The sequence below is a fragment of the Pteronotus mesoamericanus genome, unplaced genomic scaffold, assembly GCF_021234165.1.
Source record: "Pteronotus mesoamericanus isolate MK-2021 breed Mesoamerican mustached bat unplaced genomic scaffold, CSHL_Meso_final contig_221, whole genome shotgun sequence".
Lineage (NCBI taxonomy): Eukaryota > Metazoa > Chordata > Mammalia > Chiroptera > Mormoopidae > Pteronotus > Pteronotus mesoamericanus.
In genome coordinates this window covers 8,928,259-8,996,747 of record NW_026555092.1, presented here as the reverse complement: position 1 = coordinate 8,996,747, position 68,489 = coordinate 8,928,259, and the positions used below count along the sequence as shown (strand labels likewise).

General features: G+C 56.6%; 2 protein-coding genes across 3 annotated transcripts in view; both read left to right on the top strand.

The window, feature by feature from the left end:
* SPOCD1 (SPOC domain containing 1) overlaps window positions 1–6,455 on the top strand; it is a 7,294-nt gene extending 839 nt beyond the window's left edge. The window contains exons 2-7 of the mRNA XM_054571523.1: window positions 3,350–3,482; window positions 3,665–3,837; window positions 4,104–4,232; window positions 4,754–4,843; window positions 5,124–5,310; window positions 5,827–6,455. Coding sequence (XP_054427498.1) covers window positions 3,350–3,482; window positions 3,665–3,837; window positions 4,104–4,232; window positions 4,754–4,843; window positions 5,124–5,310; window positions 5,827–6,455 — 1,341 coding nt within the window. The remainder of the gene's footprint in view (window positions 1–3,349; window positions 3,483–3,664; window positions 3,838–4,103; window positions 4,233–4,753; window positions 4,844–5,123; window positions 5,311–5,826) is intronic.
* A 30,936-nt stretch (window positions 6,456–37,391) lies between these two features.
* ADGRB2 (adhesion G protein-coupled receptor B2) lies at window positions 37,392–66,273 on the top strand. 2 transcript variants are annotated; one of them, XM_054571521.1, is made up of 30 exons: window positions 37,392–38,196; window positions 48,913–48,996; window positions 49,260–49,424; window positions 50,538–50,702; window positions 51,316–51,480; window positions 51,562–51,729; window positions 51,805–51,906; window positions 52,064–52,170; window positions 52,986–53,180; window positions 53,358–53,426; window positions 53,505–53,613; window positions 53,951–54,281; window positions 54,651–54,756; window positions 54,937–54,980; window positions 55,210–55,336; window positions 55,784–55,887; window positions 55,987–56,089; window positions 56,829–56,979; window positions 57,157–57,226; window positions 57,629–57,695; window positions 57,839–57,924; window positions 58,225–58,323; window positions 60,287–60,458; window positions 60,775–60,870; window positions 61,227–61,266; window positions 61,897–62,516; window positions 64,863–64,898; window positions 65,242–65,340; window positions 65,438–65,494; window positions 65,883–66,273. In XM_054571521.1, exons 1-30 carry the CDS (start codon window positions 37,401–37,403, stop codon window positions 66,066–66,068), a joined length of 4,719 nt encoding a protein of 1,572 aa, XP_054427496.1. In that variant the 5' UTR covers window positions 37,392–37,400; the 3' UTR covers window positions 66,069–66,273. The 2 variants fall into 2 exon arrangements, with proteins under 2 accessions (XP_054427496.1, XP_054427497.1); XM_054571522.1 differs by lacking the exon at window positions 58,225–58,323.
* Window positions 66,274–68,489: the final 2,216 nt, after the last annotated feature.

Below are 68,489 nucleotides of genomic sequence, written 5' to 3'. Positions count from 1 at the left end.
CCAGCGAGCAGGAGCAGCTGCATAATTTGTGGAGTTGGTGCTGAATGAAAATGCAGGGCATTTTTTCCAACAACTGTTAAGAATTTCAAGGTGGCGGCAGCATTAAGCATGGGGCCCTTCTAAACAGAGCCCTGTGCAGCTGCACCAGAGCCCGTGCCTGTGAACCAGCACTGCCCGGGAGGACAGGGCCTCTGTCCAGGGCGTGGTTGCAAAGGGAGAGACAGGCTTTGGGAAACATTTCATATGGGATGGCATTATCAGTAATAATCACAAGTAGCCTTTACTATGAGCCAGGTTCCAGGCTAAGCACTCTACATATGCTGTTTAACATAATTCCCTTAATTTAATTCCTAGCAAACAGAGAAACTGAGGCTTAGAGCAGTAAAGCACCTCCCCAAGGCCACACTATCATGTGGGGCTTATTAATGGCCCAGCTGGCACTCCAGAGCTGGCACTTACCCCAGGATGGAGGCAGGGGGTGCAGTCGGAAGCAGAATTGACTTGTGGGTAAAGGCAAAGTTCAAGAAGGCTTCCTGGAGGAGGCAAAGCTTGTATTGGAGGGTGAATGAGTGGAATATGGAGAGGTAGGGCCGAGGGTAGAGGGCTTTCCGGGTGAAGGGAATGGCAGAAGCAAGAGTGGAGGAGGGAAAGGTCTGTCATGGAAGAGGACCACAGGAGAGCGGCCTCAACGGAGGACAATGGGCACTTGGGTTCCTGCTGGCCAGAGACCCCTGAGAGCAGCTGAACTCGGGCTGTGCCACCCATCCAGGGCCTGGAGATCATTGAGCAGCAGCAGAAGGAGTCCTGCAGCCTGCCGACCTCCAAACTGACCCACAAGGGTGAAGTCGAGATCCTGAGGGATACGGACCAAATGCTAACCCTGGAGGGTCTGGTGGTAAGCGGGGGCCTGACCTGGAGCTGGGCAGGGCCCGTGCCCAGGGATCCCACTCCTTATTTCACCAGCAGTGTTGTCTTGGGAAAATCACCTGACTACTCTGAGGCCCGCAGTCTTTGTTGTAAAACCGGGTAATGACCTAACACACGCGGTCCAGATGAGCATGGGGCAAGATGGCTGCCGGCCCAGGGCCTGGCAGCTCCATCTCAGTGCTCGTTCCCCTCCTTCTCGCCTAACCCCAAGGGACCCCATGTAAGTGGTCCTTGAACCGCAGTTACCCCGAAATCGCAGACCTTCTGATCAGATACCCAGCAGGGAAGCAGGAGGGCCATATTGTTTGAGGTAGTGTCTTTGTGCATGTAAGAAACAGAGACCCGCTCTATTCAGCAGAAGGACTTAGGTATACTCCAGGCCGGGAACCACCAGATCGCAGGGCACCTGGTGCAGAGTATCCTTGTATCGCTGGGGATCTGCCCTGTCCTCATGTCCATCCTGCTCCTTCCTCCTCATTGGCCCCTCCCTCTTGCACATGGCCTGACAAGGTGGCTCAGCAGCCCTCCAGTCACTAAATCCATCAGCTTCCGCCCTACCGCTATCAGAACTCCTCTGTGGCTCCCTTCAGTTGCTCTCAGAAGGCAGCTCTGGCTTTTGTTGGATGTTTTGTGAGTCAGATATTCACACCAGTCTCAGCTGTGCGCCTAGGACAGTGAGTGCAGGGAGGGCCCCTTGAGCCATGTTCACTGCGGAAATGGCAGTGCACACAACAGACAAAACCCCTTCTCCTTCCAAACCGTGTCCAGGCCAACAACCAGACCTGCTGCCTGTGCAGGGAGGAGCCCTCGAGGGGGTGGCCACTCCCCACCAATCTGTGTTCCCTGAATAGATGAGTGTAAGAGGAGGGGGAGGAGCACGGGAGGCCTGAAGAGTGGAGAGCGAGGAAGAGCAAGGGGGTGGCGGAGTAGGAGAGGGAAAATGACATACAACAGTCTTTACTCCTTATTGAAGCACCCGCTATGTGTGCCGTTTACAAACAATGCCTCACTCAAATCTTGCAATGACCTATGAGGTAGCTGATGCCAGTTTCCTGGGTGAGGAACCTGAAGCCATTTGCCCGAGGTCAACAACTTGGCAAGGGGCAGCTGAGATTTGAAGCCGGGCTGTCTGACTCCAGAGCCTGAGCCTGGGCTCTACTCTGGAGGTAGCTTATAAGGGCAAGAGTAGGGTTTTAAAGATCTTCTTGAATGCTCCTAAAGCAATGCTTGTTTTGTATTTAAAGCTGTTTCTCTCATGAGGAAGAAAGGTGATTTGGCAATGGGCATTCTTAAAAATATCCGTTCTCCCTGATTCTGTCATCTGCTTCTGAGAACTTGTCCTAAGGAAATAATTGAAAGTTTAGGAAAATACTTTCTGCACCAGGACATCCTCAGCACCATTTGTAATAGTGAAAACCTGAGAATGAGCCCATCATCTAGCAACCAAGGTGATGCACGCACACGGCCACCCACCACATCTGCGTAACATCTACAGGGACTGTGTGACGTGGCCAACGCCTCTGCGGGAATCCATGGGCTAAATAGGAATACAGGTGTACCCTGTTTTGTTGTGCTTCACAAATACTGCATTTGTTTGTTTGTTTGTTTGTTTGTTTATTTCAGATTGAAGGTTTGTGGCCACCCTGTGCCGAGTGAGTCTATTGGCACAATTTTTCCAGTGGGCTCAGATGATGGCCAGGATTTTTAACAATAAAGTATTTTTTTTTGTTTTATTTGGGGGAACCTAAAATTTATTTTGGGAACACTAAGATACCCTTCCCATATTTCATACAATAGGAATATTGTCTTTCTATATTTCATACTTTTTGCTCTATTTTTTAAAAAAATGTATTCAATTTATTGGGGTGACATTGGTTAATAAAATTATATAGGTTTCAGGTGTACAATTCTAGAATACATCACCTGTATATTGTGTTCACCACAATAAAGTATTTTTAATTAAGGTATGTACATTTTTTAAAAATACATAAGGCTGTTGAACACCTAATAGACTACAGAATATTATAAACATAACTTTTATATGCACTGGGAAACCAAAAAGTTCATCTGACTCACTGTATTGCAATTTTCCCTTTATTGTTGTTGTCTGGAACCGAACCCCCAACATCTCTGAGGTACACCTGTACGGTTGAATATTTGATCCTAGCTATTTCAGTAAAAGGATCCTAAAACCTGTGTATTGAAAAGCTTATAAAGGAATACCCAGAATATCAACAGTTGTCTCTGAGGACAAGGGGTGTTTTTTTTTTCTTTTTCATTTTTGAATTTTCTGTGTTTTCCAAATTTTCTTCAACAAGTTCACAGTACTTTTGTAATGAAAGCACATAGCATTTGGAAAAATAAAACCTCATCCCTGGGGCTTTCTGCTCCAGTCCACGCCCTCTCCTCCTGTGCCTCCCAGGAACCCATGGTGTCCATCGACTGCAGCCCCCCGGCCCTGCCTGCCACGTCAAAGGACCCTGCGGAGCAGCAGAAGGACCCCGTGGAGCGGCATGAGCACCACTTCTTAGACCTCAGCTGCCACATCTGCAAGGGCTGTAGGAGACACAGGAAGGGTCCAGCATGGGGGGCAGGGCGGGCAGGCTGGAGCGAGTGTGGGGTTTGCAGTAATGCGGATGCGTGACCTGGGAAGAAGGTGGCAGGGCGGGGAAAGCCCTGGGCTGGCTTCAGCCTGGGTGCCTGCCCCTGTTTCAGTTCCTGCCTCCACTGTTTCCAGACTGGAAGTCCTCATGTGAGCTACCAGGCTTCCCCAAGGCCAGCCGAAGGGTGGAGGACAATGTCTTCCAGAGAGCCCCAAGCCCAGCCTCTGTGTCCTCTCCAGAGATGCCCCAGCCCGGGGAGAAACCTTCCACGGAGCCCCAGGACAGGTGCAGAGCTGCGGGGAGGGAGGTGGAGGAAGCCATCCCCTGGGGCGAGAGACATAGCCTGGGCTTTTCTTCTGTGGGGCTTTGGACAAATCTTACCTCTTCTGTGGGTATCAGTTTCCCCATTTGTGCAGTGGATCTAATCATTCGGGCCCGTTGGTTTCCCCCGGCATAAGGCCATGCTTGGACCCAGTGAGGACACGGGATCTTCTTTGAAAGGAGGTGCTGGGGGAAGCCCTGATGTCCTGCTCTGCCTGGTCCTGTCTCTCTGTCACCCTCTGTAGGCTCCAGATGCCTGCTGGGCCTACAAAGGCCCTGTCCAACCCGCCACCCTGGGAGGGGGCTCTGCACATGTTCTCCATCAAGCAGTTCCGGGTCAAGGCCCAGCTGGTCTCAGGAGTCAGCTCTCACCTTATCACGGTACTACTGCCCTGTCCTTCAGGGAGTCACACACTGACCAGCCCAGTCAGCTCCTCACACCATCACTCACTCACTCACTCACTCACTCTAAGATTCTCTCTGTGTCTGGCTCTGTACTACACATGGGGACAAATGAGATGCTAGCCCCACTCCTGCAGAGACATAGATGAGCAAAGGACCCAAGGCATAAAGCAAGAAGGACCCAGGAGAGGAGCCTATGGCTCCCTGGCCCAGAGGAGATTTTAGGAGAGATTGTTCAGTGACTAATGATCAGCTAAAGTGCGGGACGACAGCAGGAGGTTAGCGGAGGGAGTAAGGGGCTTCTGAGAAGTTGTAGGAGATTGGCTATGACAAGCTGTAGGACTCCAGGGGCAATTAGGGCTTCCTGCGCACTGGAGGTCCTGATAGATCGCCTGCCCATCCTCTTTGCCACAAACTGTGGCCTTCGAGTAGCTGGTGTTTAGTCTGCTGGAAGTGGATGTGAATCGGGGGTGCTGACTGGGCATGCTGCCTGCCCTCAGGCCCTGCCCGAGGTGATCCGCTCAGCAGGCTGCATCCCTCCCAGCACCATCTGGGACCTTCTGGCCAGCATCTGCCCAGCCAAGGCCAAGGTAACTGCCCACCCTGGGGCACCCCCTCTTCTGCTAGCACCATACCCCCAGCTCTGTGCATGCTCCCTCCCTCTCCCTCTGGAGCAGAGCCTGATGTAGGATATTCGGGTTGAGTTCCCACCGTGACTGCAGGCTCCTTGTGTGACCTTGCGCAAGTCCGTTTGTTTCCTTCTCTGGAAAATGGGGACCTACTTCCTCACAGGGGCTTCGATAAGAGCAGGGGTGTTGCAAGGGTGAAGAATGACTACTCCCAAAGCTGCTCTCTTTCCTGCAACTGCAGGACGTCTGTGTGGTCAGACTGTGCCCACAGGGGGCTCGGGACACCCAGAACTGCCGCGTGCTCTACTCCTACCTCAACAATAAGCAGTGCCACGGCCTGGCCGCTGTGGAACACGTGACGGCAATCCTGATGCCCCTGCCCGCCTTCCAGCCCCTGCCCTCCAGCCTGCGCTCTCTTGGAGGCCCAGGTGAGTATCCCGATGCCCATACCACATTCTGCCTTCCCTCACTTCGTGACCAGATGTGGCATTGTTGACACAGTCACCCATGTCTCTCTAACGCAGGCATGTCTCAGAACTCCTGAGATAGGAAAATGTGATAACAATAACAACAGTAGCTCATAGCTGTATATTGCTTACTACATGGCATACAGTATTCTGAAAGCTTACAGTAATTCATTCAGTCCTCAGAATAACCCTAGCCGAATGGTACTATTAGTTTCTTCATTTCGCAGATGAAGAAACTGAGGTAGGGTCAAACCATCCATGCCTACCTTCAGCCAGATGCACCCTTCCCACACAGGGCAAATCTTCCGAGACAGGTTCACCCTTCCACTTACTTTTCCCAGCATCTCATGGGCCCCATGTCACTGCCAGAAAGCTCTTCTTGGGGTCCCAGACCTCCTGCCACAGCCAGAATGCAGCTCTGCAGGGCTCTGCATTCTTTCCTACCAGCCTTTGGTTTCTCCCCTCCCCTTTCCCCAGGCCTGGAGACCACTCACTCAAGCCTGCTGCTGGCCGTGCTGTTCCCCAAGGCAGGGCTTCCTGACACAGCAGAGTTCAGCCCCTTGCTGGGGAAGGTTCGCAAGAGGGTCTCCTTCAACAAGAAAGTGGAGATGAGATGCTACCAGCGGGAGGACAAGAGACCGGATGTGGCCCAGGAGACCCCTCCCCCAGGGAGTACCCTTCCGGAAAGCCAGGGCAAAGACAGCCTGGCTCCAAGGGGAATCTGTGCTTGGCAGAGGCCCTCTAGAGGCAGGGGGAGACTATGGGACGAGCCAGAGACCCGGCAGAGTCCTGGGCAAGGGCAGGGGACCACAAACCCAGGCTGGTGCCAGTCCTGGCACCCCTGTTCAGCAGCGCCAGCTGGTCATGGCCACCACCTCCACAGGGCTTCCTGTCCCCAACAAGCCCTGCTCCAGCATCTTGAATGCCTGGTGACTATGAGCCACCAGCTCCAAGCCTCCCTGAGGTCCCCAGGCCAGGAGCTCCTTCCCCAGAGCCCTGCAGTCCATGGAATCCTTGGCCTCTTTGGCCAGGCACCTGGAGCTCCAGAGGCCCCTAGCCTAGCCCCTGACTCCTCTTTGGGACCTACAGATGGAGCTGGCTCTTGAGTGTCTCCTCCCTAAGGAAACGTGGCCCTCATTACCCACCAGAAAAGGGGTTTTGATTCCCTCAGCAGACCAGAACCCTGAGCTGTCCCAGGGAGAGATGGGCAGAGGGAGGGCCAGCTCAATCCACCTCTCCCTTTTGAGTTTCCTGTTCTGCAAACTGCTTAGTGTTGATTTTTGGTTCAATAAAGATTTTGACAAAGTTGAGACTCTGTGCATCTGCTGGCTGGGCAGGAGAGACCTTGGGCCGGGCCAGGTGTTATTGGGGTGGGTGTGTCTGCTAGCTTTTTGTGCACAGGTATAGTAGCAAAGCTAAGGTGCTGGGATGGAGGGAGCAACCTTGCCAGTTGCCTGTCTGAGGTTCCTAGCCGTCACTTTGTACCAGGTCACAGCTCTTGCCATGGTGGGTTCTGGAAGCATTTTGCAAGTGTTCTGAAGTAGGGGGAAGAAGACATAATGGAAGAGAAGGCAGGACTAGGGTGGGAGAGAGAGAGAGAATTAGGCTTTTGAGGGACATAGGCATGTACAGATTGTTAGGGAGAAATGGGAGAGCAAGTTACAATGCTGTTAAAAATTTTTAGTTACCAAGATTTTTCCTTTGGATAGTTGGGGTGGGGGTGGGGAGCTACCACCATAGTCCCTATGTGTCCTTGTCTGTGTGCATCGGTCTGTGAGCATGTGTGTGTGCATCTGTGTGTGGGTGTCTGTTGAGAAAGTTGGGAGATCCATAGAGGATGACTCCTCTATCTCTTGCCAGCTTCCGGACATTGGGACTGGAGAAAGCCAACGGTCTCGGCCTGGCAGTTGGACATTCAGGCTGGTGTTAGTGTTGGATGGTGCTGCTTTGCCTGGGGCCTGGAGTGAGCTACTAACAGCAGCTACAATTGTAAAGCATATCACTGTGGGGTGTCTCTTGGGTGAACTGAGTCTGGGGACTGACCTGCAGACTAGCTGCCCTTGGCTGCCTAACCCACACGGATAAGCAGGGCCTGGTTTGGAGGACTTCTGGCAGGGCCCACCCTTCAACCGGGCCTAAAGGGGTGTACCTCTATCCACCCCTTCTCAAAGTCTGCTTATGTACCAGCCTCGCCCTGGACAATGCTAGGCTGGGAAGAATAGGGTGTTTGTTGGTTGGAGGGGAGGCCCTCTTCTCGGGCCCCTTGCTCTACTACTGCCCTACCCGCAGACGACAGCAGAGGGGGCCCTCGGCCTTGGGATGTAGGTCGGGGCTGGCAAGACTGGAGGCTGAGCAGGGGGTGGGGCGAGGCGTGGGATTTTAGCCGAAGGGATTGGAAACGGGGCAGCGCGGGGGCGGGGGGCGCAGAGAGAGAAGGGAAAAGACAGGTAAACCAGCGGAGGGGTCGGGGCTCCTTCGGGAACTTTTCCGGCCCGGAGCAGCTTGTGAGCACCACAGCCTCTGTGCTGTATGCAAATGACACAAATTACTATGCAAGCTACAGCTCTATTCCAAGTCGGCAATTTGGGTCATTTTCCTAACGCAGTTGAAGCTGGAGGAGTTGGAGCAGGAGACGGCTGTGCACTGCCTCCCCCGAGGTGCAGGGCTTCTTTCCAGGGAGCCGACAGCATTTGCTGCCTTCCCGGGGCACTCAGCAAAGAACAAGCTCTGTACTCAGGGCTGGGACTTCCTTTCAGTTTTCCCCTCTGTGAGGAGAAGGCTATAGGTGAGCCCCAAAATCCTGCAGCCGGCTTCGAGGCTGGGGGCTGGTCAACATGACGCCCATCCACCTTTTGGACCTAGTTCACAAGCCCCTTGTCTTTCTGAGATGAGGAGGCCAGGACAGTGGATTAGGCGAGCTGTTGCTAGGGGGCGAGGCTGGCAGTTGCTAGGATCTATGGAGGTTTCTAGGCAACGCTGGGCGGGGCTCACGTTGCTAGGCCGGAGTAGGAGTCGCCAGGTTTTGGAAGGGCTCTGAGGCTCCCCTCGGTTTTAGTGGAAGGTGCCCCACGACGCTGCTCTCCCCGCGACTTCCTGCAGGCGTCAGCTTCACCGGCTGGACGCCGGCTCTGCCGGACCTTCCGGTTCACACCCCCCGCGACTCCGTGATCCTCTGGGCTCTGAGCGAGGAACCCTGGGTCTTTCTGCACAGGTCGTTGTGATTGCTTGTGCAGTGAGGCGGGAGGGGGTGTCGTTTGAGGTTTCCATAGCAACTTCTGGGTCACCCCATTGCTTCCAAAGGTTTGAGCTGTTGCGTGCGCAAATTTACATATATCTGCATGTCATTAACATAGAGGCGGGGCCGGAACTTGTTTGGGCAACTATCCCTTTGCTTCTTTTCATCTCGCCTGATGAGCACTTGAGCTGCGCATGCGTGAGCGTTTTTCTTATTAATGTTCCCAGACGTGGGTTGGGTGGGTAAAATGTAATAGCGACCACCGGTTCTAGGCCCTGGTCACTTGACTGAACCATTAGCATGAATCCATCCAGGTACCACGGACCGAAGACAACCAACCCTCCTGGCAATGGTTGGAATCCCAATTCTACCCTTTCCTGGCTGTGTGACCTTGGTCAAGTTTAGTTTCCCTCTGTGGCTCAATTTCCTTCTCTGTAAGAGGGGTATTAATCCCTAGCTCATCAGGCTATGTGAGGGTTGAGTGAGATGTCACTCTTGCGTATAGTTTTTGCTGCTTCTGGCACACAGTAGGCATTGGATGGTAGCTCCCTCCCTCTCTCCATAGGGCCCAGCTCCTCTCAGGACCCAACCAAAGCAATCATCTTCTTTTGCAGCTAAAGACACGACAACTAACATGAGCATGAATTCCCAGAACTCGCAGGGCAGACTGGATTTGAGGCACAGGATGTGGACTATTAGTTTGCTTGTTTGTCCTTGGAGGTTGCACACCAGGTTGGTGAAGCATGGACCTCCCCGCCCCATCCCCAGCGCTTCACCACCACCACATGTGCACACACTTAACACACTTGTCTGTCTCTGGGGCCAGCTGTTTCCAGAAACCTTGCATTCCTGTCTGCAGCGTGAGGCAACTGCAGCTGTGGCAGCTGAGCTCGAGAGGCTAAAGACCAGAGCCAAGAAGATAGTGACAGAGAAAGTCCCCTCCAGCTCTGAGATGTCTGGGATGGAGCAGGATCTAGGCAGAGGTGGAAGGCAGAAACTTTGCTTGGACACCCACATATCTGAGCCCTTATCAGAGAGGATTCAGGGACCCTGGAGTCACTTCGTTGCCCTTTCTGGGCCTCAGCGTCCCATTATGGACAGTTGGGACTCCTCTGCTGTGACTTGGGGCAAGGAAACGCAGAAGTCAGCTCCATATGGAGAACTTCTCACTGCTGCAGCCATTTAGCAGCGCCAGAGGGAGGTGGGGGCTGTGAAAGCAGAGGCTGAGAGGGACCCCTCGAGGGTGGCTGGGATGGAGCAGCAGATCTCCTGGAAGTTCTTACTCCTATTTGGACTCTGATTGTTCCACATGGCCCCTTCAAATGCTGGGAAGGCCTTCCTGGATCTGAGCTCACCTTCCTGTTCTGCCAGAATCTCCTTCGTCTTGCCCTCCTTTCGCCCAGTGTCTCTGTTACCTTATCAGCCTTGACTGCCAGGATCAGAGGGGAGGTGGAGGCAGTGTTGGTTTCTTAGGTCTCAGTTAGGTTCAGATCATTAAAATAGATGAGTTTGGCTCCTACCTGGGTAGAGGAAGATTGTTCATGATGAGAGGGAATATAGGAGCTGGATTCTAATTGGTAGGTTGGCTTCTGGGAGGAAGGGGCCATTCCTTGTAATTGTCACCCTTACTGCTGTATGCTGGACTACTTAATATCTGCTCGTGAACGGCAATGGGCCAACTCCTTCTCTGGTAGCCACCTGTGCTCCATAGGTAAGGGTTCCAGGGACAGGCTGAGAGCCTGGCAGTGTCCTGCTGGCCTGTTTGTGTCCCACTCTGGGGGCCAATTATGTCTCCATCCCTAGCGGCGCTGATTAACAGTTAATAAGGCACTGAACACCTGCAGCTATGAAGGCGAATTAAGAGCAACAGTCGGCATAATACACAACCCGATAAGTGAGCAATTAACAACCAGAGAAAGATTAATAGAAGCAATTATGTTCTACTTTGAGCTCTGTAAATACGACTGTCAATGGTTGAGGGATTCCGTGCAGTCCCACCTGACCCCACCCCAGACCACAGCCTCTGCTGGGAAGGGAGACAGCCCAGCTAGGTGACTTCCAGACCACAGAGCCATAAACACATGAGAAGCACACATATATGCAAATGTGCACAGTCATACATACACAGACATGCTCAGATATATAGTCCACACGATGCAGTCATAGACATAAATGAATTCTCCATTGTCTTCCACACTCACATTCATGTAAGTGGGTACACAAAGCTATATATAGGTCCTGCCAGAAATACATACAGGCATGCACAGAAAAATACAATGTCAGAGACACTTCCCTGTTTTACACAGAGGGAGAACCACACAGGCTACCAGTCACAGAGTGACAGCCACAAATTTGGACACACACTAAAGTAGACACACACAGCAACCTACTCGTAGGGCCCCCTTTGCATAGGGCATCCGGCCTCCTTTGATGCCCACCTTACAAAGGGCCATCTGCAGCGGGTGAGCGCTGCAGCAGCCTGCCGGACCGAGAGCTGGCGCGAGGGTGGGAGGAGCGGAACACGTGCGAACACACAGTAAAGCATGTCTGCAGGCATGTCGCTCTAAGCACATATGTCCTTGCAAAGCGTGTGTTTTACCAACATATAAGCATGTTCCTGTGTGTGAAGATGCATGTGCCTGTGTATCTGTGTCCCTGAATGAATGTTTGTCATGACATGATGCTGTGCCAGTGCCCACGTCTGTGTCATCGTGTGACTGACTCTACCTCAAAGTGGCTTTACGTGTGACTTGTCTCTGTGCTGGGGCAGGTGAGGGGAGTGCCTCCAAGGTGCTTTCCAGGAAGCCTGGGAGTTCCGAGGGTGCCTGAAACAAGCGCCTACCCCTGGGAGACAAGGCTCGAGGACAGCCCGGGATCCTCTAGAAGGCCTGGGGACACCGTGGTTTCCCTCACTGGGAGTCCCAGCCCCTCCAGTGGGATTCAGTGCTATGGGGCCTTGCCCAGGAGAGAGATGAGGACAGCATCTAAAGAAATGGGCCTGGGAGTCAGTTTCTCCCAGCGGAAAGCAGAGGCAGGAATTCACTGGGAATGGGCACCTTCCTCTCAAGACTGCAATGCCAGTCCCCACTGGGCCTGGGCCCTCCCCACTCTTGCCTCCACCTCAGAGCTTCCATGGAAAACCCCCAGACCATGCACTTATCCTGCAGCCTGAGACACATACTGTCCTATACAGCAGCCCCAGACCACCAGGAGACAGTCACGCAGACACACAAACACTGATGGTCGTGAATACAAACACATAAAATCCTACCCACAGCTGTACTCAGACCTAGCCACCCACGCACAGCCTCACCACACACACAAAACCTCTCTCTCTCTCTCTCACACACACACACACACACACACACACACACCCTGGCACATGTGCTGTGACACACACACTTGTGCTCCCACGTGTCTGTACTCCCATTACTCTTGAGATGAGCCTAGCACCAAGCCTGGGGGTCTGGGGGGCATCCCGCAACAGGGTCCCTCACCTTCCCCAACACTAGCCTGGCCAGAGGGCTGAGGTTGCCAGGCCCTATGAGAGCTCTCCATCACCAGCTAACCCGCCAGCTGACAGGCGGGCGCTCTGAGGCTTGGCTCTATCAGAGGGGGGCAGGGGTGTCAATAAAGAGGTAATGAGCCTCGCCAGCATCCCCCCACCCCAGACCCTGATGCAGCAGCATGCCCCAGGGCCTCTTATTATTGGACAGGAAGGAGCTCCTGAGCAGGGACACAGAGACAGGGACACTTGGAAGCACATGGAGACACCCACACACATTCAGACTTCCACAGGACACAAAAGGACCCAGATTCAGGCAGGTACTCCCTCTCTAGCACTCACAGGCATGAGCCCTCTCACGGAAGCCAGGGCTGATTTTCAGAGAGCCTGGCCAGGCCCCTCACCACCCTCTGCCTCCCACTGTCTAATGAAAGCAAACAGAAAATGGTGATGTGGTTCAGGGAAACAGATCAGAGGGGCCCCGAAGTCAAAACATCTGCTGGTCAGCCTTCTGTTTCACTTTTATTCACTCAATCTTTCTTAGTCATTCATTCATTCATTCATGTGACCAACAATAAAGACATTAAACAAATCAGTACACTCAGTTCAACAACCTGGCTGCCCTCTCGCCCTCTCGGCATCCTGGCCTGGGGGTGCAGTAACTGGGGAAGGAGAAAAGGGGGGCCTGGGCTCTGAGGGAGGAGGGGGAGGCAGTGGAGGGTGTGTCCCCATTCTCTACCTTTTCCTTAGTCTCTCAAAGCCAAAGAAAAGGTGTTTCTCCTGCAGCAGGAAGGAAGAAAGCCAAGTCCCAAAATAATAAGTAATAATAGCACCCTCAACTCTGCTGGGCACTGTTCTCGGTGCTTAACGTGAACTAGCTCGGTTCTTCCTCATAACAAGTCTACGAAGCAGCTGCTATTATCCCTGCTTGGGGGCACAGGGAGGTTAAATAACTTGCCCAAGGTCATAGTTTGTCAGAGTGAACCCAAAAGTCTAAAGAGCCTAGAGCAGGAATACAAAAGGAGCCCCTAGGCCTCCCCCTCGACCCCACCACCCCACCCCTTCCATCCTTTCATCCCTGGGCTCCAGGGGGCTGCACGAGGGGCTTTGTACGCTGGTGAATGGATGCCCCAACACTTGAGTTTCTGTTCTGTCCACACTCCTGGCACACAACCACCCTCCTGCCACACTTAGAGCTTAAGGAGAAAGGGAAAGCAGTTGCCTAGGCCCTGGCAGCTGGGCCCCAGCCGTGGCGCAGGGAATTCCAGGGTCCTGGGCTGGGGTATGGTCCAGAAGGGGGCTGGAGCTCCAGGGGAGCACAACCCTGTGAACCCCACGCCGAAGAGGGCCCAAGTGGTGTCATCTAAAGTGGGCGGCCCCGGTCAGGTGCCTGGTTGCCTGGGGCTGAGAGTGTTAGAGCTAGTGAGTGGCAGATCCGGGTTATGATCCCAGGCACTCTGGCTGGAGTCAGCTCTTAACCAGACTAGGGGGCACCGAGGGGGTTGGGGCTGACAGGGGCGCCAGTGGCTGAGCTGTACTTCTCCACCCTTCTCCCGGCTCTGCCCTTACCACTTCCAGGCCGCTCCCACCCATGGCGATGCTCTTTCCCCAGCTCCGTCTGGGCGCCAGGGGCTTGTCACCCCTCCGACCTGATTCTTCCTGACATCCCCGCCCCTGTGGCACCAGGGATCGGGGAGAAGTGGAGGCTCCTTGGATTTAACAGGGACCACAACTGCTGACATTCAGCTCCCTGCCTCTGTTTCCCCTCCCTCAGGATTCCTGCTCTGTAGGTCTCTAGAGGCTTTTTCACATAATTACCCAAGCTAGGAATTTTGATCTCTGGTGCCAGCCAGGCCCTTGTTATGCAAATATAGGCAAATGAGATGCAAACGGAGCAGTCCCAGATTAACAGAGAAATCCCCAGCAGCTGGAGGAGTCACCATCAAGTCGGCTCAGCTCACTCGAGGAGCTTCCTGGAACCCCCTCCAGCCCCTGTCCGTCTCCACTGCCTGCCAGGGTGTCCAGCCTGAGGCCTGCGGGCCCCATGTGGCTCAGGATGGCTCTGAATGCGGCCCAACACAAAATCATATAAGGTTTTTTGGTGATTATGTGTTATAATGTATTTAATATATGGTCCAAGACAACTCCTCTTCTTCCAGTGTCGCCCAGAGACGCCAAAAGGTTGGACACCCCTGGTAGTCCTTCTCTGTCCTTACCACTGCTCTTCTGCCCGCACGCCCCTGCCCCCGCCCCGCAGGAGCTATCTGCTCAGACGCCGGTCTGGACAAGGGGGGACACCAAGGCCCAGGCCCTCCACCAACCTTCTAGCTTGAGGTCTCTGCCCCCACCCCCACTTTTAAGAGATCAAGGCAAGAGTGGAGTTTACAGCGGGGGTTGTGAGTGGGGCTGGGAAAGAGGGAGAACTCTGTTTTACCCCTGTAGGATAGGAACTCACATAAACACGCACACGTACTCACAGGCACAAGAACTGTGAGGGTGAGAGTCTCCTCTAAGATGCACACCTATGTACACTCACTTGGACACAAGCCTCACACACACCGCCGCACAAATCTGGCAAAGCCTCTCCCCCTCGCCCTAGTACAAGATCAGTTAAGCCACAGACATCAACAGGCTACAGTGGGAGGGCTGGCTGGGTCCTCATTCCTGGGGCCTGGAGGGTGGAGGGTACTGCTGGCAGAAGGACCCTGGGTTTGTGTGGAAACAGAGGGAGTAGGAGACCCTGCCCAGGACGCAACTCTGAGGAAGAAGGCTGGAGCCTGTGGAGGAAGCCTGGACAGGGCAGCGCCCACCGGAACCCCGAGGGGGCAGGGCTTGAGGATGTCGTCTACGCCCTCGTGTACTGCCTGGGGGGGTCTGGCCCACTGGCTGGCCCAACCAGCCCAGGCCCAACTTCTAAAAATAAAAGTAGAGAATCTAAGCCCCTGGTTGGTTCTGCAGAAGCCTGTTGCCTTGGCAACCCCTTCTCAGAGGCCTCCCTCCTGGCTGCCGGCTGCCCCGTTTGGCTGCTGGCCCCTCTGCCCGCCCTCGGTCCTGTCCTCCTGGGGAAGCAGAAGTGGGTGTGGGGCCAGGGGCTGAGCAGCCAGGAGGACCTTGGGGGACCCAGCTGAGCACAGTAACCTGAGTGTGAGGCTGGGGTGGGACTAACTGTGCTAGAGGCTGTCTGACTGTGTGACAAGGCCTGTGACATCAGGCTGTGTCTCTGTGTACATCTTTGCCTGTGACTCGGTGCTCAGAGTCCCCATGGGTGACTGTGCTCACTCTCTGTGGACCCAGGTCCATGTGTGAGTGCACATCTCTGTCCTGAGGGAAGACGTAGCTCTGGCCTTTCTCGGCCTGCCCCTGCCCGTGCCCCTCTCCCCGCTCCCGGTGGGCTTTCCTCGAGCGCTGCCCACTCCCACTCTCTGGAGCTTCAGGCTGGGAGTACAGAGGACAGGGGTGCCCAGGGTGAGCCAGAGGTCAGGTGTGGTGGCTGAACCAAGGTCAGCCTCTTCCAGGGTCTGCAGCCAAATGTCAGGTAAGCCCCAAATCTGCCTTTGACTGGAGGAGTATGGGGGGAAATGGCACTCCTGAAACTGCAATCTAAATCTCTCAGCTCGCGCTTGTGTTTGCAGGGGCTCTAATCGCAGTCAGAGGCGGGGCCTTCCCTCCCCCGCCCGCCTCCCCTCTCTGATTAATCCCCAGGTCCTGTCGAGTCTCCCCCTAATCACCGCTCCAGCTGGGCCCTCCTCTCTCTGCCACCACTGCCCAGCCCAGGCCAACCCCCTGCCTCACCCAGAAGATGTGGCAGTCTCCTCACGCTTTCCCCATGTTTCTGGGTTCCACTTCTTGCCTCACGTCACCTCCTGTACCCCTATCCCCTCTCCATTCTGTGGCATAATGACCTTTCTAGAACATAACTCGGATCTTGTGACATCTCCTGCCATTAACGTTCCACTTTGTTCTCAGGGCAAAGCACTAGCTCCTCAACCTGATCTTCCAGTCTGCTCTGCACCCCGTCTGGGTTTGCCCATTGTCCTTGCACCCAGCCACGGAAGCTACTGAGAGCTTATGGAAGAGGTCAGAATCTCTCTGGCCTCTGTGCCTTTTACACATACTGTTTCCTAGACTAGAACTAATCCTCCTTTGGGTAAAGTTTACACATTCTGAGTCTGAGCACAGGCATCACCTCCACCAGGAAGCTTCTCTTGACTGCCCCCAGGCTGGATTAGGAGCTTCTGTGTTCTCAGGATATTTTGGGATACGCCCCCCTCCCCCTGCTAACACACAAAAACACACACACACACACAGATTACATGTATTGCTAATGACTTTTTCCCAAAAAATTTGCAGAAAATTGAGAAGAAACATAAAAGTATTAATTGAAACAAAAAAAATCACCCATAATCCCCCCAGATTAACTCTAAATTTACTTCCTTCTAAGCTTTCTTTAAATGAACTGGTTAAATATTTTCTTCATATGATTAAGAACATCCTATATGTATAGTTTTGTTTCCTGCTTTGTTTCACTTCTCATTATACAGTGAGCATTTTCCCAGGTTATTAAAAATTCTTCAAGAACATGACTTCTAATGGTTGCATAATATTCTAATATATGGATGTATCATAATTTATTTAACCAACCCTCTATTGCTGGACATTTATGTTGGTTGTGATTTTCCGCACTTATAAATAATGGCAATAAACACCCTTATGTATGGCTCTTTTTCAATGTCTTTGGTTATTTCTTGGATTGAACTCCTAAAAGTAGATTAACACGACCACGAGATCAGTGTATTTTTAAAGCTCTTGACACCATGGCCCAGTGGCCTTCCAGCAAAATTGTTTTAATTTACCCGTCCATCAGTGGATCAGAGAGTGCCCCAGATTTCAGTTCTCACACACACTGGTGCTGTCTTTAAAAAAAAAACAACCCAAAAAACCTCTATTAATTTCAGTAGGCAAAACCACATATTGTTTTAATTTGCATGTCCTTGATTACTGGTGAGGATAAACCTTTTGTATCTCTTCTTCTGTTTTGTGCACAGATCACACTGGGCTATAATTATATTTTTACATCCTGCCTCTCTCACCGACCTCAGCTCTGCAGGGCAGCGCCTATTTGGGTTCGATTCTCTGTATCAAGAGCAGAGGCAGAGGCTGTGTCCCCAGAGTATGGCGGGGATGGAACTGAAGGCTGTTTTCAGCCTGAGTTTTGACCTTGGGCAGACCTGGGGTCAAGCTGAGCTCTGAGACTTGAACTCATGAAAATGACTTTGCCTCTTTGGGCCTCAGTTTCTTCATATGTTAAATGGGTTCAAATGAGGATTGAACACAATGAAGAGTGTGAAAAGCTAATGGGCTGTGAGCAGTGGCTGTTGTTTGTGGTCTGCTCACACTCATGGAGTTGGTTTTGCTGATGCAGGAAGGAATGTGCAGGAATGGCCAGCTCCCCTTCCAGAGAAAGGTGGTGCCCAGTTGCCTCCTGTTCTAGAGGTGGGCAGGGTGCTCAAAGTAAAGGGTATGGACAAGGGCTGTAGCTGTGGACAGGCTTGAGTTGAAGTTCAGCTGAGACAAGGGTGTTTGTGTCCTTGTGTAAGTCTGAGAGGGGAACTGCTGGCTCTGTTTACGTCTGCGAGGGTCTGTGTGCTGTGGGCTGTTACCCACGCCCTTGCCTGCTGTGGTTTTGCCACCGCCAGTGCTGTCCACTGAACAGAGAGGGAGAGTACCTTCACCCTGGTGGCACAGCATCTCTTCCTGAGATTGGCCCTCCGCCACGGGAGGCGCCTGGGAGACAAACCCTGGCTGGGGGGTGCCCTCTCCCATTCTGGCTCAGGACATGTTCCAAGACAGACACGCATAATTTCTTTGCACATTACCAGCCTAATGATATTGTCATTTGGAGTCTGGAAATGAGGAGAAATCGGCTTTTTCTTGGTAATTAACGTGAGTGATGGGCCTTAAGATGGAGTGGCAGCTGCCTAAGTGAGAACAGAGCTCCCAGGAAAGTCAGCCAGGTTGTCCCCTTGCCTTTGGGAAGGTATGTGTTCCATCTCTGGCCTCTGCTTGGTCTCCCCTAGATAGGCCAAGTCCACCACCCTTCCCCATTGGTCATTCCTTTAGGGATTACTTTAGGCCTTGAGCCCTGATGGTCAGGAGGTTCCTCCTTGAGTCTGCCCATAGTCTTTCATGTTGCAGTTCAATTTGCTCTGCCTTTGCCCTCATGAAAGCTGCCTTTACTTTGGGGGGTATCCTTAGCTTAGTAGGGGCTTTCTTTATCTCATTTGTTGAAAGGAGAGGTGAAAATGCCTGGGGAAGAGTGGGTTGAAGTGAGATAGTCCGAACTTTGTGAGGGTGGGAAGCAAAGGAGGAGGCTGGAAGGATACATTTGGTAGCAAGGAAGGGCTGTTGGGAGAGTAACCTAGGCGGAGGAAACAGCATGGTCAGAGGCGGGGAGGTGAGACAGAGCCTGGCGATTGGGCACTGGGGTCCTTCCCTGGCACAGGGTGGATGAGGAGGTGGGAAGACAGGGAAAGCTGGGAGGTCTTCAGGGGCCAGATGGTAAAAGACAGTGAATGCCAATGTAGGGAGTTTAACTATCCTGAGAGTAATGGGGAGCCATTGAGGGTTTAAGCAAGGGAGGAATATAGTTGTGTCTTTAGGGTGATCACTTGGGGAAAATAAGGACAGGGGATGGTGACAGGACTGACAGCTACTGCTACGGTCTCTGTGGTCCTGAGCAGGGCAGTGGGTTCCAGAGAGGTTAGGAGGGCAGAACAGATGGGACCCCATGGCAGCTGAGGTGGGATAGGTGGTCGCTGGTGACCCAAGGCCTGGAGCCCAAGATGGGTTTCGGCATAATGCCTTCCGCTCACCCTGAGCGTCCAGTGCTCCTGAGGCTTCCGGGAGAAAGTTAAAATCCCCTACAATGGTGTTCCCCGTCTGGCCCTGCCTACCTACCTACCTCTGCTGCCTCAGCTCCCCCACACCATCCGGTGCTCTGGCCCAACTGCTTTCTCCATTAGTTGTGAGCTCACATGGCTCATTCCAGAATCAGTTTTGTTCATGTCCATTACTGCCCCCTATGTCTTCCCTCTTCCCTGCCTCCCAGGATTGTCTTACCTCCTCAGTGAAGCCAGTCCTGTCTGCTTTAGCTCCCTTCTGTCCCCTCAACCCACCCTTCCTCCCTTCCTCTATACCCTCCACTTAGCAAAAAGGCCTGAGCACATCATGCCATCAGCATAAACAGTGGCTTAAAGATCCTCAAAGGAGAGCTGCAGGCCTTGGCCCAGGTCAGGGCGGAGGCAGGCTCCCGCCCTCCGGGGGCTCATGGAGGGCCAGGTCTCCTGCGCGGCCCTCTCCGCAGCTCTCACCTCGGCCAAAGGAGCTGTCATTAGTGCTCCAAATTAGGCACCAATTTGCCCGTGTAATTGTTTGCTAATTGGCATGAAATCCTAATGTAATTAGTTGGGCCCCTTATCAGGGAGCCTGGGGAGTCAGAGGTGGTGGGGGGCCGCTGGAGCAGGGAGGGTCTGAGGAGGCTGGGGAGGAAATGGGTCTGAGAGGAGACTCGGAGCTGTTGTCAGGGCTGAAACAAGGCAGATAGAAATGGCAGACTCACAGCTGAAAGGGCCTTTGGAGAGGCCAGGCCTTGCCTTCTATCTTAGAGAGGGGGAAACTGAGGACAGGCAGAGGAAGGAAGCTCCTGGGAGCTGGTGGTAGAGCTGGGCCCGATACACAGGCCACTTGTCTACAGTGACCACAGCTGTGGTCTGGCTGCGGGTCGGGATGGCGTGGCTCATGGCTGTCTGTCCTCTGTTCCCAAATAAAGGAACCCCTTTGGGGGTAGGCAGGAAAAGCGGAGGCGGCTGTGGGGACCAGCCCACCTTTGAGTTGGAAGTACAGCGGGTAGAGGGCCTGGGAAGGCTGCCAAACGGTTAAGGTCGGAGGGGCAACGAGGACAGACAAGAGGCTCTGAGCCTCTCCCTGGCGAATGACTTGGATGTTGAGAAGGGAGATGGCGGGGCTGAAAGCACAGCTCTTCTCCCTCCTTATACCCCTAAGCCCCATCCCAGGCTTTGCACTTCTCCGTCTCCCTGGAAAAGGTGTCAGAGCCAGCTCATACCAGCTTGTGAGAGCTGACTGTTAAATGTTTAGGAATGCTGCTTTCACTTTGGTAGTTTAAACTGGTCATCATGGGAGGATTTACACCTCGGAGATTGGCAGATGCCACAAATCAAGGCTACTGCTCCCCGCTCCCTACTAGAGCCAGTTGTTGAACAGTTCTCCACACACACAGAAACCATCTGACTGGGAGGAAAGAGCCCCAGAGATTCTGATCATGTCGGGGCTGGAATGTCGTGCTGAGACATTGTCTCTCCAAATCCCAACACAAGGGGGAAACCAAGGCTCAGGAGCCATCTGGGAAGTTTGTGGCCCTCCAGACTCTCAGTCCAGGCTCCCTTGCTCCCCAGGACTGATAGTAGCAGAGGGGCCACAGAGTTACTTGAGGATTCAGCCTCAAGCTAGAGGAAGGAAGCACTAAAGGTGGGCCGGTTGGCTCTGGTGACCAGGAGCAGGGACAGAGGAAGCCCTGGGGACCATAGGAGGTCATGTAGAAAGAGGCCCCTGTCAACAACCTAGCCTGTTTCCCTGGCTGTCTCACAGGCGGCAGAGTGGTTTGGCAAGTAAGGAGAGGCTGTGGGTCTGGGCAGGGTCTGGAGGAGGGGCAGCTAGAACCAGGGCCATGCTGGGGGTGCCATTACAGTCACATGCCCCCCCCCCCGACTCCCCATCCTATTGCGTCCGTTCGCAAGGTTCCGTTCTCTCTAATCCCTATCTTTACCCAGACCTCTCCTGTTTTCTGGTCACCATCCCTGGATGTCCTGAAGGCACCTCAATGCAGCACGTCCAAAATAGAAATCATTGACTTCCCACAAGTCTTTCCCCATCTGAGCAAATGGTACGCTTCCCCTCAGGGCCTTTGCACTTGCAATTTCCCCTGTTTGGACAGCTCTTCCTCTAAATATCCCTCACCCCCTTCAGGTCTCTGCTCAAATGTCACCTTCTCAGAGACATCCTCCCTGACCATCTTACCTAAAATAGCCCCCCCGATCCTCTCTTTCCTGCCCCCTTACCTTACACTATTGTCCTTCTTTGTACTTATTAATACTAACATTTCATATATATGTATGTGTGTGCCTCCCCTGCCCATGTAGAAAGTAAACTCCGCATAAGCACAGTAGTTATGTGGTCAAGTTCTAGAAGCTCCTTGGGGTCCCAGATTGTGTCTGTTTTACTCACTGAGTGCCAGACACTAAGCTCCTAGTAAACATTTGCTGAGCGAACGAATGAATGAGCCTCTAACCAGTCCCCTTCCCCAGTCCTGACTCCTCGCATCCACCTTCCAGTTGCCCCAGTTTTCTTTCCTTAAACAAATTTAACCATGATTCTTTTCTGTCCAAACCCCTTACAGGTCTCTGTTGCTTTCAGAATAAAAATCTACCTCTGGTTTAGCTTACAAATTTCTTAATGGTGTATTTCCAGCCTAACCTCCGGCTTCACGTGTCCTCCCGCAAATATCAACCCCTCCCCCATACACAAACCTAGGGTCAAGCACAGAGCCTGGATATACTATTCCTACCTCTGTATGGTGCTTCCACCGCTCTTAGGTGGTCCTCTGCGTTCTCTGGCTCATTTCTTTCTTTCCTTCATGCAGTCAATAAGTGTTTTTGGAGCAGCCTTTGATGCCAGGCACTTTGCCAAGCCTTACTAGGAGGAGTCAGCCCCCATCCCTTCTCAAAATGCTCCCGATCTGGCAGGGAAGCAGGACCTGAAACCATCATCCTGTCCCTAGTTCCCTTTCATTGTCCTTTGGGCATTCTGACGTCACCTCCCGATGCCCAGCCAGGTCTCTGGGGCCCCCATGAGGAGGCAGCACCTGGCTCTTGCCTGCCTCTGGCTGTAGGAAGGCACATGATGGGAATGACTGGGGACAACTGGGTTTGGGGGCTGGATCCTCCCACCCACTACTCTAGAGCTCCTGGGAGAGAGGATGCAGGGTGAAGCTCTTCTAGGTCCCCAGGGCCCAGCCTGGTCCTGACAGAGTAGAAGGGACATCGAGTGACTCAGGCTGTCCCTTTTCATTGGGACTTCTGAGCCTCAGCCCTCTTCACACCAAAGGGAAGGGTGAGGTTGTTTGAGTGTGAAATGTGCCCATGAACTTGCCTGTATCTCCGGATTAGTGTGTATGTGTGTTCCTGGGTAGGCACCAGTGGGGCTGTCCCCAGAGAGAGCCCCATGTCAGGGGTTTGTCCCCCACTCCAGTGTGTGTTACATACGTTTGGGATCGTGCCCGGGCGTGCCTAAGTTAGGGCTCATGCATGTACGTGCCTGATATGAGACGGCACCCCCTGGGGGACCCGGCGGTCCTTCCTGTGCTCTAACTTGAGCCTCCCGTGCAGCCGCGCGGCCAGGAAGGTCTCATAGCCATGCAGACCCATTGCCCAAGCCGGATGAACTACCCCCACACCCTCGGGAAAGCGGAATGTGAACCGGCGCGGCTCCACCCCACTGGCTAACAGCCCATCCTCCCTGGCCAGTGCCTGAGAGCCCATTGAGTGTCTGTGTGTTGGCAAGCCCGGCTGCTGGGGAAGGGGTGGGGTGTGCCTAGAGTTGGCTGCAACTCAGGGTCCCCATGAGGAGAGGCAATTCAATCAGCTCCCTACAGGCGCCCAGAGAGGGCAGAGGCAGCGGTGTTCACATACAGCAGAGGTTGGGGGTGGGGGGGTGCCAGTCGGGGTGCCAGAGTGCTTAGCCTGCCCACACCTTGTGCTCCAGTGCTCTGTGCCCCCACTACTTGCTCACTCACACCCATCCCGACAGGTGCGCCCTCACACAGACACATCAACACCTGCAGGCACAAACACGCAGGCACACAATGACACACAAAAACGCACAGACCCAGTCGTAGGCCTACTCAGGGGCTGTGAACCGGACCCACAAAGACAGACTCCTTCCTATAAACACATGGTCACACAGATTTACAGGTGCAAATGCCCATCCATATGTGTGCACTGACGCAGGGACACACCCTCACATCCCTGCACATGTCCACTCAGTGACAAGGACAGAGGGCACCCAAACCCAAGCACAGGCAGGGCCTGGAACACAACACGCAGATACAGACAAGCTTGTAGAGACTCATCCTAAAAATCCATGCTCGCAGATGCAAACAAGCGCGCACAGACACTCCCACATGCTCTTGTGGATGGTCACAGTGACAGAGACCCCGAACACTCCGTTCACGGACACTTACACTCACAGCCCACACAAGTGCCCTGCAGAGGCACAGCCACAAACACAGTCACCCGGACACACGCCACACACGCAGGCAGGCAGTAGCAGACACACAAGAGCTGCACACACACCATCGCACAGGACGCCCTTGGGCTCCAGCTACCTTTGAAATTCAAATCCACAATCCCTTCTGCTGCTCTGCCTCCCCCTGCAGCCTGTGGGCCCCCAGCACCTCTGCCCAGCCACTACTGGCTCTGGGGACTCATTATGGCCACCAGCCCCTAGCAGAAATTAATATACATCTCAGGGGAGACGTGGGCGGGATGCAGGGGGCATGGCAGCCTCGGTGGCAGGGCCCTTGGTGAGATGGGCACCGGGAGGGGCCCTGTAGGAGAAGGAGCCCCTGTGCGTCCTGCCGTGAGACCTTCCCTTGGTGGCCGGCAGTCTCTTCCCCTCTGGGTCAAGGCAGGCGTGGAGCTGACCGAGCTGGTTGGGAGTGGAGATCATGTTCAAGGCCTTGGCCTGGGGAAGGGGTGGGGCGCAACCTGGAAAACAGTTCGGAAAGTCCCCAAAGACAAGAGTCACAATGTCACATGTACAGATCTGCAGACATAGGAAGCACACTAATCCACACCCCTTTTCTAAGCGCATACATATGTATATATGGTACCCAGGCTCACGACTACCCACAGACACACACCAAATAGTATCACGCACACACATACACACAACCTGAACTTGAAGGCCTGCCAAATCCCCAAGCACACACAGGGACACACACCACAGGCTGGCACAGATGCACACCAAACGCTGACACACAGAGACACAGTCACACGCAGACCTGCAAATGCCATACACCCTGACTCACACCCCCCAAAGGCACAGACACACACAGGCTTGAAAACAGTTCCCCCTACGCACACAGATACACACATCCATGTACAGGCTGAAGCGCACACTGAAAACAAAGAAACACCACACACCCTGGTTGTACACAAATTCCAACAACAGGCAAATGCTGCCCCATATTCACCCAGACACCGAATGATACTCAAACCCCAGTGTCTTGCACATTTATGCATTCTACACCATATATAGAAACATAAATGCATGAAAAAGGCACACACCCTGCATAAAAAGACACGCTCCCGCACATGCAGAGCAGAGATCCCCAGAGCCGGGCCCAGGCTTCTGACGTACAAGGCCTAGGCAGACACACACACACAACCTGTGCACAGGCACGCCATCTACACACACACACACACACACAGGCTCTTCCCCCACACACTGACGCACACAACCACCCACACCTGTACCCGAGCTCAGCCCTGCTCACTCCCACTCCGACACACAGCACACTGGCTTGGTGATGCACCCCGGGGCTTCTCCCTTCCAACCATAACATTCAGGAACCTTCTCTTCCCAGCCCCTGCCCTATCCACAGGCCTCGCCCCCAAGCCTGGGACCCCCAGAGGTCAGAGCTGTGCCAGGGTTGGCAGTGAGACAGAGGCCCCGCCCCCTCACCCAGCAGGATAGCTTTGCCGCCAGCAGGAGGTAGAGTGCATTCAGGTAAGGATGACCTTCTGGGGTGTGTCAGCATGCAGTGGTGTCAACGAGTGGCTGTGCCTGCCAGGGAGGTGTGTGGGTGTCAGCGATCCTAGTGTGATTCCTTCCCAACGCCCTCAGTGATCCTGGTTGCCTCCCCCAAACCTGGGTGCCCAGCCCCAGCCTCTCCTTGCAGGAGCCTGGTCCTGGGAGTTTGACCCCCTCAAATCTCTCGTCCCAAGGAAGATGGTCTTCTCTGGAAGATCAGCTCTAATTCTGAAATAATTTTTTTTCTGTGGTTGGCACTTGGTCTGTACTCTGGGGGTGGCAAGGAGGACAAGGATGAGCCGGGACTAGGGCAGGGCCTCAGTGAAGGAGGGGAGACAGGGGTTCTGACTCTGTCTCTCTCTAAGCCCCAGTTTTCTCATCTGTGAGATGGGGGGAGGGTGACCAGATTACTTTAAGCGGTTGTTCCGAGGCCTAATTGTGACAATAAGTTAAAAGCAGCTGGCACAGTGTCAGGCCCACAGAGAGGCTCAAGAGGATGAGCTTGTCCCTCTAGACCTCTAGGTCACCCCCACCGCTGCCTGCTATGTTCATTGTGTCCCGCTGGGCACAAGCCCAGTCCAGCAGGATCCAGGTGGCACAGAGCCCAGGGGAGAGAACCTGGGGCATCCCAAATGGTGGGAACACACTGGCCCACCACTGCCAGTGCGCCCCAGCCTGCCAAACGTCCGGGGAGGGGCTCCTGTCCTCCCCCCGCATCAGGCAGGAAGCTGGGAGCAGCTCTTCTCAGGCCCCCCCTCCTACACGTCCACTGGCCTGGGATACAGATGCAGGGCGCAGTGCTTTCATACCTGGGTGTCGAGAGCGGTGGCCAGGGCTCCTTGCCCTTAAAGCCTGCAGCAGGGTTGAATCTCAAGGAGAATTTACCAAGGGGGATGCCTGGGCTAACTCCTGTCAACATGGAGGAGTTGTGTCTGACCTCAGTCTGAAGCGGGAGGTGACAGGACTGATAGATAAGCCAGACAGGGTTGGCAGTGAGATAGAGGCCCAGCCCCCTCACCCGGCATGATTGCTTTGCGGCTGGGTGAGGGAGCTGGGCCTCTATTTCATTGGACCAGAAAAATGGAGGGTGGTTGTGTCCTGGGGTTGTATGTGTGCGCGGTTATTTATAAACCTGTGTACCCCAGTCAAGTGCACACATCTGTGGGCCAGCCACTGTATAAGTGTGTGGTATGGGTTTGTTTGTATTCATCCATGTAAGTGCATGTGTGTGTTTACACAGACAAGGAAGGCAGAGAGGAAGACGGCTTCCAAACAGGAGAGGAGGTGCTGCGGAGAAGTGGGTCCAAATTCAGTTTCTCTGCAGGGATCACACGCACACACTGTCCAGGTTACACCGCGGCTCCCGCTGCTGCCTTCGCTGCAATGATCTCAGCAGGTAGCTCCTGCTGCTGTGCCTCTCTGGGCGGGGGCAGTGCAAGGAGGGCGGGGGCACTGGGAAGGCCTTAAGGTCAGGGGCCCGTTCTGAGTCATCTGCATGACTCTAGAATCTGGAACAGCCTTTAGCCTTGAGTGAGTCTGAAAGGGGCCCACGTTCATGCAGTTGATGCCTCCCTGGGTCTGGCACTGTGAGAAGAAGTGAATTATCATCTCATGTGACTCAGTCAGCTCTGCTAGGTTAGGATCATTATTTCTAGTTTACAGAAGAGAAAACCAAGGCTCTGAGAGTATGCGTGAGTGACTGAAAGCACGTTTTCAGTGCCAGGCTCTTGTGTCCACCCTCAAGTATCACACATGTGTATGAAGATCACCCAGGATCTTAAATGTCTTTTCTACCCTCTGCCCTAAAGACCAGGGACCAGAGAATGCAGGTGCTGGCCTCCCGGAATATTCAGCTAGGGAGCAAGTAGTCCTTCCTTCTCTCTCTAATCTATACCACCAAGAAAATGTCAAACTGCCCCAGGCTGCTAACCCATTTGGCATCTGTAGCAGGAAGGATGGAAACTAGACATGTAGGACTTCCCCAGGCAGAGAAGGACAGTCCACCCTTTCCAGGACACCCCTCTAGAACCCATGACATCCAGAACAGTGGAAGTTTGTCATATGAGCTCTAGGGCAGACCCTGGTAGAAGAGGGTGTCTCTAGGGACATGTTATAAGCTCCTGAGAGGTGCCTGGGGTGGGGGCGGAGGACTGAAAGGAGACCTTTGTACCCACAACTTTGGGTGGCTATGGGTGCCTGGCTGAGTGGCGACAGAGGGTGGAGGCTGAGGGAGGGGCACTCCTGGGTCCCACCAGCTAGAAGGAAACTTGCCCAGGCTCTGGGCCAAGTAAATCACTGGGAAGGGAAGAAGAACATTTTCTCATCTGTTTAAAGAGCAACGAAGCATAGCAGTGGCCAGCCCAGCGGGAAGCAGGGCCGAGGCCAGGCAGGGAAGGCTGGGTTGCTCCCTGCCCGACCTGCCCTCCTCCCCTGAGCTGCCGCATGAAGTCTGTGCTGCTTCCAGATTGGGTCACCAGTGGCTGTGACTACTAACAAAAATACACATTAATTTGTAATAAAAAATAATTTTAAAAGATCTCTTTCAGAGCAATAACTCCGACTAATCCATATCGTCTGTCTTACTGGAGGCATTGTTTACACCCAGGTGAGATCATTTATACCATTTTGCAGATAAGGAAACTGAGGCTCAGGATGCCAAAGGGGCTTTCTCAAGGTCGCCCGGCATGGCAGTGTGAGAGCAGGGCAGGAGCCTGACTTCTGCTTGCCCTTGTGGGATTGGATCCCTCCATCCAACCGAGGTTCCAGAGGGGGCCCAATGGGGCAAAAGGGCTGGGGTCCTGTGCTCAGTCTGCGGAGGAGGAGGCAGGCGGAGGGATGTCCCTCCACTCTGCCCAAGCCCTTTGTGCTCAGGATCTGACTGGTGTCCCTTCCCTTGTCCAGTCCCTGCTCCGGGCTCCTTGGAAGCCCCTCCTGGGCCGTGGGAGAAGTAATTTCTCTTCAACCAGCTGGATTTGACTATGGAAATGATTTGTAATTACTCCGAGTCCTCCCGGGCGGCATTATCACCAGAGTGAGTCTAGAAGGGCAGGGGCTCCCGGGAAAGGAGGTGGGGAAACCCTGATGCCGGGGGCAGGGGGAGGGGGCACCTCTGGGAGAGGCTTCCCGAGGTTTGCCCTAATCGAGCCTGCTTCAGCGCAACCCCTAGCAGGCCCTGTCCTCTCTACCCAGCTCCCACAGTCTTGCCGATCTCCTCACTCTGCCACCATGAGCCCCTGGTACAGGGTACTACCTCTGTCAGTCCCTTGCTCTGTCTGACCACCTGTCTTTCCTAGGGCCTACACTTTTGTGGCTGAAAGAATAGGGTCAAGAAGTCAGAGGGCTAACAAGGGACAGAGAAACAGACAAAATGCTGCTATCTCTCTGGAGCCAGTCCCTCCTATTACCCTGCACCCAGCTGGATTCTGGAGGGGAGGGGAAGGCCTTAGGGATCCAGCTGCATCACATCTGTAGGAGACCTCCTGGGAGTTTTTCTGGGCTCTGGGTCTCTAATATGCTAATTCATGAATATTCATAAAGAGGGAGGCAGCTCTCTGTAGGAGTGGAAGTGGCAGGAGCTCCTTAGGACAAGCTCCTGGAGGCTTTGGAGGGCCTGCCCTCACATCCTCCTGGGAACCCCATGTCCTGATCCTTCTCCCCACCTTTGTCCACATCCTTAAGGTCGCGCTACATTAAGGCCCCAGCAACACTATTGTCCCTCACAGTGCCCAGGTAAGGAGGCCTGGGATCTCCCACTGCCCTTGGGGTGGCTCTCAATACACCATGCAGATAGCAGGCTGTCGGGCTTGGCTTTCCTAGCTGGGGCTGCGCCTCCAAACCCAGAGACCAGGGGGTGTGTTTGAAGGTGTTCAAAAGAAGCCAGGAGCCCAGCCTGCCAGTGCTAGACCCAAAGCACAGGCCTCCTTGGGCCCCTGCTGGGAAAGGGAAGGTGCCAACCCTTCTCACTGCCTCATACAGCCTCATAAATTCCCTTAAGATGACGGGCAAGATTCCTTCATCGCCCCTTATTACCTCCTTCCATTAAAGTCGATAATCTCTCACAATCACTCACAACAAATGTCACCGAGCCTACCGGAGGGGGAAGGGACAGAAGGAGAGAACAAGGGGCTTTTCTCTGTCTGTTCCTGGTCCTGCCCTAGGGAGAGGCGAAGTCTTCTCATCGTGTCCCTGTCTCCAGGGTGACACAACTCAAGGGGCTTCAGTGGAGAGTGGGGTTGGGGTTGGGTGGACTGGGGACTTCCGTCTTCTCCAGGCTTGGCCCTTTCCTGGCAAGAGAACCTTCAGAAAGTAGGGTTCCTGAAACCATCTCACCCTCACTGCTGCGCTGCCCCCCTGCTGGCTCGTCCTCTGACCAGAGCCATCTGATTAACCTACTTGTCTTTGGCCGAGGTGGTGTGTCCCTGGTCTGCCCATCTTCCTGGTGGCAACATGCCCAGGCCACAAACCACCCAACCAGGGCCCTGAGCCATGGGCATCTCCCTGGGTACTGCCTTTACCATGTGGTCTCTGGCCCAACCCAAATGTCCCTGGGCACAATGCCAGGATGGGGAGGGGGCGGGTCTGCTGCCTCTACACAAACAGATGCAATATGGGGGCGCCCCTGGCACAGGGAAAGGCACTTGTGGGATTAGGCAGGCTCTCAGAAACACGTAACCCACTGCACACGTGTAGCATCCCCGTGCCTAGGGACATGCAACATTGCAGAGTTTACACCAGAGTCTGCACCAAACATACTACACTGCAGTGTACATGTGTGGCTCCTACATACAAGTGACTCACAGCACTCAGCACATATGTGGCACTTGTAAGCTTGCACACAATAGCATCTCTATCTACAGAAACAAGCAACATGCATTCAGGACCTGAGCACGTGTAAACAAACACTGTGCATGTGTGTAGCAGTTGCATGCACAGAGCCAGTCAACATTGCAGTGCACACATAAGGCACTTGTATGCATAAGGATAAGCAAAGTTCAGCGCACAAGAGTAGCACCTGCATGCACAGGGATATGCAATTTGCAACGTACATGGGGGAAGGGGGTAAGCGAATACTTCAGTCCCCGGGGTCCCTGAGACCCTGGCTGAGTGACATGCCTTGAGCCTCGGGTATCGTTGGAGAGGCGTCGCGGATCGCCTCGTTCTGCGGTCCCGGAGGCTGCGGCCTGGGAGGGGGCTTACCCGGGGCTTCTCCCGCGCCGGCGCCTGGGGCCCAGGGCGGGGAGGGAGGGCGCGCTTGGCTCGGCTAGCGCTGCTCCCCCTGTAACAGGAGGCTGCGCGCGTCGCCCCCGCCCCTTCTCCGGCAGCTCCTCGCGCCGAGCCCGACGCGCGCCCCCTCCCGGGCCCGGCCCGCGCAGGCGCCGCGTCCAGCCTCGGCCGTCACTCGGCCCGGCGCGCGCTGCGGTCGGCGGCCGGAGCGGCCCGAGGAACCCAGTTCCGCGGCGGAGGAGGCGGTGGCCTCGACAGCGGCAGCGACGCTTGGAGACCGAGGAGGATGCGGCGCCGACTCCCAGAGTCCGGGGCTGCGGCCGCCGCCCACGAATAGGAGGCGGTGCGAGACGCGGACGGTGATCCGGGCGGGGGAGCGGGGTGGGGGGCGGCGGCAGGAGCCCGCGCCTGGCCCGGCGCCCGCCCGCCCGCCCCGCGCTGCTCCGCGGCGCCTTTTCTGCACCCGCCGCTCCGCGGATCGGGAACCTCGGCCCTCCGTGCGGCTGCTACGAGCTACCCCGCGCTCGGCCAGGCCCCCGCCTTAGGGATGGCAAACTTGCGCCCCTTGGTCGCCTCCGCCAGCGCCGGCCCCCGCTCCTGCTGCTGACGGCGCCCAGGTGAGTGTTCGGCCCCAGACTCTGAATCGGCCCCACACCGAGCCCTCCCCGCGCGGTCCGGAGTTTCCGCACCAGCCTGCACTCGGGGCGCTCCCCTACCCACCTCTGCTGAATTCTCCCCTACCCGAACTGACTTCGTTCAGCACCTACCCACTCTCATCTCTTTGGGAACTTGCAAGCCTGCAGCCGAGGTCCCCTTTAGCTCTGGTGAGTCCCTTTTCTGCCTTCCCCCCTTACCCATCTTTGCTAAAGCGCCCCCATCCTCTGCCCAACCCTGACCCAAACCTTACCCCCATCACAATCTCCAGTCTCTCCCTATCTCAGCTGGGAACCGGGCAGTGCGCCCCCCACCTTCATTAGAAACCCTCTCTCCAACCTACAGCTCCACCGTGTCCCTTCCTTTAATCTCCCCTCCTCGTCTGGATACCGGGACCCTGCTCCTCTCCTCCACTTCATCTCTGCCCGTAGTTACAGCATTTCCCCGCGCGAGTCCCCCGACCATGCTTCCCCTCTTATTTCTGTCCGGATTGCCCCCTCCCCCATATCTGTCCGGAGTCTCACTATCCCTCGCCAATCTCTGCTGCAAGTCCCCTCCCCCTCAGCCTGGACTTGGAGCCGTGTCCCCCACGTCTCCTCGGAGCCCCCTCCTCTCCAGCGGGATCTCGACTCTCCCTGCATCCCTGGCTCTCGTGTCCATCTTTGGCCGGAGTCTATCCGTCCACCCCCATCCCTCTCCTCCCACCCCAGGGCGTAGAGCCAGGCACCAAACGCGCCCTCCCGCAGCCCCGGGGGCTGGAATGATGGGCGGGGAGGGGGTTGTAGGATGTGGAGCTGGCGGCCACTCAGGAGGTCGGCTGGGTCCGAGGGAAGCTCTCCGCGCCGCGGCGGGTGCCGAGCGGGCGAAGGGTCTGGTACTGCCGAGGGGGAGGGGCTCCCGGGCCGGGAGATACTGCCTGCCTCCCCGCCTTGCCAGCTGCCGGCCGGGCCCCTGGGCGTCCTCTGGCGCCCCCTGCCCGCCCGCCCTGGACCCGCTGCCCCTTTTTCTTCAGCGGGCAGCCCCAGGTTTCCGCAGCCCGAGCAGCATTGGTGGCTGCGGGACTAGCGCTGGGAAGTCCCTGCGGAGAGGAGGTTGGTGGGCGAAGCCCGGTGCTCTCTTGCGCTAGCCCTGCCAGCCCTGCTGGAACAGCTCTGGTTGTCAGGCCATATACTTTGGGTGTGGGTTGGGAGGGTGGGGAAGAGGGCTCATCCTAGCAGCAGTTCAGGAGCCCTTTGATCCAATCGGCACAGACCAGGACTGGCCCCTAGATTTGAGATGGTCTGGTTGGGCTTGTCTGGGCTTGGTCAGGTGTCCCCAGGGAGCTTCTATCTGTCTACCCCAGGGCACCCCACTAGGTGGGAGGTGGGGGCGGAGGTGGGCTCTTTCTGGCTTGGGCATAGAGTAGGCATGGGTGAATCCACCTGGCCCTGGAACGGAGCAGGCACCTGGGAAGTGTCCACTATGCTGCCACAGTGGTCGGGGGTCAGTGTGGACTAGTACAGGGTATGCCCTGGTGGTGGTGGAAGCATGAGAGAAGGTCTTACCCGGCCCAAGACTGGCAGAGATTTGCTCCTCTTCTCCTCCCCTCTTCTGCCCTCTGCCCAACCCCCAACTATTTAGAAAGGAATAGGTCTAGATAAGCACCAAACTGAGGTCCTGGCTTGTCTCTGCACTCTTTCCTCCCTTCCAACCCCCAGGTAGTGGAACTGAGTAAGTAGTTTGGTACTCAGCTTTTGGTCAGATGACCTGGGTTCAAAAGGTGTGTGACTTGGACAAGCTACATCACCTTTCTGAGCCTCAGTTGGTCCTCTATAAAATGGGTCAACAACAACTGCCTCAGAGTTGCTGCGAGAATGAAATTAGATTGTGTAGAGTGTATGGCACCTAATAATGCTCAACAATAGTAGGTGTGTTGGGTTGTTTCGCTTCAAGGCCAAGGTCAGGCCCCTCTCTACTGCTCCTAATCCCAGAGGAGAAATGCAGAACAGGCTCTAGTGGCTTCACTACAACTCCCAGAATAATAAAGCCAGAAAATACCTCAGCCCCCCCATAGTGGGTCAAGGGAGCCTGCGCCTCTTACTTCCCCTGTCCCTCACCCACCCTTTTAGCATCCCACTGGACCTCTCTGGGATCAGCTGTGGTCAGGGTCCCTGAGGTCCTTGTTCAAGTGTAGAGGCTCGCAGGTGAGACAAGTACAGAGAAGAAACCCAAGTCAAGGTCCCCCAAGGTAGGCCACCTGTTAGGGAGGGCCCATGCGGGAAATTAGTCACAGAGGAGCACACACGGCACAGAGATATCTCTACGTCCCCCACCCAGGAGATCACATGCCATCAGGAACTTTCCTCGGGTAGTTAGCGCTCCAGATCAGAGTTAGAGCACGACCTGGCCTGAGGGCCCCAAGAGTTTAAGAAACCTGGCTTTGGCATGAGTGAAGGGAGGGGTAAGGGGCTCGAATCTGTGACATTCTCTGGGGCTGGAAGCCTTGTGGGCAGTGTGGCCAGGCCTGGATCTCACCTGGGAGTGGCAGCCTCCTTCTTGCCCTGGCAGCCCAGACATTGGGGAACAAAAGCTTTCCGTTCCTGTAGCAACGGCGGGCTCCAGCTGCTGCAAAGTTCCGGGGAGGCGGGCGGAGGGCGGCTGAGTCACCGCCCCCTCCCCCGCCGCCCACGCGGCACCCGCCCAGGGGGGCTGGGGGCCGCCCCTCACCCGATCCCTATGGTGTGCGGGAGGCTCCCTGAGCCCCCCTCCCGGGACAGAGAGACCTTCGCTCGAGAGAGGTGGAGCGATTCTGCCAGTCTGGAGGGAGGGGCCGCCCTGGGGGTCGCCCTCTCTCTCCGGTTCTGCCCACCAGCTCAGAGGATGGATGGAGGGTGTGCCCCTTACTGGATGCCAGAGCTCCGGGAGCGGGGTCCCTGAGGACCTCGCCCCCACCCCGATCCCCGCAGGTGCGTGGGCAGGAGACTCAGATGCCCTGACTGGGGGTCTCCGCCCGCGTCGGCCTGGCTCCGGCCCTCAGCGAGCGCCAGGGAGGTGGAGGGTGAGTGACGGGTGGGCAAATTGGAGCTGCCAGGTGGAGAAACCGCCGCGCCCCCTCCCCCATTTGCCGCCCCTCCCCTGACTGCGGCCGAGCTCCGGTTCCTTGCAACCCAGCTACCCTGGTGCTAGCCGGCTGGGCGGATAGGGTCGGTCCTGGGGACCCTCTGAGACTCAGCCCTTGGCTTGCGGTGCCCCACCCCGCCGCTCTGCTAATCTTCCTCTCGCCCCCCAGCACCAGTCTTGTCTTGGCCCTTCCAGCTGCTTCAAAAGCCTCCGATTCCCTCATTGGTGCAGAAGGGAGGGAAGCCGGAGGCCGGGCAAGACTGTGGATGTGGGGCAAGCCTGAGTGTGCTTGGGCAGGGGGTGGGACTCCCAGGTTTGCTGGACAGACGTGCGGTGAAGGTAGCGGGAGTCCCTGAGACTCGGATTGCTCCATCCAGCAACTCCCCCATCTCAGCCCAGTGAGGTCCCGAGGGAGGAGGCCTTTTCATTATTCTCTCCGTTAACCTCCTGACCCAGGAAGTGCTTCCTCAGCGCTGACCTTCATGCCCCTCCTGTTTAGCTCTTGTGCATGGAGGGGTTTGTGGGCTTTTAGGTGGCAAAGCTACTCTTGTGGTTCAACCCAAAGAGCCTTCCCAGAGGCAGCAGTTGACCTCAGCAGGAAAGAGGGGAGAGTTTGCGCCATTCTGAGCAGAGGGGAAGGGAGCCCTCTCTGTGCTAGCCTCCGGGAGGCTGGAGGAGAAGGTGGGTGCAGTCCTGAGGGCAGGGGGCCACTCCACAGAGTGGGAAACTGAGGCTCAGGGTGGCTGATCATGGCTAATAACCACTCAGGCTGCCTGTGAGGCAAGGATTCTTTTAGGTCCCCTCCCAGGGGAGGTGCGCTCTGACCCAGCTTGGCATTGGGCTCCTTGCCTTATTTGTGAATGGGGACTGATATAAAGAAGGGCACCCCCAAAGTCTTTTGTTACAGCAGGAACAGTGAGGGTTATACATACTCAGGGTGAAATTCCAGAATTGATGGGAAGGGGGTGTCTGAAGGAGATGAGTAGAGGGTGGTTTGGGCAGGGTTAAGAGGGGCTCCATGCTAGAGAAGCCAGGCTGTGGCTCCAAGGTTGTGGACCTAGTGCTTCTTCGTGGGCCGGGGCTATGGAGTGGGCAGTAGTAGAGGCCCAGGAGGCTCCAGGAACACAAAGGGAGTAGCAGCCTGACTCTTAGCTGTCACATGCAGAGCCTCAGAGAACCAAATACCTGTGTGTGTTCACACTAGAGAGTACATTAGCATCCCTGCATATGCTAACAGGCATTTGGCTCTTTACGCCCTCCTACATGTGAATGTGTGCCGCCCTGTGTGCATGTGAATTCACGCATCGGTGGTCTACACCCATCTATGTGCATGCATATCTCTTCACACACAGCATGCCTGTGATCGCCTGTTTAAATATGCATCTATGCATACATGCTTTTCTTTGCATGCCTGCAGGGCACAGGGATGTTCAGGCTCATGTGTGTTGGTATCTGTGTGGGGAGATTCTCCACCTGCTTTAAGTGGGGGGAGGTGAGGCCAGTTATAATGAGCTCCCACCTACCCTCCGCGGAGCCCCAGCCATGGCCTGAATTTTGCAGGCTGCTTAAAAATAATTGGGGGCAGTGGGGGGATTGGATGTCACTCATCACTAGCCGCTGGCTTTGCTGGTGCCACAGCAGGCTGGGCAGGCGGAACAGTTTAGGACAGGCATGATGTGGGGTGGGGAAGAGCAGGGTCTGGCTCCTTTTCCAGCTCTAGGGTGGCAGTGGAGACACAGCCTCTCTAGCTTCTGCTGAAAAACTCCAGCTGGGTCCTTGGAGGAGGGTGGGGTGGCTCCTCCCCAGTAAACGGGACTGCCTAGTGCTTGGCTGGGGAGGGGCAAGTGCTGGTTTGTGGCTAGGCCTGGGCCTGGCTCAGTATTGTAGCATGTGGGATCTGGGGCAGTGAGGAGCTCGGTGGATGCTGCACAGGGATTGGAATTCCGGGGTTCTTATTCCTGCCCCCTCTCCGCCGCCGGCCACTATTTAGACTCCTGAACAGCTGAGAGGATATCTGTCCCTGGGGAGCAGCTTTGTCTTGGAAAAATCTAGCCACACTTGTGAGTTTTCTTACGTCCGTGATTTAGTTCCCAGAGCAAATGGCTTGTCCATGGGGCCCAAAGCCTGCGGAAGGGAGGGGATGAAACAAGAGGCTATTGGTGGATGAGAGAGAAACCCACGCTGGGGCCTCAGGTCCTGGACTCCAGTCCCAGCTTGGCTACTCTTGTGTGATCTTGAGGAGGTTGCCTCCTTTCTCTGAGCCTCATCTTTTTTCCTCTAATGTGGAACAAGCAGGCTCTAGGGGCCCATCCAGTTTTGTAAGCTGTGCTGTGGACATGGAGGAGGAGGCAGTGCTTTGGGGGCAGGGCTGGAAGTGGGGCTGAGCAGGCTGCGGGTAGTGGCTGTGTCCTGGCCGGTGGCCTGACTGCCTGGTGTCCCTGTCACTGTTGGGCTTGGGCCCTGCCGTCCTCCCACACCTGGAGGACATTCACACCTTCTGGGAGCTCAGTTTAGGGCATCGCTTTGGCAGGGGGAGGGAGGAGGTGGAAATCAGGGAACTCTGGTTTCCACTCTTAGGAACCTGAAGTCTCATGAGATGTGTGAGCCAGCCCTGGGGAAATAGCAAGGGTCAGAGGTCACGAATGGGTAGTACAGACTTTCAGGCCAAGGCCGTGGGAGCTACGAGCAGAGAGATGGCATGGTGGCCTCGCTGGGAGTGCCAGGCCCTGAGCCAAGCCTTGGAAGATAACCCCATGGCAGGAGGGGAAGACGGGTTCGAGAGGAATGACTGCACCCATTTTGCAGGTGCCTCTCCTGCTTGTGTCCACCAGGAAATCCACAGCAGCAACACCCTTGACGTTCATACTTGCCATGCCCTCCCTTGCGCATGGCTCGGGTTGTGCGCAGTCCCTGGCACACTGGTGATAACGCCTCCCCTCTTTCTCCCACTCAGTAAAGCAAGTGAGTGAGAATGACATTGTTGCAGGAATAACCTTGAATTGCTCTGATTTATAAAAAAGCAAACCGTTGTCAAACATCGCTGCTTTGACAATTACGGCTGGATTACGCATGACACGCCCCACAGCTGATCACGACACACTGCGACTGAGAGCCACAGTTCTGGGGAATACAAGTTGGCTGGTGGGGATGGGGCTGGATCTGATTGTCAAGCTGAGGTGCTTGTGGTTAATAGAACTGACCAAGGACCGTAGGATAATAGCAAGAACAGCAATGAATGTTTCTTAAGGGTTTTCAAGATTCCGGGCACTCTCCCAAGTGTCTTCATTTACAGGTAAGGAAACTAAGGCTCCCTTGTCTAAGATCATATAGGCGTGGTCCTAACCATGAGGCCCATTACCTACAGCTAGCCACAAGGGATTCAGAGCCCATGCTGGCTGTGCCTGGGGCCACTGACACTGTCTTTCTCCACAGGGCAAGGGACATAGGATGACCCCAGCCTGTCCCCTCTTACTATCTGTGATTCTGTCCCTGCGCCTGGCCGCCGCCTTCGACCCCGACCCCAGTGCCTGCTCTGCCCTGGCCTCTGGTGTTCTCTACGGGGCCTTCTCGCTGCAGGACCTCTTTCCTACCATCGCCTCGGGCTGCTCCTGGACTCTGGAGAATCCTGACCCCACCAAGTACTCCCTCTACCTGCGCTTCAACCGCCAGGAGGAGGTGTGCGCCCACTTCGCGCCCCGCCTGCTGCCCCTGGACCACTACCTGGTCAACTTTACCTGCCTGCGGCCTAGCCTGGAGGAGGCGGTGGCCCAGGCGGAGTCGGAGGTGGGGCGGCTGGAGGAGGAGGAGGCAGCAGCAGGGTTGGAGCTGTGCGGTGGCTCAGGCCCCTTTACCTTCCTGCACTTCGACAAGAACTTCGTGCAGCTGTGCCTGTCGGCTGAGCCCTCGGAGGCTCGGCGCCTGCTGGCACCCACGGCCCTGGCCTTCCGCTTTGTCGAGGTCTTGCTCATCAACAACAACAACTCCAGCCAGTTCACCTGCGGTGTGCTCTGTCGCTGGAGTGAGGAGTGTGGCCGTGCTGCCGGCAGGGCCTGTGGCTTTGCCCAGCCGGGCTGCAGCTGCCCTGGTGAGGCGGGGGCCAACCCTGCCACCACCACACCTCCAGGTCCCCCTGCTGCCCACACCCTGTCCAATGCCCTGGTGCCCGGGGGCCCAGCCCCATCTGCTGAGGCTGATTTGCACTCAGGGAGCAGCAATGACCTGTTTACAACTGAGATGAGATATGGTGAGTCTAAGCAGGGCCTGGGTGGGCTGCCTGAGTCCAGGGGGCTGATGGTGCCTGCTGGCGCCCATCTTGGCAGGTCCTGGGGCCTTTCATATAGCCCTTCGCCCATGTCCCCACTGTGCCCAGCCTCACCTAGATGTTGGGGTCACCAAAATGGATGAGGGTCACATCTCCCCCTTGAGTTTGCAGTCTGGGTGGATGAATGGGGGCACAGATCAGACAGAGTATCATGATAAACCCAGGGAGGGGACCGCCTAATCGGGCAGTCCGGGAAGGCTTCCTTGAGGAAGTGAAACAGGAGCAGGAATCTGAAGGACAAGCAGAGGCAGGCCAAGCCAAAGGGGTGGTGAGGGCATTCCAGGCAGAGGGAGCAGTGTGTGCAAAGGCCCAAAGCTGGGAGTGACTGTGGAAGGCCCTGGCGCTGCAAGTTGACAAGTTTGCTTGGAGGCTGGAGTAGGCAGGAAGCAGGGCTGTGTTCTTGCCCACATAGGTCACTGATTTTTGGCAGTGGCCCCAGGGTCAGGGCACAAGGAGGCACAGAAGAATGTGCCTGGGTGAAGAGGCCCGAGCTTCGAGCCTGCCTTGGAGGGCTGGGTTGGCTCAGCTCCCGGCGTCCACTGTCTCCCTGCTCCGGGCCCATGTCTTCTGGGACTGAGGCCGCCAGCTGCTAGAGCTTCCTGCTGACTGGGCAAAACCTCTCTGAGCCCTTGAGTCCCGCCTGCTCCTTCTCCCACCCCAGCTCCCTTCTGCCAGCCCTCCTTTCCTGCTGCATTGAGGCCCCGAGCTGCTCAGCTGCGTGCCTGTTGAACGGTGCTGGCCAGGGGCTGGCCATGGGGCCTGTCCGGGAGTGGGGTGGGAGGGGGCAGATCTGAATCTGCTTCTCAGCTCTGGTGCTGACAGAAAGTTCCCTCCCCTCTCTGGGCCTCAGTTTCCCCATTTGGGACGACAGGTGCTAGCTGAGTATCATGAGGATGTCATGCAGGGATGTAAGTCAGAAGGGGCATCTGGATCTGACAGAGCATTACAAGGAGGCCGAGGGTCTCATGTGAGGCATCAGTGCTTTGGGGGAGGGCCTTCTCAGCCTCTGCTGTGAGACATCTGGCATCCTGCCCAACCATGACAAGTGCCCAGTGGCTTTGCTCTGGCCTCTCTCCTAGGCCAGGTTGGCCTCTCAGCAGTAGTCGATGAAGCTGTCCCAGTGACAACTAGGCCGTGGGCAGGTTACAGGCCCTGGAGGCTGGCCTGGGATTTAGTGCCTGCAGGAAGAAATTGAATTTCGCCTCTTTGTCGAACATCTGAGGAGAGTGCCAGGCATATATCAGGAGGTTTATAGTTCTTCCGGCCTGGCTGCCACTGCCTGTCACTCTCTGGGGGCTTCCATCATGCTCAGCAGGGGGTGGGTTCTTTTTGCCTAGCTTTCCCTGTAGTCCATCAGCCCAGTAGTCTGTAGTGGACGGAGCAAGGCTCTGCCCTCCTGGGCAGGCACCATCTGGGCAGGCTGCCATGCAAAGCACAGAGCCAGAAGCTGCCAGCTGGGCTTGGTTGAAGCCGGAAACAGGTTGGTTGGTAGCTTGGGTGTCTTTGGGGATCAGAGAGGACTGGTTAGGGAAGGGCACCATTGTCCTTACTATCATCAAAGACTCTGCAGCAGCCTCTATGACTGAGCATGGGTGGAGATTAGATGTTGATTATCCTTGGACAGGAGGCCTGGTATCACTTCTGAGCAGGGAACCCTGGGCTCCCAGCTGTTCCCAAGCCCGACCTCTGTTTATGCCCCTTGTCCTGCTTGGCATGTTTCCAGGCTGCTCCATCGGCTTGCCTGCAGGAGGGCCCTGGGGGGATTTGCAGGGGGTGATGGGGCATCAGCCATCATGAGTGGGCTCACACAGCGCACTGGGGTTCACAGCTGGGCTAGCACAGCCTCTTCCTCTCCCCTGGTAAGCAAGAGACTCTTCCTTCCTCTCCGCCACCTCCTCCCTTGTGCCCAGTCTCTCTGGGGCAAGACTCAGTTTGTTCCACGTGGTGGGGAGCGTCTGAGGGCCAGTGGCATCATCAGGGCCCAGGGCGCTCTGTGCCTGGTGGCAGCACCACCTTTGCCAAGCCCTTGGCTTCATCTCCATGCTTCTTTTTACCTCCTCCCCACTGGGCCAGCTGGACACATGTACAAACTGTAGGAGAACCGGCTGGCACGTAGGGCTGCCAGATTGAGAACAAGATTGGTAGGGACGGTGGTGAACAGGAAGACCAGGACTTTCCTGGCTCCTTTGCCAGGTACTGAGGCAGGGAGCTGTGCTCACCTTCTCTAGGGCACCCCAAGCAGGATCACCGGCAGGGTCAGGTGGGGTGGAGCTGAGTGGTGCTGGAAGAGCGAGCGATGAGGCTGGGACCTGGTGGGTAGTGGCGGAGCAGAGTGGCTGGGCTCGCCTCAGAGCTGAGTGCGTTTGACAGGAGTGTACAGGCGCCTGTTAATTTCACGCAAACTGCCTTTGATAGATCTCTTGTTATTTTTGGTGAGTTGAGCCATAAATTTGTGCCATCTTGCTGCCGCAATCTGTTAAGTGGGGGAAAAGGAAGAAAGGGAAGAAGACAGGCAGGAAGGAGCTCGGTGGAGGACTGGTACGGAGGCTGGTTGAGGCTGGGGCAGGAAGGTGGGTTGCAGAGGTGGTGCCAGCTGCAAAGCCTAGCTCCCGGGGGTCGTCACCAACCTGCAGTTCCTACCCACTGACCCTCCAGTCCTGAGGAGGCATCAGCCAATAGGGATGGCTCTGCAAAGGGACACCTGGAAGAAAGTGTCTTTCATTCTTGCAGTCCCCCTCCCTCCTCTGCCACACTCCCTGCTTCCCCCCAGGGGCCCTGTCCCCCTCTTTGCTGGCTGCTGCTGGCTCATCCTCCCTATCATCTGGGCTCTATTCCTGAGCCACAGCCATCAGGTGAGCCTGAGGTCTCCTGAGCGTGGGGCCTGGGAGGCAAGAGCTGGTTCGCATTCCCGTTCTGCCACTGCTACTGTATGACTTGGACAAGATGCTGCCCTTTTGAACCTCAGGCCCCAGTTCTCTCTCTATTACTTCCCTGATACAGCCCCTGGTGACTCCTCGTTGTGGCCCCAACTCCTCTGTGGCCTGGCTTTCTAACCCCATGTGCTTTCCAGCGTTCCCTCTCATTCCCTCCTGCCCTTTCATCCAGGGCTCCTAACTGGCCCTTGAACTCCTTGCTTTCTAACCTCTCTGCCTTTCCTTGAGCTGTTTCCCTCACCTGGAATGCCCTTTGCCCTTGGTTATACAGAACGTCTGAATCCTTCTAAGCACAGCTCAAGCCCTGTCTCCTCTAGGAAGCTGCCTCTGACCTGCCCAGCCCAATTCTAGACTGGCCTTTCCCCTCTCAGCACTCCGGCCCTGCTTTTGGCCGGCTTGGTCTGGTGGCAGGATGTGTGGCTTTACCTGCCTGTTTAGGTAGGGTTCAGACACCAGGGAGGCAGGGCCTCTCTCTGGGTGGCATGGAGGAAGACCAAGCATGCGCAGTGTTTCCTGGAAGACCCTTCCAGCCCAGATCTGTGCTGCTGGAGCTCTGTGCTCTCTCATGTGTTGGAGAGGGGGGCACAGACTCCCCCAGGTACCTCAGCAGGGACTGAGCCGCAGCCCGTCCATCACATACATCTTCATGTCTTCCTTGGAGTGGAGTTTGTGCTAGGCCTTGGGCCACTTCAGATCCTCAGAGCCTGAATGAGTTCCGGGGTAGACCAGACATCCCTTCTGCCCTCTGGTGGGGGAGAGGGGCCACTAGTGTACAGTGTTTAAGGCCACGGGCTGAAGTCGCCCAGCCCCAGCTTCAATGCCTAACACCACCACTGATGATGAGCTGTGTGACCTCGGACAAGTTTCTTTGCCCCCATTTCCTTATCCATAAAATGGGGATGGTAGAGCTGTCCCACAGAATAATAGTGAGGATTAAGCAAGAGAATGTGGGCAAGTGCTTAGCACAGTGCCTGGCACATGGTTAATCCTTAATAAATAGTTGCCTGTTGTCATGCTTTAGTGTAATAGTTATGATGCAATACATGGACCGATGTCAGGGGAGGAGGACGAGTAAGGGGTTAAGCCACAAAGGGGTGAGAAGGCAGCCTGAAGGGGAATCTGAGTTGGGTTTTGAGGAGTGAATAGGAATCCACTAGCCTGTGAAATTTTTCCTTAAATTGACTTGCCTTTAAAATTCATTGTATTAAAAAGAAACTTCATATCATCGATGGAAAAAGTATAACACTTACTTGAAATAGAAGATAACCAAGGAAACAACCACAGTGAAAACAAAGCGATATTAGCAAATGCTAGCGAAGGGCTCATCCCTCTTCTCAATTTGTTAGAAAGAGAAATCAGCACGTGCTCGGGGAGGTGTTAACGTCTGGGAAGCCCAGAGGCTTCATCTTTCATGCATTTGGAAGGATGAAAAGTAAGGTGCCATATAATTCATCATCCAAACTGGGACTTTTATGAGGTTATAAAGGGAGTAGGGGGTACTGTTAATTACACCAGGGCGACAGTGCAACCTGGACTATCCCAGGCAGGTTGGCAAATAGTCACCCTAATTGAAAGAGACTTGGGAAGGGGGTAAGTTTCTCCGTCCACGGTCCAGTGTTATTTAATGGCACTTTCATGAGCCACCCCAAGCCATCTCTTGTTGCATGCTCGGAGAAACCCCACAGGAGAAAGGGCTTCCGAGGTAGAGGGAACAGCCTGTGCAAGGGCATAGAGGTGTGAACGTGCCAGGTACAGGGAGATATGACGAATGGCATTCCTGGATGGTAGTGCCCCCCGCCAGGGGTGGGAGATAAGGCCAAGGCTCTGACTGCCATCCCAAAATACTAGGACCTTACCCAGATGGCCGAGGGCTTTAAGTAAGGCAGCAAGAAGATGGATGTCGTCGGGGAGACAGGGTGAGTCAGACATGGTCCCTGCTCTCGAGGAGCTCCTGGCCATGTGGGGGTGGTGACAGGGACCCAGTTAGCTTCATTGGGAGGCTGGGCACATAGGCCAGCAGCTTGGGGAGGAAGTCGTTGGAGGGAGATTGGCATTCTAGCTGGGTTTCTGGTCTCATAGGGACACCCAGTTGCAGTGAACTGCAGAGGTAGAGCCTGGAAGTTTCAGAAGCCACCTCTCTCTGTCCCTGCCCCACTGGGAGTCTGATGCACTATGGGGAACAAAAAACTGCTGGGGCTGGGAGCCGCGTGTCAAGGAGATCGGCTGGTGCCTCCCCAGGGCTCTGGGGCCAGCTTCAGGGAGGATGCAGAGAACCTGGGGGCCGTTTTGTAAATCACACTGCCCTCTCTGTGGAAGTGATGATTATCCTGATTATTTTTAACAAGTTCCCAAGAAAAGAGGCTGAGGGGATTGGACTGTGTGGAGTCTGGGGGAGGCAGGGTCTGTGCCCACCCTGCCTGCCAGTGCCGGGGTGAGACAAGAATGGCCCCTGTGTGGCTGGGGGGAAGCGCCCTCAAGGATATCTGGCCCATGTTTGCTGAATGCCTGTCTTGTGTCTAGCTGCTCAGAGCTAGGTCCTCTGAACACAAAGGGAGAGGCAGACTAAGACCCTCCCTCGGGGCCCATGAGAACTGCAGCAGGAGGCAGCCTGGGGTCTAAGCCACAGGAAAATGGACCAGCATACCCAAACCCCTGTGTGGTCAGCCTAGGAAGGCTTCCTGGAGGAGGTGGCATTTGACATGTAGAAGATATCAGATTGCTGTGGAAGAAGGGAATTCCAGGGAGAGGAAACACCATTAGCAGAAGCAGGTAGAAGGGGAAAAGCGTTTGTATATTAAAGGGAAAACAAGAAAGGGTGGCAGCTCCTTATCATTGGGAGGTTATTGCACTCCAGGTGGTCCATAGCTCTTGTTTTCTTTAATTCTCACAATGAACCTGTGGTAAGAAGTGCCATCTTTATTTTCAGTGGAAGGTTTTTAAGCTCCGAGAGGCGAGACAGCTTGCCCAAGGGCACACAGCAAGACTGTGGCTGGCAGAGTTGGGAATTAGAACTACGTTTGCCTGGCCCCACTCTTTATATGGCCGCCAGTGCGCTTGGCTGCCTGGTGGGGAGGGGAGGACAGGACTGGGCAGGCCAGCAGGGGCCGGAGCATGCCAGGCTCAGAGGGTGGCACTGTGGCTGTAGCAGTGGGGAGCCACTGAAGGTCCTCAGCAGGGGAGTGTGTCTGGAGCCAGACTGCTAGACAGTCACTTTGGAGGCTGCAGAGGACAGTCAGGCTCACCTCGGGGTAGGGGGTAGGTGTACAAAGGAACACTTAGAAAGGGGTGTGAAAACAGGATAATAGAGGCACTTCGTCTGGGGGTCTTTGGTGGGGCAAGGGAGTGGCTTGAGGGACCATGGGAATTAGGAAAGGTGTCTCTGAGAAGGTCCAAGTTGAGTTGCATTTTGTCAGAGCCAGTGCAGCTCAGTGGGGTGAGCACCGCCCCCAGAGTCAGAAAGGCCTGGGTTCAAATCCCCATCAGCCTCTCTCCAGCGTGCTGGAACCTTGTTCCTCACTAGTAAATGGGGGAACGCCTCCTAATGAGGATCAAATGAGGTGAGGCAGAATGCATGGGGACTGGCACGTAGCAGTTGTGCAGTAAATGTCACCTTATTCAAAACAAAAGAGAACTGTTCAAGGGTTGATCTGGGAAGCCTGTCCCGGGCAGCAGGTCTGTGCGTGCTAACGTCAGGCCGCCAGGTGGGAAAACGGGTAGATTGCAGGCCTGTGAGCCTAAGAGCCCCCGGTCCAGGAGGGCCTTGCACTCACTGGGTGGGACACTCGGGAGTCCTGGGGGCGCTCACACGCCTTCCTGGAGCCCTCCTTGTCCTCTTGGCCCAGCTTCCTCTCACACTCCCCCTGTTCTGTGCCCTAAGCAGCCGGGGCCTGCCCGTGGTCGATGCTGAATAAACATTTGTCTATTCTGACACCTCTGGTCTTCTCTGTCGCCTTCCTCCTTCAGGGAGAACTGGCTTTCACATGTGGGGCGAAGTAAATTGCTGGCCACTGCACTGAGGGAGGGGGGTAGGGGTGGAGGGGAGGGCAGTCAGTGCAGGCCCCAGCTGTGTGGCCTTGGACTTGTTCCTTCCCCTCTCTGGCCCAGCCCAGGAAGCTAGGAGAGGAATTGAAGCTGGACCTGGGACATGCTCTGATTTTCAGTTAGGGTAGATTTGAGCAACCACCAACATCACCTCTGGTTGCATTGTGGGGCTGGCCGGCAGACAGCTGGCGAGGCCTTAGTAGCGGACTGCAGACCACAGGAAGCAGTGTGAGTCCACGACCAGCAGGTCAGGCTGGTCTGTCACATGTTCCTGTTTCACAGTTTTCCCGGATGCCAGGCTGGTGGGAGTTTGTCACAGACACGATGCTGGTCAAGACACCAAAACAGGAGCTGGATAAGAGGACTCTTGGCTGGATTTTCAACAGGTCAAAGACATCTCCAGAATGTTTATTCATGAATGGGTAGAGGGCTGTTGGGCGGAGCTGATACTTGAGATTATAAAGGACTGTTTCCAGTGACCTGCCCCGCCCCCCAAATCAGGTCGGGGGAGAGGAAGCTAGGAGGATTATGTTCATTGGTGTTTTTTGATACTGCCCTGGGCCCGATTCTTTGTGGGCGCTCACTGCGGTCAGGGAGCTGGCTCACACACAGCCTTCCGTCAAAGGGCTCTCGGGTGGGGGGAAGTTTAGACAGACAGAAGGTGGAATCATCTGTGATGAGAGGGCACATAGAAGGGGCAGCCAATTCTGCCTGGGGGGGTGGTGGGGATAAGGAAGACTTCGCAGACGAGAGGTCATTTGAGTGGGTTTTGAGGGTCAAATAGGAGTTTTCCAGGCAAAGAGGGTGGGGAACAAGCAGGTGGAGGTTTGAGAGGAGATGGTGGTCCTGTGTTGGACATGCTGAGTTGGAGGGCCTCCCATCAGGAGACCTGTTCAGGAGGCAGGAGACTAGACAGGACTTGGGGGGGGAGGTTCTGGGGATAATGACTCGGAGCAGCCATTCAGAGGGGATAATTAAGCCTGGAGAAGGATGTAAAGTGTCCTGTGAAAACAGTATAAAGTGTGAATGCCTGAAACAGCAGGAAGATAGACCAGCAGGAAGACTGGGGCTGCGGAGCCAGAGAGTCAGGATGTCAGGGAAGAGAGTGTTTCAAGGAAGGGAGAGGCAACAGGGCCACATGCTGCCGAGGGGTCAGGTGAGGCAAGGCCTACCCAGTATCCATAGGATTTAGCAGCCAGGAGGGCGCTGATGACTTTGTCAAGAATGGTTTGAGTACAAAGATGTGGTCAAAAGCTAGACTGTCGTGGATTACCAGGCGAGGTGACATTTGAGTAAGGACATGAGTGGCAGGTGAGAAACTGGAGTGCCAGCTGTGAACCACTCATTGATGGCAAAGAAAAGCCAGAGGACAGTATCTGCAGGAGGAAGGAGGGTCAAAGAAGAGTCCCCCCCCTGGCCCCCCGGAATGGAGGAGGCCCAGATACGTGCATGTGCTTCGATGAGGAGAAAATGCTGACGGGACGCTGATGGGAGAGCGGGCAATGCGCGGAGCCCTCCTGAGAAGACAGGAGGCGGGGGATGCAGGAGCAGGCTGGGGCTGGCCTTTGTCGGGAGAAGATCTGCAGGAGAGTTGGGAGTTGGAGGGGTGGGACCAGAAGTTGGTGGGGAGAGGAGGCTCCTGTATCATAGCTTCTGCTTTCTCTGCAACAGAGCTTGTTGCTGAAGGGTTGGATGGAGATGGGCTGGAGGAGAGAGGTCAAGGTCTGGTGCAGCCGGCCAAGGTGGGGAACGGGGAAGGCAGGGAGCCGAGAGGGGCTGCCGAGCTGCCTGGGTGCCTCGCGGATGGGCAGCCCTGAATCTGTCGTGGGGCCAGCTGGCACAGCTGTGGGTTTCTTCAGCAGTCCGGGCGTGGTCGTGGCGAAGGCGGCTTGTCACGGGCTCTGGGGTGGGAGACTGGCTGAGCGGGTGTGGTGGAAGGGCCGGGTGAGCAGATTCAGGAGCTGACAGGTGTGGCACCAGCACCTTCTCCGTGGTCCTGAAGGAGGCAGGGCCCAAAGTGAGGCCAGGGGGCGCTGCAGATGCCATTCCAGGACAGGGGGCTTGGGGGCTGGAGGGTGGCGCGTGAGGGTGCAGAAGGGGTGGAGGTTGGGAGAAGAGGGGAGACGGTGAAAATAAACCAGGCAGTTCCTGCCTCCTGCGCATTTGCCATGTGCCAAGCAGTATGCTAAGGGCTCCGTGGCCTACCGTCGGGGAGTAGTCGGGTATTGTTTCATACAGGTAAAAAGGGGGTCGGAGAGGCAGAGACACTTGCCCAAGGTCACACAGCTGGTCAGTGTCCACGCCCCAGCTGGGATCCAAGGTTGCCTGACTCCAAAGATGTCCTAGAGGCCCAGGTCTCAGAGGTGGTGGAGAAGTTCCAGAGATGATGTAGAGCAGGTCTTAAGACTGGTGGCTGAAGTGGCAAGAGGGGCCTGAGCGTTGAGATTAGAAACTAGGCTGAGTGGCAGTTGAAGGTCCCCTGGACAGCAGGTTTCCTCAGGGCTTTTTCTCTGATACAGAGCCCGGACCGCGCAGCAGGGGTGCAGCCCTCTTGGGTTCCTTCAAACGCAGAGCGCCTATTCTGTGCTGACGTGGCTATTAGCAATGGGAGAGGGCCCGGGGGTTGGGGAGGGGAGTGCCTTCTGGTCTGGGGACAGCATGGGCTGAGCCCTGTCCCCAGATGCTGTCCCAGCCCTACTTGCCCAGCGGCCTCTACACGGGCCTGGCCTCTTCCCCTCTGCTTTCTTGTCTGCCCCCATCCCTACTACTCAGCCTGTCGGGGAGGGCCTGGGTGAGCTCCTATCTGAGCAGGAGGGCCTGGCTTTGGAGAACAGGAGCCCCCAGCCCCTCCTCCAGAACTGGTGGTGCTTCCAAGGCCTGGACCAGACACGTCAATCTGGGCAGCCGAGAGCCCGGTGAGGCTGGGGCCGAGGCAGCGTCGGCCTCCTGGAGGACTGCTGCTCTCGCGACCAGACGGGCAGTGGGAAGAAGGGTCTGCTGGATTCAGGCCCCTGCTCTGAGCCCTTGGGTCTCACAGGGGTAGCCTTCTGACCTGCGTCTCCAGGTCACAGTCCGGTGCTGCTTGGGGAGCCAGATCCAGGCCCAAGATCAGCCCCTGGCTTGGCATGAACCATGTCCCTGAGGCAGGCTAGGGGGTGGTCGCAGCTGCCCAGCTTGGGTGTTTGTGAGCCCTGTGAAGGGGAAGAAGTTGGGCTTCAGGCTCAGTAAGCTGTGTGGTTTTAGCCAAGTCACTTCCCCTCTCTATTCCTCAGTTTCCTCATCTTTACATAGAGATGGGGGTCCCTACTTCCCAAGGGAGGATTAAAGGAGATAGGTGTGGACAGCACTTGGCACAGAAGTCTGCCAGAGCTCATGAACAGGAGCGGCCACTCCTCTCCAGTCTCCCCTGGTGGGCCTGAGGCAAGAGGAGGAAAAGATGGTTGTTAGGCTGTGGGCGAGTCCTGTGTGGCCTTCTGAGCCTCAGTTTCCCTATCTGTGAAATGGCGGTGATGGGGCAGGGGGCAGGACTTGATGCTCTCTCAGCATCACCTGCAGGTAGTTCTAGACCCTCAGGCTGAGGGTGAGCAAGGCTGCCTTCTCTGTGCCACTCTGGCAGGACAGAGCTGGCCTTGGCTAAGCCCCTGCCACCACCTCCGTGTTCCAGGTGAGGAGCCGGAAGAGGAACCAAAGGTGAAAACCCAGTGGCCAAGGTCTGCAGATGAGCCTGGGGTATACCTGGCACAGACAGGTAACTCGGGCCCGCCTCCCTTCCTCTGTGGCGGGAGCCCGACTATGTGGCGTCTGGTAGCATGTGTGCTTGGCGTGTGACCGTCTGTGCCTGTCTGTGTCTGTGTCCTGGAGCTCAGCCGCATCTCTCTGCCATGTGAGGCCTGTGGGTAGGGCTGGGCTGCCTCCTGAAGGGCCTGTCACTTGGGGTCAGGGTAGGAGGATTCCTATGAGACTGAACGCTTGAAAGGTGCCCCCTGCCGCGACACTGTCCCTTTCTTGTAGGTGACCCGGCGGCCGAGGAGTGGTCCCCGTGGAGCGTGTGTTCCCTGACGTGTGGGCAGGGTCTGCAGGTGCGGACCCGCTCCTGTGTGTCCTCCCCCTATGGGACCCTGTGCAGCGGGCCCCTGCGGGAGACCCGGCCCTGCAACAATTCGGCCACTTGCCCAGGTACGCCCCTCCTCCCCGACTGGTCTGCCTGCCAGGTTCTGTCCTGCCTGGGACTTGGGCAAGTTAATCTTCCAGAGGCGGTTACCTTCTTTCATTCAGCAAACTTGACTGTCCCCCCTACTGTGCCCAGCCCCACCCAGGGCACTGGGAGCACGGATGTCTAGGCCTGGCAGTCAGGCCTATCTTTTTACCCTTCTTGCCCTCCATGGTCCCTGTGCTCTGGCTATGCCAGCACCCCTTGCACTATCCCACCTCCCTGCATTCCCTTATTCTAGCTCCACCTCCACCCCCCACACCTGGGCTATCAAAATTCAGCCTGTCCTTCAAGATCTGAGACAAATGTCACTTTGTAAAAAATGAAACCTTCCCTGAGCAATCCCCTCCCGCCTCTGAGTCCCCATCCCATTCCCCAGGAAGCCTCCTGTAGACCCTGAAGCCTTCCTCAGTGCAGCATGGAGTTGGGAATGTGCATGTGCTTGCCCGGAACAGGGAGTCTGAGGGGTGGGCAGCTTCTGCCAGTCCTGCCCCCGACGCCCTGAGGGGATGCCGCGGTGCCTAGGGCTGGCTAGCTCCTGGCTGTGGAACTGAAGTAGGGCTACCTGGGAGGGGTCTTGAGAGCTGGGGGTGTGGCAGGAGCTTGCAAAGGGCTGGGGCAAAGCTGTGTTCTGGAGTGTGAGCTCTTTGTGTCAGTGTTCATATAGAGGTTCTTGTCTATTGTGTGTCCGTGTGCTTGCGGGCAGAGGGGCTCTTCTCTTGCTCCTGGCCTGCTGTGTTGGCTTCCTGCTCTGGGTCTGAGGGTGGGGAAGGGAAAAAGTAGGGCAGGGTGGGGGTAGATCTTGAGTTCTATCCTGGGCTTTTCTGTGCTCCCAGGAGAGGAGGACCCCCGGCTCCCCTTCTGGGTTGATTCTATTCTGTCTGTCTGGGTGTCCTGTGTGAGTTTGGACTGTAAACCCGTGTCATCCACATTCCGCCCCCCAAGGGTGGAGTCCTGGTGTCCAGGACAGAGCCAATGAGGAGTGGGCGCAGAACTGCGGGAGCTCCTGATTGGTGGGTGGACGGGCAGTGGGCGGGGCCAAGGTGCGGCCCAGCCACCGGCCACGTGCTTCCTTGCAGTGCACGGCGTGTGGGAGGAGTGGGGGTCCTGGAGCCTGTGCTCCCGCAGCTGCGGGCGGGGGTCCCGGAGCCGGATGCGGACCTGCGTGCCCCCCCAGCACGGCGGCAAGGCCTGCGAGGGTCCCGAGCTGCAGACTAAGCTCTGCAGTATGGCTGCCTGCCCGGGTCAGTAGCGCCCGTGGGCTTCCAGGCGGGCGCTGCCCAGCCGGGTGGGGGTCGGGAGACTTAAAGGAGACAGTCAGGTCCGGTGCCCTGCCCCTGGGGAGCCCCCTGAACTTTGACCACGCATGGGGAGACTGTCAGCGTGGGAGGTGACCTGGCCCAGCAGAGTTGGAATTGGCACATTGTGACCCTGTCCAGTGAGGGCTGCTTGCCGGTGCCCCTTTCCCTAAGCCCTGGGTTACCCTTTCTGTTCATAGCACTTTGGTGCTCATGGCCAGCTGGGTTTGTGAGGAGACACAGAGCTGGGCTTAAATGTAGACAGAGATTAATCAGAAGGTGACCCATTTCCTTAGCCAAAAGAGAACGTGTGCCTCCATGCAGAGTGGAGAGGTGCCCTGTGTTTCTGGAGCTGGTGACAAGCAGGCAGGACCCAGCCCAGGCACCACCTGCTCACTCCAGCCCCCTGCCCCCCTTCATCAACCCCTCTCCAGTGGGTCTGGCCTGGCTCAAGCCTCAGTGCTTAGCAGGCTCTGCCATCTCCCTTCGAGTGCTCTGCCCCTGCCAGTTCCCACACTCCTTGTTCAACGGCCACCCCTGCTTGTGTCTTCTCGTGCAGTGGAAGGCCAGTGGCTAGAATGGGGTCCCTGGGGCCCGTGCTCCACCTCCTGTGCCAATGGGACCCAGCAACGCAGCCGGAAGTGCAGCGTGGCAGGTCCAGCCTGGGCCTCGTGCACGGGTGCCCTCACCGACACCCGCGAGTGCAGCAACCTTGAGTGCCCGGGTGAGTGCTTGCAGGGGCAGCAGGTGACCGTCCTGGCCCCGGGGGGCACCTGGGCTCACTCATGCCCGCCCTCTCCTGTAGCCACAGATGGCAAGTGGGGACCATGGAACTCCTGGAGCCTGTGCTCCAAGACGTGTGATACAGGTTGGCAGCGTCGCTTCCGCATGTGCCAGGCCTCGGGCACCCAGGGCTATCCCTGCGAGGGCACTGGAGAGGAGGTGAAGCCCTGCAGTGAGAAGAGGTGTCCAGGTACTGCTCACAGGACCCTGGGGGTTTGGGGGACAAGCACATGGGCCTGGCTGAGCCCCTTCATTGTACCCACAGCTTTCCATGAGATGTGCAGGGATGAGTATGTGATGTTGATGACGTGGAAGAAGGCAGCTGCTGGCGAGATCATCTACAACAAGTGTCCCCCCAATGCCTCAGGTGAGCGGCGGGTAGCTGTCTCCTCAGGCCACCACCCCTGTCATTCTTGCTGTCTCCTTCTGGGCTTCCAGCCTCTTTGATCCTCCATCCTGAGGTGTGGAATGAAGTGGGTGAAAGCTCATCCCCCACACCCAACCCTCTGTCCTGTCCCCTGCAGGGTCTGCCAGCCGCCGCTGTCTCCTCAGTGCCCAGGGCGTGGCATATTGGGGGCTTCCCAGCTTTGCCCGCTGCATCTCCCACGAGTACCGCTACCTATATCTGTCAGTGAGTGTGCCCTGCTGGGCTGGGGCAACACAAGATCTGCCCCAGACGCTGGTAGGGGGTGAAGGGAGCTTGATTCTCATTCAGGCCCATGTGTCTTGGCATATATGTGTGCCCACTTCTGCCTGGCTGTGCCTCTCCTTGTCTGTCAAACTCCTATTCATACCTCAAGGCCTAACTCTCAAGGGTATTTCCATATTTCTCGTGCCTACCTCTGTATTCCTACAGCCCCCTGAGCTTTTCAGTCATTAAGTGTGAGTGCTCTTCAAAATGTCTGTGTCCTGCCTGTCAGACTGGGAGCTCCCTGATGCCCAGAGACAAAATTGAATTTATTTTTGTGTCCCTTACGCCCAGATTAGGGCCTGTCTTGGGGTAAGAACGTTGTCAGTGAATGTGACCTGGGTGTACTTGTCTGCCTGTAATTGGTGTTAGCTGTGTATTTGCATTTGGAAGGTGTGTTTGAGAGAGAAAAGAGAGAGAGAATAGGAAGATGAATGAGTTACACTCCAGAGTGTGCATGACCCTTTTGGGATAGGGGAGTACCCGGTCCTTGTACCCTGCTTGTCATCTTTTATATGTACATCTGAGCACCTTATTTTTCTAGCTATTTCTATTTCAGGCTTTTAAAAATATCTTTAGAGATTCTCTCTATGGGTCTCTTTCTTGAACTCTGTCTCCCCATGAGTCCCTTTGAGCATCTCTGCCTCTTCCCCCTCTTTTCTCTCGATGCAAGCAGTGGGTGGACTAGAGTGGGATGGGCCAGGGGCTGGTCCCAGATCCTGACACTCTGATGACAGCAGCCCGCTTGTCAACTGCAGCTTCGGGAGCACCTGGCCAAGGGGCAGCGCATGCTGGCAGGAGAGGGCATGTCGCAAGTGGTGCGCAGCCTGCAGGAGCTGCTGGCCCGGCGCACCTACTACAGCGGGGACCTGCTCTTCTCTGTGGACATTCTGAGAAATGTTACTGACACTTTCAAGAGGGCCACCTATGTGCCCTCAGCTGATGATGTGCAGGTACCTCCCTGCCCTGCTGAGGGGAGGGAGGCCGGAGATCGCAGATGCTCCAGACCGAGTGGGAGGGGGGCATTTGGGTCCCCATCAGAGTCTTCTGGGGACAACAAGTGTGGCTGAGTTGGGGAAGCTCTCGTCTCTGGGGCTGAGACTTCCTGATAGTCACGGCTCTCTCCCCAGCGCTTCTTCCAGGTGGTGAGCTTCATGGTGGATGCAGAAAACAAGGACAAGTGGGACGATGCTCAGCAGGTGAGGGGCCAGGCTTCTAGGTTTCCTCCCCATGACGCACCTCCGTCTCAGACCTTTAACCACATCCTCTGTCCCCAGGTATCCCCTGGCTCTGTGCACCTGCTCCGGGTCGTGGAGGACTTCATTCACCTCGTGGGCGATGCTCTCAAGGCCTTTCAGAGCTCTTTGATTGTCACGGACAACTTGGGTACAGGAGGCTGGCAGGGAGGGGGAGCTGGATGTGGAACCCAGGCCCTGACTGGGGAGGGATGGTTTCTGAGGCTGTTCCTGTTTCTCTCTCTCTTGGGGCCCTGTCTTTTCCTATTTAACTCCTTATTTGTCTCTTTCTCTCCGTGTTTCCTCGCTTCTGTCTGTGTGTTGTGTTACTCTGTATACGTGTCCCCACACCTCTGGGCTGGTACCAACCTCGGTGTGTCTGCTGCCTTCCTGGTGTCTGTCCTCCGACATCTCTCTCTTCCCTTACGCACGTCCTCCGTGTGTCTGTCTGTCTTTGGTGTGGTCTGCCACCCCTGATCCCCTTGCAGTGATCAGCATTCAGCGAGAGCCAGTCTCCGCTGTTTCCAGCGACATCACATTCCCCATGCGGGGCCGCCGTGGCATGAAGGACTGGGTGCGGCACTCGGAGGACCGCCTCTTTCTGCCTAAGGAGGTGCTCAGCCTCTCCTCCCCAGGGAAGATGGCTGCCTCTGAGGCATCAGGCAGTCCTGGCAGGGGGAAGGGCCCAGGAACGGTGCCCCCTGGCCCGGGCTACTCCCATCAGCGCCTCCTCCCGGCAGACCCCGAGGATTCCTCCTCCTACTTTGTGATTGGTGCTGTGCTCTACCGCACCCTGGGCCTGATCCTACCACCCCCCAGGTGAGCCTCTGGGAAGGGTGGATGGGGCTTCGGAGGGTCCAGAGAGTTCCAGGTGAGAGAAGGACTGAGCCTGTGCTGGCTGCCAAGAGATTCAGCTGCATCCTCCTGCAGCTGCGGGGAACCCTCGCCTGGCTCTGGATACAGGTGCTTCTCAGAGATCTCCGTGAAGCTCCCAGAGACTTCGCCGTGGTCCAGGGGGTGTTGGACTGAGGTCTAGATCTCACCTGAAGTTTTGGGCCCCACTGAGCTCTGGGCCGCTCCCTGGACTTGACCCCGGGTAGCCCCTTGCCCCCATCCAACGTGACTTCAGGGTTCCTGACTGGGTCTGGGCACCTGCTGGCAGGAGCTGACCTCAGAACCTGTCCCCAGGCCCCCGCTGGCCGTCACATCCCGGGTGATGACAGTGACTGTGCGGCCCCCTACCCAGCCACCAGCTGAGCCCCTTATCACAGTGGAGCTCTCCTACATCATTAATGTGAGTGGGGGCCCTGGCAGGGGCCTTGGGAATACCCCAACACGGGCGACCAAAGGCCTGTCTGATGGGGAGGCGGTGTGCCCGATGGCAGGCTGACCCTGTGGTCTGTGTGGGTCGTGCTTGGTAGGATGGGCGGCGGGGTCCCCAGCCCACACTGCACTCATGTCTTCTGCTCTCCAGGGCACCACAGACCCCCACTGTGCCAGCTGGGACTACTCCAGAGCGTGAGTTGGGCAAGGGCTCTGTGTGGGGAAAAGTGCAGCCCTAGGACCTCTCCTCAGGGGGGGGGATCTGCCGGGAAGGCCAGGATGAAGGGCGAATCCTGCGGGTCCCAACTGCTGCCTCTCAGCCGTGGCCTTGCCCTGGATTCTCCTTTTCTTGGGCAGTGGCCGGTGCTGGGGGTGGGGCTGCGGAGCTGGGCTGGGCCTCACTCCACCTCTTCCCCCACCCAAGAGACGCCAGCTCAGGGGACTGGGACACCGAGAGCTGCCAGACCCTGGAGACCCAGGCAGCCCACACCCGCTGCCAGTGCCAGCACCCGTCCACCTTTGCCGTGCTGGCCCAGCCGCCCAGGGACCTGGTGAGTGGGACGGTGCCGTGGCTGGGCAGGGAGGAGGCGCCGGGGTGGCCAGCGGCCATCTCTGACAGTGTCAGCAGGAAGCTGGTGATCCCGCATGTGTGTCTGAGCAGCTGCACTTCTGGGATTGCACATGGAAATCTGTACCTTCGAGGTGGTGCTCACAGTGTTGATGTGCCTGGGGGCGGGGTGTGGCAGTGGGTATTTGTGCGTGTGTATACACATGTGCGTTTCTGGTTATGTGTGCAAGAGTGGGTGACCGAGCGCAAATGCACCTCCACGTGGTGTGCTCTGTGCACCTGTGAGGACAGTGGTGCATCCCCTTCTGTGTGTGGCTGTGGCAAAGGTGCAGGTGCCCGTCTCTACTAGACAGGAAGTAGGGAGGCCGAGGGCACCCCTGCACCCGCCCTCTCGCAGTGACCCATCTGAATGTCTGCTCATCTTCCCTAGACCCTTGAGATGGCAGGCTCCCCCTCGGTGCCCCTTGTGATTGGCTGTGCTGTGTCCTGCATGGCGCTGCTCACCCTGCTTGCCATCTATGCTGCCTTCTGGAGGTAGGTGGGACACTGCGAAGACGGGGCGGGAGTGACCAGTCATCCCAGGTTGGGCCCGGGCAGCCAGCTCCTCTGCCTCTGCCCACTCTGTCCTCTCAGGTTTATAAAATCTGAACGCTCCATCATCCTGCTCAACTTCTGCCTGTCCATCCTGGCATCTAACATCCTGATCCTCGTGGGCCAGTCGCGGGTGCTGAGCAAGGCAGGTGCAGGCTCACGGGGGTGTCAGGGAGTGAGAGTGGGGTGAAGGGGGCGAAGGTGGAGAATGTTTGCAGGTGGCGGTGTTTGTGTTTGTGTGCATGTACCTACGTGACGGATGTTTGTATACAATCCAGACGTGTGTTGGGTGAGGGTGCGGGTGATAGTGTGTGAGCATACGTGAAGGCGTCAGAGAGGAGGGGTGTGTGTACTCAAGTGATAAGTGTCTATGTACATCTGTGAATATGTACATCTGTGAACGTCTACGTGAGCCGAGCGCCTTCATGCACGTGTGTGGGCGGGTGGCATTTGTGGAGCCTGGGCCTTCTCATGTCTGTGGACATGTAGGGGCCCCAGCAAGGCCTCTTGTGCCCTCTGCCTGTGGATGACCTGTGCTGGCCGTTCCTTATGCCCCCTCAGCCTTCTCTGCACAGTGCCAGCACTGTGAGTGCCAGGTGTGGAGCCCACCCGGCCGTGACATGGCAGGTGCTCCTGTCTGTCCCCCTCCCTGCCAACCTTGTCTGTGTGTGGGCAGCCTGCCCGCCAGCCTCTCGGATGCTGAATGCTGTGTGCATGTCACCAGGCCTGTGTCGTGCTGTGTGTGGGTGCAGGAAGACGGGGGTGCCTGGTAGGGCTCTGTGGGGGGCGGAGCTTGGGTGGGTGGCCATGGCAGCACCCAGCAGCGGGTGTGGGAAGCCTGGCGGCTGCTCAGGGCCACTCCCTCCTTTTTCCTCTCCTTGCAGGGTGTATGCACCATGACAGCAGCCTTCCTGCACTTCTTTTTCCTTTCCTCCTTTTGCTGGGTGCTCACTGAGGCTTGGCAGTCCTACCTGGCTGTCATTGGACGGATGCGCACCCGCCTCGTTCGCAAGCGCTTCCTCTGCCTGGGCTGGGGTGAGCAGGGCCCATGTTGGACTCTGCCAGTGGGCTTTGGGGGCAGGGGCGGCCAGCCAGGTTCAGGTTCGGCCCTGGCCCCGCTTCGTGGGCACTGGGGTCACCTGGGCTGGGGTCTGGGAGCATGAGAGGACCCTGAGAACTGGCCATCTCATTCTGGCTCCCCCACTTCCCCAGGTCTGCCTGCCCTGGTGGTGGCCGTGTCTGTTGGCTTTACCCGCACCAAAGGATACGGTACCTCCAGCTAGTACGTGGCCTCCTGTGGGGTTACTGAACCTGTTAGGGCCTCAGGCTGGGCCTGAGGGCTTTACAGTCTGCACCTCTGGCCCACGCCTGCTGTGAGATTTCGGGCAAATCCTTCCCCATGTCAGAGCCTCAGTTTCCCTGAATGTAAAAGGATGTTTTGGGATTGGATAATCTCTGAGGACCATTTATCTCAGAGATCAGCCTTGTTTGGGCCTGATGGTCTTCACTTTTGTTAGAGGGGAAACTGAGGCTCAGCAACAGCCAGTGGCTCCCTCTCACCCTGTCTGGCACTCGGCGTCTTGCTGACGTGGGCCTGGCAGCCCGGGGGGCTCTGAGGGATGGTGTGTGAGGGTGGGGAGGAGCCTGCTTGGGTGTCTGACGCTCCCTCTCCCCCACCCCCCAGCTGTTGGCTCTCTCTTGAGGGTGGCCTGCTCTATGCCTTTGTGGGCCCTGCAGCCGTCATTGTCCTGGTACGTGTCTCTTCAGTGTCCTGGGAGGGGTGTGGCCCAGGGGGTCTACTCCTCCCTGCATTCCAGCTCCCACCCAGGGCTTTCCCTGCCAGGAGGGCACCTAGTGATCCTGTCTCCCTCACCCCACTCCACTGGGCCCCCAGGTGAATATGCTCATCGGAATCATCGTCTTCAACAAGCTCATGGCTCGAGATGGCATCTCAGACAAGTCCAAGAAACAGAGGGCCGGGTAAGGGTGGGGGGTCTCTGTGACGTGGCCTTGTGGGACATGGTACAGGGAGGGAGGGCTGTGGTCCCTCCTGGAGTCAGGGCTCGACGATGTGACTGACGGGCTCCCTAACCTTGGTGCCTCAAGGGTGCAGGCAAGGTGGGCACTCGGAGTGCTCAGCCGCAGCCCCTCGCCCACCCTAACCCACCTCTCTCTCTCTCACCTGCCCTCCCCCTCCCACCCTGCTCGGGGCTCATGCTGCCCCTCTCCTCCTGCTTCCCATGTGTTTCCCCCTTCTCCCGTGTCTGTGCCGCCCCCGAGGTCGGAGCGGTGCCCCTGGGCCAGGCTGCTCCTCCCCTGCTCAGCGTGTGGAGCGGTCCCCAGCCCCCTGCTCAGCTCAGCCTCGGCCAGGAACGCCATGTTAGTTGTGCCCCCTGGGGGGTGGGCGGTGGGCGGGGGACAAAAGAATGGGGGGCAGTGCCCTTGGTGGGGGGAGGAGGGATATCAGCCCAGTGCCCTGGAAAGCTTGTCCTGCCAAGGGCTTGGTGTCAAGGTGACAGAGGGCATCGGGAGTGAATGTCTGTGCTTCCTGGAAAATGCTGGGTTCCTGTGCCCACCCCTTCATTCCAGCCCCTGCCTTCACTGCCAGCTTAGCTAAAGACCCCTCCTTACACCTGAACCTACAGAAGCTCATAGAATCTCAGGTCCTTAGAATGTTTGAGCCCATAGAACCTCAGAATTAAAATGATGGAATCTTAGAATAAGAAAGTTAGAAGCCGAGAATGTTAGAATGTGAATTGTAGGATCTTATCATCTGTCATGGAATCTGTAAGAATTTTAGAGGCATTGAATCTCAATCAGTAGGGAGGCAGAGAATCTTGGAGGTAGAGAATTATGCCATTGAGACACCCCTGTCCCTGGTGGCTGAGAATTTTTACATTTCAGCCATGCACAAACCCACCAGGGCCTCCCTGACCAGAGGAGTCCAGCTTTATCTGCGCCACTCTCGGGTCAGGCTCCACATCGCCTCTGGAGGCGGCTGGCACCGTCCCTGGGAAGCTCTGTGGAGTAGAAAGCTCACTGTCACTTGGGCTGCCAGCTGCCTCTCTGACCCAGTCTGTCAGAACTAGCAGTTAAAAGCTTGGGCTTTGGAGGCAGCCAAACCGGATTTGCATCCCAGCTTGGCCTCTCTCTGCCCAGCTGGGCGCACTCCAGTTTCTTCATCTGTAAATTGGGATAATAATCCCCACCATGCCTGTTTATTGAAGTTGTTTTGATCACAATGTGAACCGATGTATGTAAAGTGTTCAGTGTAGGGCCTGGCTGCGAATTAGTGGTTAATCAATGGCAGCTCTTATGACTGTGATTAGGCCCTCTTTCAGTCTTGGCTTTGCCCCCAGGGGCTGTGGAGACCACTGTGCCTGCCCCCGCCAGGCAGAGCACCCCCCTCCCCCACTCTTCGTAGGACAGGTCCTGACCCTCTGCCCATCTCTCTGCCTTGTCGGGAGCTGTGCCCACCCCTGCCTGACTCTCCCACCTGAGGTGTTCATGAGGCAGAGTGGGCTGGGGGTGGCACCGGGCCCAGTAGAGTAAGACTGCCTTCCGGTGCCCACGTGGGCTGTAGCCAGTGATGGCAGGTTGGCACTGGCGCCTGGAGGCAGGGCCTGCTTACCGGTTTCCTCTGCCCTCCCCTGCCCAGAGGGCGGGGTGTGTGTGGGTTTGGCCCTGATCCCAGCTTGTACCCCCAGCCCCAACCGTGATCTTCTTGCCCAGGGCTCGGAGCAGCCCCTGGGAGCCGGGCGCCCGCCTTGGGGAACTGAAGGGGACGAGCCTGCTGCGCCGGCCCTGGCCCCGTCTTTTCCCCAAAGACTTGTGCTCTCTGACGTCCTCTGTGGGCTCTGTCTGTTTTAGTCTTTCTGTCCGTGTGTCTCTGTCTGGCTCGCTCTCTCACTGTGTCATCTCTTTTTGTCCCGCTTCTCCTCTTCTCCCAGAATGTCTGGAGATGTGGCCCCGGCCTGTGATTTTGTGCAAATTGGAGCTGAAAGTCGCAACATCTGGCTGTGTTTCCTTTCTCCTCCTCCCTCCCACTTCTGTTCTACCTTCTCCATCTATGTCCCCTGAAGGATGTGGCTCAATCCCACTGGGTCCGTGTGTCTGTCCCTCCCACCTCTCTGGCCCCTGCTCTGGCTCCATAGTTCGCTTTCTGTCTCTGTTCTCTGTTTCTCTGACTCTGGGTCCTCAGCCCGTCTCTGCTGAGGTCTGGGAGCTTGGGGCCCTGCCAGTCTTGGGCTGATCAAGGGCCCCCGGCTCAGCTCAGGCCCTGGGCTTAGCCCACCCTGCCTCCCAGGGGGTCACCCTGATGAGCCCTCTGCTGTGTCTTCAGGGCCTCACTCTGGAGCTCCTGCGTGGTGCTGCCCCTGCTAGCACTCACCTGGATGTCCGCCGTCCTGGCCATGACAGACCGCCGCTCCGTCCTCTTCCAGGCCCTCTTCGCTGTCTTCAACTCTGCGCAAGGCTTTGTCATCACAGCTGTGCACTGCTTCCTGCGCCGAGAGGTGGGGCTGGGCCCTCCTCCTGTCCTTTTGCACCCACCTGCCCCACCAGGCCAGCACTCTCACTGCTCCCCTCTGTGCAGACGAGGGCAGGGGGAGCTGAGGCCCTGGTCAGGCCCCCAGCGGGGCAGCCCTGGGTGTGGAAGCCGTGAGCCCGGCCTCCTGGCCTGCTGGAGCTCCTGCTCCCCTCAGCCGTCCCCTAGGCCCGGTGTGCTGCTGTCTTTCCAAACCCGCCTGGGTGCCTGGGGTGGGAGGCTCAGCCAGCTGTAGCCAGAGGCCCTGTGGTGGCCTCAGGCCAGCAGGCGCCCACTGCCCCCAGGTCCAGGATGTGGTGAAGTGCCAGATGGGCGTGTGCCGGGCCGATGAGAGCGAGGACTCCCCTGACTCGTGTAAGAATGGGCAGTTGCAGATCCTGGTGAGTGAGGAGGCCTGGGCAGGACACGGGTGGGTTCTGAGCATGCCCCTACCCCCCATTCCCCTGCCCCTGGCCCCTCACTTTCCACACCCGTGGCAAGGAGGGGACAGAGATCAGGCTTGATTCAGGCTCAGCCACTGGCCGCTGGGTGGCTTTGAGCAAGTCTTTCCCTCATTCAATTTTCCCACTTGCCAAGTGGGGCTGGGAATAGACATGCCTGGGGCCCCCGTGGGCTCTGTTGGGCAGTGTGCTGTGGGTAGCACCTCTGGGAGGGTAGGGAGGGGACTGAGCTCCCCCTCCACCTTGATACATTGATCCTCTCTCTGCCTGCCTGCTCTGTCCCTCTCTGCCTATAGTCAGACTTTGAAAAGGATGTGGATCTGGCTTGTCAGACAGGTGAGTCTGCTAGCACGGAGCTGAGAATGTTCCCCAGGGAAGGGCAAGAAGGGAGGTCCCGCAGCCCCACTGTGGGGGGCTCTGATTGGGGTCTGACTGTGGAGTTGAGCTTGAGTCAGACAGCCCTTAGTGGACTGAAGGCTATGAACACGCTTACTGTGTGACTTTGGGTGAACAGCCTATCTTTCTGAGCCTTAAATGAATTAAAGGACATCAAGTGCCTAGCAGGGTGCTTGGAACATAGTGGCTGTTACAGTATTATATCATTTCCCTGATTGTTACCAGAATCTCTTGCCAGTTCTGTCTCCTGGGAAGCTCCCCGGGGAGGGGGAGGGGCAAGGCCCTTTTCATGGCCTCAGGGCTGTGGGGTCAGACGTCAGGACTTGGAGCAAGAGCTGACCTGAAGGAGTTGGGCCTTTGTTCCTTGCCCTGCCTTGCTTTGGGTCTCTGGGCCAGTTGTCTTCTTAACCCCTCTGGTGTGGGAGAGAGTACCAATCACCCAGCTGTCTTTCCAGGACTCAGTTTCCTTCCCTGTCTGAGCTTAGAGGGTTGGTACCTGCCCAGCCTGGGCAAGGGCATCTGGGGGTTCCTGCTCCCCAGAACTTACCTCCCTCCCACTCCTGTCCCCAGTTCTGTTCAAGGAGGTCAACACTTGCAACCCATCCACCATCACAGGCACGCTGTCCCGCCTGTCCCTGGATGAGGATGAGGAGCCCAAGTCCTGCCTTGTGGGTCCTGAGGGCGGCCTCAGCTTCTCACCGCTGCCTGGGAATATCCTGATGCCCATGGCAGCCTCGCCAGGGCTGGGGGAGCCGCCGCCCCCCCAGGAGGCCAACCCCGTGTACATGTGCGGGGAGGGCAGCCTGCGGCAGCTGGACCTCACATGGCTACGGCCAGCTGAGCCAGGCTCCGAGGGGGACTACATGGTGCTGCCCCGAAGGACTCTGAGCCTGCAGCCTGGCGGCGGGGGTGGAGGTGGTGAGGATCCCCCCAGGACCCGGCCTGAGGGCACTCCCCGACGGGCTGCCAAGGCACTGGCCCACACCGAAGGCTACCCTAGCTTCCTGTCTGTGGACCATTCGGGCCTGGGGCTGGGCCCTGCCTATGGGTCTCTGCAGAACCCCTACGGGATGACCTTCCAACCGCCACCACCAACACCCAGCGCCCGCCAAGTGCCCGAGCCGGGGGAGCGCAGCCGGACCATGCCCCGCACTGTGCCCGGCTCCACCATGAAGCTGGGCTCCCTGGAGGTGAGGGGCTGTAGAACACGAAGTGGGCGTGGGAGGCCTGCCCCCATAGGCCTGAGCTGAGACTGGGTCTAATTAAGTCCCAAGCAGCAGCCACGAAGGGGCAGCCAGCAACCACCCCAGAGCAGCATCTTTGTGGCAAGTTGCTGGGAGTGTACACGCTGTGCGTCACGCCTTCTGTTAGTGCCGGCGGCAAATCCAGGGAAATCCTGGCTCCTCTGAACTCCTCAAGGGGGCTCACACTTCATGCGCTGAGGGTGCCCTACTTGACGCATTCACATTGCTTTAGTCCCTACTTTTGGGTGAATGGTTAGGATGGATCTTGCTTTAAGGGCCCAGTGGCTCCGGTCAGGTGCCGAGAGCCTGGGTCTCCTGGTCATACAGACCTGAGTTGCCATCAGGATGCCGCTGATCAGATTTTGCTGATCTTGAGCAGAATCTCTCTCTGAGCGTCAGTTCATCTCTTTCAGCCTTCATGTCTTTGAGCCTCAGTTTCTTCATTTGTAAAAGATAACAGAGCAGCTTCTTTGTAGAGTTGTTGCGAGGACTAATTGAGTGATATAAAACATTAATCTCTGAAAGTGCCAGGTAATTGGGAACTGCTGCTGTTATCATCCCTGAAATCAGCCTCAACACTGCTCACAGCCCTGTGGTAATTGACGCTCCTCTTTCTGAGAAAATGTAAGCCCCTTTCTCTGCCCCACTTTCCTTCTGGTCTCCTCAGATCTGCTCCCTGTCCAGAATCACTGGGAACAGGCAGGTGGTAATGACCCACTATAGAACTCTGGAACATTCTAGAACTCTAGTTGGAGGGATGCGGAGGATGTGGATAAGGAAGGGGGCAAGAGTCATAGCTCAGACCCTGTTGGCTGCTCATGTTCAGCCTCAGAATCCTGCTCCCCATCCTCCGCACGAAGGAAATGAAGTTAGCATCTAGGAAGTTTGCAATTTTGGATTTTTTTTCCCCCAAAATGTTTCTTGAACATTTGGTGCCCGCTCCTGTTGCAGATGGCAAAAACAGGAAGGCGTAACAAAGACAAAAGTTGACACCAGCACTGGGAAGGGGGGGTGCACTCAGCATCATGGTTTCGGTCTGTGGACACCTGCCTGTGCTTGAACCCCAGCAGCATTGGGCTCCTTGTGTGGGAGGAGGCAAGGAATGTGGCACCATCTTGAGGGGTCAAGGGTGACATCCAGAATTCTGGTGTGGAAAACTGCAGTGGGGTGGAGGTGGTGGAGTGGGTTTGTGTCGGGGGGGGGGGGATTCTGAGTTTATTCACTGGGCACTGCTTTGGGCACAGGGACAGGGAGAGGTGTGCTGCCTCCAGAAATAGAGGTGTGGCTGCGGACAGGGAGGACATGCGGGCATGGTGGACGGCAGGAGAAGGCCTGGGTGGAGCTTGCAGAGCCTGGTGTTGGGGAAGCCGGGGGGGCTGGTGGAGAAAGAGCGGGCAGGGAGGTGGGAGGGGGGCAGGAGGGTGATGTCATGAAGGCCAGTGGTGGCGAGTGTGCCTGTCGCGCCTGGCACTTGGGAGATCTAGATGGTGGTTTTAGCGTCGTCCTTGAGGGCCTTGGGGCAAGTCCCTTCTCCTTCCTGGACCTCGTTTCCCCAATGTAACCTGAGAACGTTGGCCTTGGTTTCATGCCAACATTCTAAGACTCTAAGGCCTCCTCCTTGAGTGGCACTGGACACTGAGCAGGTTGTTAGGGCCTTGGAGGAGGTGACGTTAGGCAAGTGAGGCCCAGAAAGGCCAGTGAGGGGGTGGGGAGGCCAGAGAGGCAGGGCCTGGCTTTTCAGGAAAAGGGGCAAGACAGGGTCAAAGGAAGGACTAAAAACCTGAGTCCTTGTGTTTGCAGGACAAGTCGGGGTGGGGGACTGTAGGGACAGGGAGGCCCGTGGCTGGTAGTAAGAAGGAGGCAAGACGGGGCACAGGGGTGCAATCCAGGGCACAGAGGCATGAACATCTGCTCTCTGATCCCGATTGGGAATCCATGTCCCTGCCATGTCGTAAGTCTGCACTGGGACGTTTGGACCTTGTGCAGTTGCGTGTCTGCGCGGGTGCCAGAGTGCGTGCCTCCTGTGAGCGTCTGCCTGCGTGTGTGTGTGGTGTGGGGGTGGCAGTGAGTGTGGGCCTGGGCCCTGAGCTGCAGTCCGTGGCGCGGTGGCATCGTGGCTCCTCATCCTCCAGCCCCTCTTTGCACAACCCAGGGGCTGCCTTTTAAGGATTCTCAACTCCTGGGCCTGGGAAGGGGGCAGACCCTGGGGTACCAGGTTTCCGGGCTCTAAAGTCCCTGCATGTGGTAAAAGAAACTCTTCTCCTTCACTGCCTCCTTGCTGCTCCTTCCCAGAGAAAGAAGTTACGGTATTCAGACCTGGACTTTGAGGTAAGTGTGTGTGGGGGGGCGGGGGCGGGGTGTGTGTGGGGGGTGTGTGTGTGTGTGTGTTGGGGGGGTGCGGATTGTCCCTGGAGGGTCCACTCCTGACGTTAGACCAAGCCCCACTGCAGAGCCTGATCCCACGAGCTTGTGGTGTTTCTGTGGGACCTTCCCAACATCCCCTCCTTGTCCGATCCCTTAACTCTGGGGTGAAGAGTGCCAGGCCTTGTCCTAGAGGGGCCAGCGACAGGCAGGGATGTGGGGACCCAGGACGCTGAGAGCCCCATGTTGGGGGCTGGCTCACGGCACTGCCCCTTGGAGAGCACCTCCTCTGACGCCCTGTGGCTCCCAGAAGGTGATGCACACCCGGAAACGGCATTCAGAACTCTACCACGAGCTTAACCAGAAGTTCCACACTTTTGACCGCTACCGCAGCCAGTCCACAGCCAAGGTGAGGGTCCCTCCGGTGGCCACTGTGCCTGAAGCTCAGGGCCCAGCCTGGCGCAGTGGCCCCTGGGTCAGATCCTGACCCATGGCCCCCATTACAGAGGGAGAAGCGGTGGAGTGTGTCCTCGGGTGGGGCGACTGAACGGAACCTGTCCAGCGTAAGTCCCCCTGGGCGGGGTGGGGGAGAGGGGACTTTGAGGGACTCATTCCCTCCCTGTCCACCTCCCCTTCCTTGGCAAACAGCCTGCCTCACCGAGGGCCTACCCATGGCACAAGCAGCGGCCCTGGGGCTGTGTGGGGAGGGGGAGCATTGATGCGGGGTCCCCCAGGGTCTTGAGGAGGGTGGGCAGGCTCAGGAGACATGGTCCTAGGGGGCAGGACCCCAACTCCAGAGCCAGGCAGATCTGGACTTGAACCTGGCTTTGACACCTGATTGCTTGGTAGCTTGGGGCATCCCTGGCTCGCTCTGGGCTCCCTCAGTTCTTTCGTACAGTGGGCGAGAAGGCGGTGTCCCACCTCCAGGGACCCTTCCTGCTCCCTCCACAGGAGAAGCCCAGCCCAGGGGAGCGTCCTAGCTTGTCCCAACAGCGGCGACATCAGAGTTGGAGCACCTTCAAGTCTATGACACTGGGCTCACTGCCCCCCAAGCCCCGAGAACGGCTGGCCCTGCACCGGGCAACAGCCTGGGAGCCCACAGAACCACCGGATGGTGACTTCCAGACAGAGGTGTGAGTGCCACGCTGGACTGCCCACTGCGTATAAATATATATATCTCTCTATTTTCACACTCCACTTTGGAACTACCCAGGAGCCAGCGCCCCCTCCCCTCTCCCGAGGGCTGGGCAGGGAGGCGCAGTGGACTCAGCTGGGCCGGAGGAGCAGGACACAGCGTGGCCTGGGGGGCCAGGGACCTTTCCTGTTTCTGAGAGGCCCCTCAGCCACTGGAGCCCCGTCTTTGCCCCAGCCTTTCTGTCCCTGTCCTGGGCTGGGGAGGGGGGAGGGGAACTTTGTTGGGAATAAACTTCACTCTGTGGATTTTGCTGCTGAGCTGTTTGCTTCTCCCAGGTGAAGGTCCGACCCTGGGGCCCCAACTTTGTTCATCTCCTTGGTTCCCCTCACTTGGTCTCATTAAATTGTGTTATGGGGTCAGACCAGCCCTGACTGGGAGGGGGCACCTGGGCTCTGACTCCATCTTTGCCCTTGAATCCCTGGGTGACCTTGGACAAACCTCTTTCCCTGAGGGGCCTAGAGTAAACGGACTGGGAATGTGGGCGGGGCCCCATGCAGCCGGCCTTCCCAGTGGCTGGATGATCCTGGCTGCCTTTCACTAGGTGGGTGTGGCGGGCCTTGGCTGATGGGGCCCAGGGTCGCAGTGCCACCAGATGTTCAATCCCTTCTAGCTGCTTTCCGTCAGCTCCATTCTTGTAGGCAAGCTTCCTCACTCCCCTCAGCCCACCAGGCTTCCATCTCCCAGGTCTCATCACTCAACTTTGCCCCCAGAAACTTTCTCTTGAATTCCAATTAGAAAACCCCCAAGGAAGGGCACTGTGATTGGCAGCCCCCTTGGGAACCTCAGGGGAGGAGAGGTTGTAGGTTCCCAGAAGGATGATAGACACACAGAGCCCCTGTCTCTGACCTTCTGAGAACAGACCCTACCCCACATCCCTGACTAGGCCTTTACCTGAGCCACCACCAAGAGCCTTCTGGGTAGCTGTGTTATTGTCCCCTTCCCAACCTGGGAAGGCCACATTGGCTTCCCTGGGCTCCACTGGCCACAGTTAGGATCTCTCTGAGGTTGAGCTGCAAAGCTTATTCCCGTCTCCTCTGGTAGTTTCTTGCTCTGTATCTGGTTTGAGAAGGAAGTTTGGCATGTACTGTGTTGATTCTGCTCAAATGGCAACCACAGCCGCAGCAGAAGCTCCCCAACGTGGTCAGGGGCAGAGCTTTCCTGTATTGAGGGCTGCGCTCCTCTCTGTCCCTGGGCCCCCATTCCCCCAGGCACTGACTTGCCATGTCACCTTGCGCAGGTCACTGGATCCTGTCTGACTCCAGTTTCCTTATCTATATGCCAGATAGCCCTTCCATTTGGGTAACATCTAACAACTTGTCATTTCTTTCCTGGCCTTTAGCTTCTCACCTCATTGTCCTTATTCTTTCTGTCTCCAGTACCTAGTCCTTTGTCCACCTAGCCCAGGTGTGATCTTTCCAAAATGCAGATCTGGCCAGGCTGCGGTCGTGCTCAGACACCTTTCGAGGATGCTAGAATTAGCCTAGAATGCAAGGCCCTCCCTTGCCCACCTCTCCTGGTCCATCTCTCACCTTCACACCTGTGCACACGCCACTTCTGCCTGAACTACCTCCCACTTACACTGGCGAAGTCCCTTTCATCCTTCCAGGTTCAGTTCAAGTGGCCCCTCTGTGCAGACGTCCCGAACTGCCTTCCCCAGCAGCCAGCACTGGCCGGGCCCCCACAGCCTGGCACGCACTGTCACTATCGCACTGCTCACGCGAACTTGCTGTCATCTATGTCAGCCTGGTTTTGGTTGGTGCACTCAGCCGAGGGCTCCTCAGGAAGCAGGCATCAGCCAACCTTCACTGAGTGAACAGATGGAACGTGCAAATCTCCCCAGATACTAGTTTCTTCATCTGCAAGATGGGGGTAATGATAACTCTTACCCAGCCTTCCTTACTGGGTATCTGGAGCGTGATGTGAGCCTCTTCATGGGGAGCATTTTACAGATGATATCTGCCCCTCCCCAGTCATTCCCTCCTGGCACTGGGTGCTATCCTAGGACCCCAAGTGGGAAGCCAGTCCTAGGTGCTGTCCAGGGTGCTGAAAAAAGACCCGCTGCCCTCCCAAGAGATAAGAAAGCCTGAGAGGCTCACTCAAGCTCCCCTGCAGCCTTTTCTTGCCTTCCAGACTGTGGCGGGGTCATGGGTGAGCAAACAGCCAACCTTCATAAAACCAGACCCCAGGGAAAAGCCAATAAAAAAAATAATGCAAACTGCATCTAACATTTTCTAGTAGTCATTTTTGAAAAGCTTACAAAACGTGGAATTCATTTTAATAATATGGTTAATGCAATATATCAAAAAAAGCCATCATTTCAGCACATAGCCAAATCACCAGTGAGATACTCCACATTCTTTTTT

Excerpts from the sequence above, each read along its gene's own strand:
- ADGRB2 (XM_054571521.1), top strand. The coding sequence starts at position 37,401 with ATGACCCCAGCCTGTCCCCTCTTACTATCTGTGATTCTGTCCCTGCGC. Across the intron at positions 48,997-49,259 it reads GGTATACCTGGCACAGACAG|GTGACCCGGCGGCCGAGGAG; the intron begins GTAACTCGGGCC and ends CCTTTCTTGTAG. Across the intron at positions 60,871-61,226 it reads ATGGGCAGTTGCAGATCCTG|TCAGACTTTGAAAAGGATGT; the intron begins GTGAGTGAGGAG and ends CTCTGCCTATAG.